This window comes from Benincasa hispida, chromosome 9 (genome assembly GCF_009727055.1).
Source record: "Benincasa hispida cultivar B227 chromosome 9, ASM972705v1, whole genome shotgun sequence".
NCBI classification, from domain to species: Eukaryota; Viridiplantae; Streptophyta; class Magnoliopsida; order Cucurbitales; family Cucurbitaceae; genus Benincasa; species Benincasa hispida.
The window spans coordinates 77,152,042-77,224,130 of NC_052357.1; the positions used below are offsets into that span (position 1 = coordinate 77,152,042).

At 34.6% G+C, this 72,089-nt stretch overlaps 2 protein-coding genes across 3 annotated transcripts; one reads left to right on the forward strand and one right to left on the reverse strand.

The window, feature by feature from the left end:
- The first annotated feature begins 24,564 nt into the window (after window positions 1-24,564).
- LOC120085675 (aberrant root formation protein 4) lies at window positions 24,565-30,046 on the forward strand. The gene is made up of 14 exons (XM_039041808.1): window positions 24,565-24,952; window positions 25,378-25,554; window positions 25,672-25,818; window positions 26,397-26,463; window positions 27,068-27,246; window positions 27,346-27,405; window positions 27,552-27,702; window positions 27,785-27,844; window positions 27,955-28,217; window positions 28,339-28,410; window positions 28,514-28,591; window positions 28,684-28,881; window positions 29,332-29,383; window positions 29,584-30,046. Exons 1-14 carry the CDS (start codon window positions 24,845-24,847, stop codon window positions 29,793-29,795), a joined length of 1,824 nt encoding a protein of 607 aa, XP_038897736.1. The 5' UTR covers window positions 24,565-24,844; the 3' UTR covers window positions 29,796-30,046.
- LOC120085676 lies at window positions 29,696-34,894 on the reverse strand. 2 transcript variants are annotated; one of them, XM_039041810.1, is made up of 6 exons: window positions 34,232-34,894; window positions 31,937-31,996; window positions 31,667-31,729; window positions 31,317-31,385; window positions 30,858-31,108; window positions 29,696-29,832 (listed from the first exon to the last, which is right to left on the reverse strand). In XM_039041810.1, the coding sequence occupies exons 1-5, from the start codon at window positions 34,628-34,630 to the stop codon at window positions 30,863-30,865; spliced, it is 837 nt and encodes a 278-aa protein (XP_038897738.1). In that variant the 5' UTR covers window positions 34,631-34,894; the 3' UTR covers window positions 29,696-29,832; window positions 30,858-30,862. The 2 variants fall into 2 exon arrangements, with proteins under 2 accessions (XP_038897738.1, XP_038897737.1); XM_039041809.1 differs by lacking the exon at window positions 29,696-29,832 and having other exon boundaries at window positions 30,482-31,108; window positions 34,232-34,847.
- Between the last annotated feature and the right edge of the window lie 37,195 nt (window positions 34,895-72,089).

Consider the following 72,089-nt stretch of genomic DNA (forward strand, 5'->3'; position numbering starts at 1 on the left):
TGTTGAGTTAGTTTGTACGACAACAAAATATTGTATGTATGGGGATTCGTTTTGTAACTGTATCTGAAAATGGATCAATTGGACAATAGCTAATACAAAAGGGTGGTATTTACTGTCTTCACGCCTCCTTCCGTGTTCGAGAGGTGAGCTCGGGAGGGGATGTAACAGTTGATCACTCCACTAAAGACTGATACTTGCACTCTTCGCACTATAGATATATTTCTGTGTCCATTGGATATAACCAGCCAAGAATGCGATGAGCCTTAAAAAATTGTTCGTAAGTATAGCTAGGCCAAAATTACTATTTTGCCCCTATAGTTATATTTAACTCCTTTAAGTACCACCGATCCCTTTAATAAACAATAAGTCATAGTCCAACTATGACCAAACCCCTCTCGGGCCAGGAGAGGGTATGGCGCTACATTGTTCAAGCCCCAGAATCAGCCTTTAAGGGAGTAATTTATCTATTTACACCAACGTTTGAGGAATGAGTGAATTCTGTTTTGTGTAGTTGTGTTCCCAACTCCCCAATCAGACGAATCCTCAAAATGGTACGCTTGTTGAGTCAGAGATTTGGCCACCCTCACCCATACAAATCAAAGAACCGCCTTTATAGGCAGGAGTTCACAACCTACTCAGGATTCAGGTCATGTCAACTATGGTCATCCTAGTGAAATGTAAGTCTCTATTATGAACGGCGTTGAGACTAGTCATTTCGTGGTTTAATATTATACAAACTTCTTTGTATAGAATACACCTGCTCACATGTCTCCACATGAATGATTAGGATTAGATCATTTGTAGCACTTTACAACAATCGTAACATCTACAAAGCGGGTCGTATTCATAGTGTCATCAAGATAAAATATTCAGCCTTATCCATTTACTACAGACCATTTAGGTTATCACTTAAACATGATCTACATGTATGTCTCTACATACATGTTTAAGCTACAGATGATAATCTTGGATGTTAGTTTATTGGTTTGTGAGTTTAATACTCCTAAATGTCAAATAAGACATCTCGTATTTTATTAAATAAATAAAATGTTTGTACAATATAGTTGCAAACTACAGAACCCTACGAGATTTAGGGCATCAACCTCAACATCATTAACTGTTGGTCACTCCACTAAAGACCGACAACTGCACTCTTCGTACTACAAATATATTTTTGTGTCTATTGGATATAACCAGTCAACAGTGCAATGACCCTTTCACAAATTGCTCGTAAGTTCAACTGGGCCAAAATTACCATTTTGCTCCTATAGTTACATCTAACTCCTTAAGTACCACTGATCCTTCTAATGAACAATAAGTCACAGTCCAACTATGACTAAACCCCTCTCGAGCCAAGAGAGGGTGTTCTGTCACATTGTTTGAGTCTCGGAATCAGCCCTTAAGGGAGCAATTTATCTACTTACCCAAACGTAAGGAATGAGCGAATTCCATCTTGTGTCGTTATGTTTCCAGTTTCTCAATCAGACGAATCCCCAAAATGGTAGACTTATTGAGTTGGCGATCTAGCCACTCTCACTCATACAAATCAAAGAACCGCCTTTATAGGCAGGAGTTCACAACTTACTTAGGATTTAGGTCATGTTACCTATGGTCATCTTGCTAAAATGTAAGTCTCTATTATGAATGGTGTTATATAATGAAACTAGTCATTTGGTGGTTCGGTCTTATACAAACCTCTTTGTATAGAATATTCCCGCTCACATGTCTCCACATGATTGATAATGATTTGATCATTTGTAACACTTTACAACAATTGTAATATCTACAAAACGTGTTACATTCGCAGTGTTACTAGGATAAGGTACCCAGCTTTATCCATCTACTACATACCATTTAGGTTATCACTTAAACACAATCCATCTGTATGTCTCTATATACATGTTTAAGCTACAGAAGATAATCTTGGATGTCACTTTATTGGTTTATAGGTTAATGCTACTAAATGTCGAATAAAACATCTCATATTTTATTAAATAAATAAAATGTTTACACGTTACAATTACAAACTACAAGACCCACGAGATTTAGGGCATCAACCTCAACAGTTTTACCCTTGTAGTTATCTAACTCCTTAAATATTATTGATCAATGAACAAACAATTTATAGTCTAACTATAAACTAACATCTCTCGGGCTAGTGAGAGGTTGAGACCTCAATGTTCAAGACCCGAAATTAGCTATTAAGGGAGCAATTTATCTACTTTTCTTAAGGTTGAGAAAGGACTGAATTCCATCTTGTGTAGTTGTGTTCCCATGTCCTTACTCGGATAAGTCCCCAAAATGGTAGGCTAGTTGAGTCAGCTAACAAGGCCACTCTCACCCATACAAATCAAAGGATTGTCCTCATAGACAGGAGTTCACAACTCACTCAGGATTAAAGTCAAGTCGCCTATGGTCATCCTAGTAAGATGTAAGTCTTTTTTAACAACGATGTTATATAGAGAAACTATTCATTTCACGGTCTGGTCTTATATAAACTCTTTGTATAGAATACCCCCGCTCGCATGTCTCCGTATGAACGATTAGGGTAAGATCATTTGTAGCACTTTACAATAATTGTAACATTTAGAAAGCAGACCGTATTCATAATGTCATCAAGATAAGGTACCCAGTCTTCTTCATCTACTATAGACCATTTAGATTATTACTTAAATATGATCCACTCGTATGTCTCTATATACATGTTTAAGTTTCACAAAATAACCTTGGATCTTAGTTTATTGAATTGAATTAATACAGTATAAACATTATTAAAATACCTCTTATTTTATTAGATATATAATTTGTCTTTACAAACTACAAAATACACTCGATTTAGGATATTGATTCCAAAAATCTCACACTTGTCCTAAAACGAGTGGAATGTACTGTATCAAATACAATACAACGAATAAGTGGAGTATAAAGTATCAAATACCAAAAATGGGATGTATAGTATAAAATACAATAGAATAAACTAGAGCATACAATATACCCAACAACAATTTTGATGATAATAAATATTCTTTTATTTATTAACAATTTGATGTTTTGAAATTTGAAGTATCCATTGTATAGTACTTTGAACAACTGTTCCAACAATCACTCAAATCAAAGTTCAAACGAAAAAGATGATGGTCGAAACAAACTCGACGAAAAAATCTCAAGCTGATGATGTGGTAGTTTTTTCAATGAAAATGGACCAATTGAAAGGTGCTACTTAAAACATAAGAAGAATGACACATGGTGGACTTTTGATTTTTGGATCTTTTTTTTTTAAAAAAAAATGGATTTAATATTATTTTATGTTTGTGTCTAGCGGCTATTTTTGGACACATGATGGACTTTTGTTTTTTTTTTTTTTTTTTTGGGTTTTTAAAAAGAAAATGATTTTTTTTTTGTGTGTGTATGTCTAACAACTAGTTGATTCAAAAAAAGGAAAAATCTCCACCATTGATTTTTCTTTTTCAAGATCAAATGGTCCAAATAAAATGGTGTTTTCACTTTCCCCATCACTTCTTAAACTCTTCATTTTCTTTACATTTCTATAACAGTTACATATTTGTACAATCTTCAAAGCTATCAATTTTCTTCTCTCAAAGCTATCATTTTTTCTTCTCATCTTGTTCTTGAGAGATTTATTGTATTGTGTGGATTTATTTGTTGAGTGCTAAAATTTGTAAATCTACTTTTTAAGAAGGTTTTTAAAATTTGTAGATCTACGCTTTAAGAGGGGTTTTCTTATCTTGCTCTTCATTTCTAAATCTATTGTAAAGGGTTAATCTTGAACCCATAACAAAAATATTGCAACGATTTGATCCTCAACCATGAAAATGTTGGGTTTGTTCTTGCGCCCAAAAATAGAATGTTATAGCAGTTCGACTCTAAGTCATGGAAAGAGTCAAAGACTTCTAGTGAAGTACTCAGGAAGAGCTTGGGAAGTGGATGTAGGCCGATCTTGCCGAACCACTATATAATAATTTCGCGATAAGGAGTTTCTTAGAACAACCGAGGGGTATAACCCTTCTTATGTGTGGCGCAGTGTTTTATAGGGGTGTGAGTTGTTGAAGGGTGGTAATAGAAGAAGAGTCGGGATGGTAAAGGATACGCTTTTTTTTCACTCACCCATGGATTCTGAGGGAACCTTCATTTAAGCCCGATGCCCCTTACCTAGGGATGAATGCTAATTTGAAAGTGTGTGAGTTGACTGAGGAGAGGGGTTGGGATGAATTCAAATTGAGGCAGTAGTTATGGGAGGAAGATGTCGAGCAAATTTTGATGATTCCTTTGTTTAGAACGATGACTTCTGATGCTTGGCTCTAGCATTTCACTGAGAATTGGAGGTTCACGACTAGCAGTGCTTAAATATCGTTCATACTGATGGAAAAATAGACATGCGCAGCGGAAATAAGAACCAATTTTACTCTAATTGCCCAAAATAAACATGCAACTCTAAAAGAATTAATTATGGTTATTTTGAAATAATACCTTTGAAGCTCCCGAAACTCGTCTATCTCCACCCGAACACGAACGAACCACTACTAGAGCTGACCTACTATTCTCTGGACTCAGAACCGGGTTGTGGGACCCGATGGATGAAGAACCCGAGAGAGGGAAAAGATGGAAATAGTAGAAAGGATTTTTGGTTGGGATTGGGTTTTTGTTTTTAAGCCTAATTTTTAGAAAAACTATTTTGGCAAAAATCCAAAAGTCTTTAGTCTAAAAACACAAGCCCATATTTATAGAAAAGGGCCATGCAAAATTGCATGAAATAATTTCACAAAATCCCAACACCTAGAATCCACTATCTTAGTGGGCTTAATGTCTCCACTATAAGCCAACACCTAGCCTACTAATTTTGTTAGTGGAATTATCCAACAAAAGTTTGGATTTTTCCACTAACTTTAGTCAAAGGGCAAAATAGTCATTTGGTCAAAGTCAAACTTTGACCAAAAAGTCAACATTTTGACTTTTTATGTTTTTTTTTTCGTGTTGACTAATTTTGACCTTCCAAGCATGAATCTGCATTCATTTTCTCGAAATTCAAATCACATTTGGATATATGGTCGGTCAAAGTTTGACTTTTCAAAGTCAAAAGTCAACTCCCTGACTTTTTACATCTTTGACCATTTCTATTATTTTCGAGCTTCTGAATATGAACGTATTCATATTCTTGATATTTAAATCACATTTAAATATTAGAGTTGTATCTTTAAACTAAAAAATTGACCACTATATCACATATACTTGTCGGTTTTCTCTCTCCACCTAATTCGACCAATTCGAATTATTCTATCATACTGTTCTAAGTTTATTCCATATGAGCTAGTAGAGGAACCTAATGAACCTATAGATCATGGGCTCCAACGATTTGAGATAAGCTGGCTAAACTCTTTAGATGGAGCTAGTCAACATTTGTTAACTCACGAGTCATTCCACTATAGTCCCATAATTGCACTCCCCTCACTATAGATATATTTGTGTCCATATGATATAACCATGATTAGTAAGTTAATCCTTCACAGGTTGTTCATAATCTCGGCTGGGTCAAAAAAATCATTTTACCCCCGAGACTACATCTTATTCCTTAAGTTCCACTTATCCTCTAATGAACAATTGGTTTAAGGTCCAACCTATAAACCGAACCTCTCTCAGGCCAATGAAAGGGTTGGGTCCCTTGTTCAAGACTTGGATTCAGTACTAAAGGGAACAACCTATCTATTATCCCTATAACGGGTAAGAGTGAATTCCGTCTTGCACCTTATATTTCCAGCAATCCACTTGATTTTATCCCTAAAATGGGAGGCTTATTGGGCCAACGATAATGAGCTGCCCTCACCTATGCAGATCTAAGGATAATTCCAAGTGAATAGGAGTTCATAGTTAGCTCAGGATTAAGATTGAGTTACCTAGATCATCAATTAACGAAATAGTCAGTTTTATACATTAAACGGTATTTAGAACGTAAAAAGTGACTATTTCATGATTCAATCTTATGTAAACTCTTTACATAGGATGCCCCCATTTTCATGTCTCCACATGAACGGTTTAGGATCACATTGTTTGTACTAACTACAAAATGGGCTGTATCCATAATGTCCCCATAATAAGGTGCCCAACCGCATCCATATACTATAGACCATTTTGGCTATATATATTTGAACTTGATCCATATTTATGTCACTACATAAAGTTCAAACTTAAACTTAATAGCCTCGGAGTCTTAGTTTATTGGATTCATGAATATAGAATTTAAATTTACTAAAGATTTTCAATAACAACTTTATTGAACAAGAATATGATATTATAAACTACGAGTTTTAGGACATAAAATCCAACACATACAGTCTAGAGGTGATCCCTCCTCCTCTAGTTATGGGCCCAATTGTGTCTTGTGGAAAATGTTTTGGAGATCTAAGCTCCTTTCCAAAATCAAAATATTCCTCTGGAAGGCATTTCATGGTATTCTCCCAACAAATTTAAACCTTGCAAAGAAACACATCCTAATGATCAATCATGAATCTCCATTCATGTAATTAATATATAAAATAAATTTAGATATTGTCTAATTCTCTAATTTCATTTATTTCGATAATTGAACATGTAATTATATCATATATAATTACTAATTCCCTTCGTTCGAATTCGAACTTTTCAAATTTACTCATCACGTTATTCTAAGGTTTAAACCATTTATGAGCTAGTATGAAGACATGATGGACCTTCAGATCATGGACTCCAACGATCCGAGATTAATCGACTAAACTCTTTAAACCGAATTAATCAACATTTGTTAATCACCCTCAAACTTAAAATCATATTTGTCCTCAAGCATGCGTTATACTCAAGAAATTCTAACTCACCTTCATGCTTTCCTTTGCGATGACCAGCTTCTCATAATATAATTTACACACACCTTTGACCATCACCCCAATGCTCTCCTCCACTTTGGCTGCTTCTTCAAAAAGATATTTTCTAAGTTTAAATCCGGCAAGTCTTTGCTCAAAAACTTTTATTCATTCACCGCAATTTTGTGTTTAGCTTTTTGAGATTACGTTCATACAAAATATTTCAAAACTTTGCGATGGTTTATTCAAATGCGGCGTTGAACCTGGTTACGCCCTTCATTTTGGCTTACCCCCACGTGTGTCATGCGGATATCCAACTTCGGTTGCATTCCATATTCAACTTCAACTCTTGTCTCTTTTGATTTGGCTTGCGCCGGACAGAAGAGTTGCGTTAATGCGTTGATCCTAGCGACTTGCCTTTGTTTTGGCTTGCCCCCACGTGTGTCATGCGGACATCCAACTACGAGCAAGTCCCTTTCACAACTTAACTCTTATCAATATGAGTTTCCCCATTACGTTGATAGTGGAGTTATTATTCCCAAAAGCTCACTTCAACATTTTTTTTATATATAATATATGATAGCAATATAATGAACGCAATTCCCCGTGACTGCTGCCACCCCTAAACTTAGAGGTTGGCAGCGTTCTCATCGCAAAGCTAAAAAAAATTACAAGAATGCGTTAATAAATGTTTGAACAAAGGTTTGCACAAGATAAAACTCAAGACTTCCAAAATTTGAAGAAGCTAATAAAAGTGAAGAATGCCTTGCATTGAATAGTTAGAAAATGTGGTGAACTATACGTACCATCATAGAAACATCGCAAAACAACGCAATCGGGAAAAAGAAAATTTCAAAAGGATAAGCCATACAAGATAACAAGAAAATACCTTAGGCGGAACAACACATGCGCTCATGCGTTGGAATCCACGTGATTGAAGCCATGCGTTGAAGGGTGAAAAGAATTCTTCCGTTGAACTACGAACCAAGGAGACTTATTGTTGCACCTACAAGAGCAAACGTACCACAACCAAGGAAGCAGCCATATATCCAAAATAACAATAAAATAAATAACCTATACCAAGAAAGCAATGTAAAGATAGAGTAGAAGACGTCCCTGGAAAAATAAGAGTGTTATCACCACAAGGAATCTTCCATGCAGGAGATGGCTCTCAACTGCTTGGGTCAAGTTGCCCTGACCATTGAAACTTCCGGCAATTGTTGGGCACATGCGGCCGTCATGAGCTTAGAACTGCCTTAAGCTCTTTTGCGACTGATTGCCCTCTTACCTTGGGGTCAATACTGACTTTCAGCGCATCGCCTACATTTTAATATTGTTTGCAACCTGGTCGCACAAGCTGCAATACACCCAAGATAAAAAGTTTGCTCGCAGAGACATAAAAATTAACAAGCATTTAGCTGTCAAGTCCCCGGCAACGACGCCAAAAACTTGATGACGGAAAATTGGAAGTCAATTTTACTCGACAACCAACTTCCCTTGGACGCGTTATGCGATGCATGTTCCTAAGATATGCGTTGATAGTCATGCGTCGATGGTCATGCATTGGAATGAAAAATGTGTTAACGAATGTATGCAATGACCATGCGTCCTGCCACAAGTTTTCTTGTGTTCACGCCAAGCATAACATGAATGCAAGTTTCTCAGTCAGTCCGAGGTCGAACATAGGGACTTGTAACTATATGTTTGCGGTGATTGTGCATGCGACGGTTGAATAAAATAATAGAGGGGATGTTTTTAAATTAATCCTACTTCTACTCCTATCTATCAGACAACACAATGAGAATATGCATGAAAGGTAGAGATGCGAAAAACCTTGATATGAAATAAATGTGTGGGAAAATAGATAAAATGCGGAGATGTTTTCATTGCAAAACTTAAGAATGATCGCAAGGGCAACCCTAGTCAAAGCAAACTAATGTGATCATGCAACTCTCATACAATAGTAAACCATCTCTCGGTGCGAATGCTACGGCTTCTAATGCTAGAATGCATGAGATGTATATGCAGAGGTGTTTATAGGGCCTACACATAAGCCTCTAATTATTGTCTATGCGATGATACACAAACAAGGCGACCACATATCATCATTCTTATTCCTAGGGTGCATGCGATGCAGTGTTGACAAACAGAGCTTATCTCTAAGTCCATATCTCATGCTTATACTGATCTAATCTCGCTCTCTCGAGTCTAGATTCTAATCTAACCCTCTCGAGTGATTAGGTTCTTTCTTTAGACTCTCTTTCGAGTAGCTCTAAAGGGGTGTTGGGCACAACATAAGACAAGACAAACGCATGAACTTGGTTGACGCAAGATTGTTATTATCCCTAGTGAACAATGCATACCTTGCTTAATGCGTCCAACCACTTACCCTCTCGGGCAGTTGATTGTTGCTAACTTCACTCATAGACAAGCAATGTGTTAGCCCATAGACAGGCGTTGCAGCAGCTTCACACTAAGCAAATAAGATTACTCACATACTTGCACAACGCACACCTCTCGGTGTGTTGCTACGTGCTTCATATTCCTAATCCACATGACTAAGTATGCAATACCCAAGCACTCCCACTAAGTGTTGCAATGAAAGTAAAGATGTTAAGTAAGAAGATGGAGATGGAGTCGAAGGAATAGAGAAATGCATTGAAAACAGATTGTATTAATTTCTTAAGTCAAAATGTCATACAATACAATATAGGAAAAGAAAGGAAAAAGAAATGACCGACTGGAAGCAAAACTTTGCTTCCAGCGGATGCGCGTCAAGACTGCCAGTGGTGCCATGATGGGCGGAGGAGCTGACTCTCTCGAGATCTAACTCCGGTCAAAGGCTTCGGTCATCACTCGGAATGGATGAAAGAGGTGAAGAACTCTCAGCCATCTTTTCACGCGTCTGTTTGGATCGCAGGGAAAATCCCCGGTTGAGGGATAATCTCTGGATTCAAGGATCCTCCTCGGATGATCGAATTTCAGCTCTTCGACCTCTATTTAAAGAGCTTGGATCGTCGACAGCATTAATTGGGCTGCTCTGAGTTTGACGTTTGGCGCGTTAGTCCTTTTCTGAACCTCTGCCACTAACAGCGTGGTAGGTGAAATGTCAACATCAGATTTGGATTTTCTCAAGGTAGATGCGTTGATGCGTTCATTCCACCTACTTTGCGTTGATCCCATTAGAATGCATTGTCGCGTAGCCGCAATCATTCAATGATCGCATTCACTTAACACCGCAACTCTACATGATGACCGCAATCGCTTGACGAACGCAACTCCCATGCGATGGACGCATACGGCTTATTACCGCAACATCCATGCATTGATCGATGCTTTTACCTTGCGATGGAGTGTTTCTCCGCATAGGTCGTCTATGCTATGGTCCGGTTTCCGCGTTTGCTTTCATTTCCTACATTGGCTACAAACATATAACATTGAATGCATAATTAACGTAAATTGAACGCATAATTAACGTAAAATAATGGGTTAGCTGAGATTCGACATGCATATTGACGCAAGCTCATATTCTTGTGAATTCCTATCATGATCGACGCATATTCTGCCTAACAACCTTCATAATTCTAAGTAAAAGGCCTAAGATGACATGCATTTCTGCATGTCATCAGTTACTCCACTATATTTCTGTCCACTTGATTTAACCATAATCAGTAAATCAGACTTTCACAAGTTGTTCGTGAAGGATCTCTTACTGAAGAGTTCCATGAGCGCATTCGGATCGCTCCAATTTCACAGTGACCAAAATACAACAATATACATTCAAACGCACAGTTATGCAAATAAATCATAATTAACGACATGCTTTGAACAAGAAAAAAAAACGAGGGAGAGAGTTGTCGTACCAGTTGAAGACGTTTTTCAAACTTCATAACTCAATGTAGCAGACACTTCTACCCGATCAACCAATGCCCGAACAACCGCACGAACACGAACGCCGCAGGGACGACACCACCAAAAAATAGCCCCAGATATTCTCGGAGTGAGAACCCAAAGAGTGATCTTTAGTGAATTTGGTAGAGGAAGGAGGACAAATCGATCGTGTAGGCGATAAGCAAGTGGGAGGGAAGAAGACGCTATCCTATAGCACGATGCTTATCATTTAGGAGAAACTACACGATCGTGTAGACTTTACTGAATGATTGTTTAGGAAATGGTATACGATCGTTTAGCAAACTCAGCACACTATACGATCATTTAGGGAAGCTATTCGATAGTGTAGAAACTAGTGTGCAATCGTTTAGACGCGAGGTGGATGATCATCTAAGCACAGAGTGATTATCGTATAGGCTCTCGATTTACTTAAGCGATCGATTACGATTCACAAGCACACTCTCTCTTTTTCTTTTTGGACGAACGATTCAAAATGAAACCAAATTTCATTTTAATTCATCGGTTACAATAACCGACGCTACCCCACTCACGCACGTCTGAATGTGATTTTGGATTAATTATCATATAATTAACCAATAAAATATTAATAAATATAATCATATTATATTTTTACCTTATAGTTTGATATCACATATCTACTATAGTATTTTTCTTCTCCTCTCTTGAATAATCATATTTATATTTACCTTATGTTATACTTTCTAACTATATATTGCCCTCGATAAAATCAATTTAGCCATTATATCATATATAATTAACTAAGTCCATTATATCATAATATAATCGAACTTCCTCTTATCAATTTGAAATTTCAAATTAACCCAAACACTGATTCTCGACTTTATCCAAGCTACCCAGGGGACCCTAATGAAACTGTGGCCGGAAGCCTCCAACGATTTGTGAATAGAGGACTAAACTCTTTAGCCAGAGACCACCATCCGTTAACTGTCAAGGCATTCCACTAAAGACCAACAACTGAACTCTCTTACTATAGATTATATTTTTTGTGTCCATCGGATATACCAATCATGAGTACAATGACCCTTCAAGATGCTCGTAAGTACAGTTGGGCCAAATTACCATTTTATCCGCGTAGTTAAATCTCATACCAACTAATTCCTCTAATGAACAATAACAACATAGTCCAACTAATGTGAACACCTCTCAGGCCGAAGAAGAAGGTGTGTGGGCGCCACATCGTTCAAACTCTGGAATCAGCCCTTAACAGAGCTATCTATCTACTTACAACCGTCAATATCCTCCATTGCCTTCTTATAAGACAAAGATCCTCAACGTCATCGTCTACTACCATATCAAGGATTCCGTGAAACCCAGAATATCGGACGAGGGTGGTTGCAACCCTCCATCTAACAATCGAGGTTTCCCTCAACCTTGAGGTGGAACCGACCTACTGGATGAACTCTCATCAACAACTCTTGCTGATGTAGCAGGCTTTTAAACAATTCTTGCCTGAAGTTTTCAGTAGTTTCATTGGAAAGCTCCGCAAACGACTTTTCTTCGTGGGCTTGTGCTCCCTTATATGAATCCAAAAAAGTAGCTTTGTTGAAACAAACACCCTATTTTTTCATTGGATCATAAAAATCCCCTCGTGTACCTTTGAGGTACCTATAAGAGGCATAATCTCGACCGTGGTTCAACTTCTTAGGATTAGCCTCAACACATGTGCAGGGAAACCTCAAATGTGGAAGTGAACATAAACTAGCTTTTTACGCTATTCCACAACTCCAGAGGTGTTCTCAACAACACTCTTGGAGGGAACACAGTTTGAGTAAATATATTACTGTAGTCTCCCACTGCGAAACCCAACCAACGAGTTTCAATAAGGAAGCATAACTCATCATCGAGCAAACCATGTCTAACAAGGTCCTATTTCTCCTCTCCACTACACCATTCTGCTAAGGTATACCCAACGCTAAGAGTTGAAAAACGATTCCATGTTCTATCAAATAGTCCTAGAATGTCGAGTCCAAAAACTCTCCACCTCGATCCGATCGAAGTGTTTTAATCCGTCTATCCAATGCGTTTTCAACTTCAGCCTTGAACTCTTTGAACTTTTCAAAGGATTCAGAATTCCGTTGCATAAGATAAACATACCTGTACCTGGAGTAATAATCAGTGAAACTGATAAAATACTCATAGCCACCTCAGGCTCGCACATTTATAAGACCACAAAGGTCAGAATGTACTAACTCAAGAGGCTCATTGGCTCTATAACCTTTTCCAATAAAAGGTCGTTTAGTCATCTTACCCTCAAGGTAAGATTCACACACTGGTAAAGAATTTTCTTCTAACTCACTTAGAAGTTCATTCTTCGCCAATCTCTCAATCCTATTGAGATTGCCAAAGTTGGGCATTTTCTTTTGGAGAAATATGTCGACGTTTTGATTGAGTTACGACAATTCTAAACAATTTAGTATTATGGAGGAAATTAATGGCTAACGACCTTAGCACATATATATTCGATTCCAGATTTGCTGTGTAAATAAAAACACCATCTTTATGAATAAACACTTTATCCACATTAAAAGAGCCAATATATTTATATTGCAATAAACACTTTACAGAAATGAGGTTCCTTTTTAGTTCGGGAACAATATATACATCATTTAAAACAAGAAACCTATTTTGTAAAGCTAACTGGAGTCCTCCCACTACCACAGTTGAGACTATGTGCCCGGAGCCTACTCGCATCGTCATCTCACCAGCCTCTAGCTGTCACCAAGATCTAATCTCCTGAAAAGAAGAACAAACATGGTTAGTGGCGCCCGAATCAATTATCCAGGCAGAATCATCATTCTCCACTAAACAAGTTTCAAGAACAAGTAAATCACATTTTACCTTGATCGGTCTTGGCCTTAGTCGTGGCTGCTTTCTTTTCTTTTAGATACCAAGGACAGTTCCTCTTCCAGTGTCCATCTTGGTTGTAGTGGAAACACTTTCCCTTAGCAACTTGTGGATGCCTCCTTGGGGCGACAAACGGTGGGTTAGCAGGTGCCTTCCCTTTCCCTTACCACTATTCTTCTTCTTTCCCTTTGTAGAGTTAGAAGTAGAAGGTGCAGAGTTCGTTCCTGAGGTCGAACCTCTATGGAACATCCTGGAGGATGAAGCAACATTTGCCTCACCCTTCTGTCTCTCCTTACTTTTCAATAAAGATTGATAGGTCTGCAACTCGTTGAGGAGAGTTGTAAGGCTATATTTCACTTTGTTAAGAATCACATTGCTAACAAAGTGCATGAAGCTCTCCGAAAAATAATGCAGGATTATGCTAACCTGGCTGCCCTCATCGATGGTAGACCCATTCAAGTCTGCCACATTAATGGACCATCATGTTAAGCACATGTTCACGAACAGAGGTGTCTTCTTCCATTTTGGAGTTGAATATGTATTTAAGAGCATCATACATAAGTTGTTCAGACGGTTGTCCAAACATCCCCCACAGGGACTCTATGATCTCACGCACTGAGACCATAGGCTCATGTTTCTTGGCCAAGACTTCAGAAATACTTGCCAAGATGTAGGCTCAAGCCTTCTCATTCGCCCTTGTCCATCGCTCGTATGCCTCCCGAACATTTCGAGCGGAATTAGGAGCTGGAATAGAAGGATAAGCCTCCGTGAAAGCGAACATGAGATCCTCGATGATCAGGATCGTCGTGATCATATGTTTCCAAGTTGCGAAATTATTGCCAGTAAGTTTTTTGGTGCTTAGTAATGCCAACATGGCTGTTTCCATTTTGAAAATGTTGCTGAAAATACGAACAAAACTTTATTAGATTTTGCTAAACCACTTTTAAACAAATCAGTTTTGCAAAACAGTTTCAAGTACCCTAGTTATAGATTTCTATTTTGCAATGATGCCCGAGTGAGGCAGGACAAATGTCACCGGTGGGGCGATTAATTGCCCCTTCGTTGGGATGAGACATTTTCAACCATTAGGCAGAACCAACTCTTGGAACTGAACCTAATAGCCACCATTTTTCGGTCCAAAACTGTTAACTTTTAACAATTTCGTGTAAGTGTAACCCCTCGTTTTTTGTGCCAGAGTCCTGCCCTAATGAGCCCACCGTAGGGAAGAAGCAGATTAGGACAAGAGACTAAGTTACCTTATCCTCTTATAGGTGATCAAATAAAGAAACACACAAAACTGCCATCCTTTATGGGGACACTCCCAGGGTGCCTCGAAGTGATGCGCAGTAACTTTATTCAACCTAACGAGGGAGACCGAGGGATATGTTGTCGCACTTCATGCTCCCACTTACTATGAACACTCTCTCCATCCACCTTGATATTGACCTACCCAAACACCATCCATTTGGGGGACACGCCAAAGATGCCGCGAGGTCGAGGGTAGATCTCACGGTGTGGACTATTTAGAAGAAACCTGAAAGGTTTAAGTAAAGCATCTCATGCCTCAAGTATCTCCAACCGAATATCCTACATAGGGTTCATTAACTCAGGCAATCCAGCTACTGATTTTAGTCTAAGTCATCTTTTTAAACTCTGTTCATAAACAATGTTTGTCTATGAAATATGAACAAGTTCAAGTAGTCACATTTAAACACTATAATGGACTGTCTTTAACTTGCATGCATGCATCAAATCTATCTAATTCACCTTTCTAGGTAAGTTCCCAGGTAGGGGTGTTACGTTTTCGTCAACTTAAATTCCCCAGTCTAGACAGAACCCGTCTTAGACAAAAGGTCCCTTATATATAGATTTGCTACACTTTAACCTTTTATTAGCCAATTTAATCCTATTAAATTGATTAAAAGATTAAAGCTTTAGGGTTGCTAATCATATTAGAACCGTGATCTTAGGTCTATGTGATCCAAGTTTTAAACACTTTAAAACCATGAATTAAACCTAAGTGAGCATGCATGTCTTTCTTATTTCTTTTAGTTCTAATTTCTCTTTAACTTTTAAAAAGAAACAACTAAAACTATTGCGCACAATGAGGTGTTTATAACATTTATAAAGTAAACTATGTGTCATGTTTCATGCAATTTCCGGTCATTACTATATATAACTTTTATATAACGTGTAACAACCAAACAAACATGCTATCATTCATCCTTATACTATAACAATTATAATATAAAGATGATGCATGTCAATGCTTTTTATGCATGCATACATATAACTCTTATATTATATGATGCATGAGCATGCTCTTACATAATTAAATCATGCTTCTCTAAATTATAACAATTACAATAAAGAGATGATGCATGAGCATGCTCTTACATAATTAAATCATGCTTCTCTAAATTATAACAATTACAATAAAGAGATGATGCATGATCATTGCATAATCTAAGGTGGGTTTTACTATATGTACATACCATATGACATATAAAAAACGATACATAGCATGTAATAAATAAAGGATTAATGGACCGGGATGAGCCTTTACAAAAAATCGGAATGAAATAACCTTATCTATTACATTTTTCATTGAGCAAACCAGTTCACAGGAGAATCGGGTCTTAAACTACCAGGAGGACTCCATCGTGTAGTAAACGTCGTAGGTAGACGATCGTCCAGCGCGCACTAGACGATAGAAGCATAATTAAACGATCGCGTAGACGACGACGAGGTTGCGAAGCCTGATCATCTATGTGATCGCTTAGTGTGACGACAGGTAAATGATTTACCTTGCATTACTGAGCGATCGTTTAGTCAGTTAGTAAGCGATGAAGCTTGCTGACCTAAACGATCGTCCAATGCACGCGTGCATTAAACGATACGCGAGCATTTCATCGTCCACACAACCCGATACTCTACGATCGTGTACCCGATTGTCAATACGATACGATCAACTTTTGATCGCATACCCCCATCGTTTAACCGATGCATTCAACAGCAATCGCGTACTACATCTTCTGCACGATGCGATCAACCCTAGATCACCTCCTTCCTCGAAGAATCACAACCCTTGCACCGATTTTCTTCTTCGAACGACTCAAAACTTCAAACAAACTTTGAATACAGACTCGATAACGATTATTAATGCCCAAAAATGCAGGGGCCTTTACAAACAACTGCAAATGTAAAAGATTTAAATCAAACCGAGGCTAATCATCCACGAAAACATCCATTAATCCATACATCCACAACAAATTTAACCATTAAACAGTATAGAAATGCACCCGCCAAAAACGTAAATGTCATTTTGTTGTAACATATGAAATCAGAGTATCAAAACCTGGCTCTGATACCAATTGAAGGATCTCTTACCGAAGAGTTCCATGAGTGCATTCGAATCGCTCCAATTTCACAGTGACCAAAATACAACAATATACATTCAAACGCACAGTTATGCAAACAAATCATGATTAATGGCATGCTTTGAACAAGAAATAAACGAGGGAGAGAGTTTCCATACCAGTTGAAGACGTTCTTCAAACTTCGGAACTCAATGCAGCGGACACCTTTACCCGATCAACCAACGCCCAAACAACCGCACGAACATGAACGTCGCGGGGACGACACCACCAGAAAAAAGCCCTAGGTATTCTCGGAGTGAGAACCTAAAGCGTGGTCTTTAGTGAATTTGGTAGAGGAAGGAGGACGAACCGATCGTATAAGCGATAAGCAAGTGGAGGGGAAGAAGAAGCTATCATATAACACGTTGCTTATCATTTAGGAGAAACTACACGATCGTGTAGATTTTACTGAACGATCGTTTGGGAAATGGTATACGATAATTTAGCAAACTCGACACACTATACGATCGTTTAGGGAAGCTATCCAATCGTGTAGGAACTAGCGTGTGATCGTTTAGATGCTAGGTGGTTGATCGTCTAAGTGCAAAACAACTATCGTATAGGCTCTCGATTTACTTATGCGATCAATTACGATTCACTAGCGCACTCTCTCTTTTTCTTTTTGGACAAACGATTCAAAATGAGACCAGATTTTATTTTAATTAATCGGTTACAATAACCGACGCTACCCCACTCACGCACGTCCGAACGTGATTTTTGGATTAATTATCATATAATTAACCAATAAAATATTAATAAATATAATCATATTATATTTTTACCCTATAGTTTGATATCACATATCTACTATAGTATTTTCTTCTCTTCTTGATATAAATCATATTTATATCTAATTTCCTCCAAAATAATGTATCTCATACATTTAGCCAATTATATCATATATAATTAACTAGTCCAATTATATCATATATAATCGAACTCCCTCTTGTCAATTTGAACATTTCAAATTAACCCAAACACTGATTCTCGACTATATCCAAGCTACCCAAGGGACTTAATAGACCTGTGGCTCGAAGCTCCAACGGTCCGTGAATAACCTACTAAACTTTTTAGCCACGAGATCCACCATCCGTTAACTGTCAGACATTCCACTAAAGATCAACAGCTGAACTCTTCTTACCACAAATATATTTCTGTGTCTATCAGATATAACCAATCATGAGTACGATGACCCTTCACAAATGCTCGTAAGTACAACTAGGCTAAATTATTGTTTTGCCCCTGTAGTTACATCTCACTCCTTAAGTACCACTGATTCCTCTAATAAACAATACAACATAGTCCAACTATGTGTGAACATCTTTCGGGCCATAGAAGATGTGTGGCGCCACTTCGTTCAAGTCTTGACATCAGCTCTTAAGGGAGCTATCTATATACTTACTTCTGCCTCGGGGAAGGAGTGAATTCCATCTTGTGTAGCTGAGTTCCCAGCTCCCAAATCAAACGAATCCCCAAAATGGTAGGTTTGAATCGGCGACCTGGCCACTCGCACCCATACAAATCAAAGGACTGCCCTGAATGGTAGGAGTTCCCAACTCACTCAGGATTGAGGTCATGTTACCTATGGTCATCCTAGTGAAGTGAAGTCTCTGTCATGAACGGTGTTATATAACGAAATGTTAACACTTCGTGGTTAGATCTTATACAAACTCTTTGTATAGGATGCCCCCGCTCACATGTCCCCAACATGAATGATCAGGATCAAACTATCTGTGATCAGTCACAATACTTGTGACCATTCTACAAAGCGAGCCGCATCCGTAGCGTTACCAGGATAAGGTTTCCCTCCTATATCCATATACTACAGACCATTTTGGTTATCACTCAATACATAATCCATTTGTATGTCACCACATACATGTTTGAGTTACATACAGATAACCAGAGATTTTATGTTTATTGGTTTGTGGTAAAGCAAATAAAATAAGCAATTGAGCAAAATATAAGATGTGAAGTAAATATCATATATTGTACAACACAAGCGTTCATACAAGCTGTTTACAAACTACAGGACACGAGACTTTAGGGCATCAACCCCAACAGTTCGTAGTTGGGTTAAATATTGTTTTACCCTTGAGATTACATCTTGCTCCTTAAGTCCCCTTGATCCTCTAATGAACAATTGGTTTGTGATCCAATCACCAAACTGAGTCCCTCTTAGGCCAGTGAGAGGGTGGGGCCCTTGTTCAAGACCTGAAATCAGTACTTAAGAGAACAACCTCTCTGCTATCCCTAAAAGCGGGTAGAAGTGAATTCATTATTGTGCCCTATATCTCCAACTATCTACCTGGTCTTACCCCTGAAATGGGAGGCTTATTGAACCGGTGTTGTTGAGCCAACCCTCACCTATGCAAATCTAATGATAATACTAAATAAATAAGAGTTCATAGTTAGCTCAGAATTAAGGTCGCGCTGCCTAGGTCATCAGTTTGAAACAGTTAGTCTAAAATAGTAAACAACGTTATAAAGTAAGAGTGACATAATTCTTGGTTCAGTCTTATACAAACTTTTTACATAGGACGCCCTTACTCATATGTCTCCACATGAACGATTCAGGATCATATCGTTTGTACTAAATACATAGTGGGTCGCATCCAATAGTGTTACCAGAGTAAGGTACCCAACCGTATTCGTATACTATAGATTGTTTTGGCTATTTATTCGAATTTGATCCATTCTTATGTCTCCATATAAAGTCCAAGTACTCATATAATAGTAATGGATCTTAGTTTATTAGATTTAGTACAATTTACATATTCAATAACAGTTTTATTGAACAAACCTCAATAACGTCTTTATTGCAAATAGAATATGTTTAATATTTACAAACTACGAGTTTTAGAACATATAACCCAACACCTAGTCCAAAAGTGGGTGTGTGTCATGTCAGATAATATGAATTTGAGTATCATGTGTTGTTTCATTGTAAAAATGCTTCAAAAGTGTGGATGCGTCTCTTACCTAAGGTTGCTAATCTGACGAGGGAGATGAGTCTTGTGGTGAGGTGTTGGTGAAGGCAGCGTATTGTCTGAACAGTGAAAAATTCTTCTGTTTGGTGTTGGGTGTTGGGCGATTTGGGAGGATCGGAACAATGTAAACAACTCAATTTCCATTGCTCTGTTTGATCATAAAGTGAAATGGATCTGTACATATGTATCTGAATTACTGGAGGGGGGGCGTATTTGGGCCAAAGGGTCGAAATGAACACTTCTGGTGATTCGTGCGGTGAGGAGAACAACATGGGTGGTGAACCTGACTGGGGAGTGGCGATGGAGGATGGAATTTGTAGTATGAGCAGATGGAAACCGTCAGCGATGGGGGTGGTGAAGACAAACGTCGATGCCACTTGTCATCCGTCCAAAGAGGGAGTTGGGCTGGGGGTGATAATGAGAGACGCAGATGCTGAGGTTTTGGCAGCTCGAGTGTTGTACCGACAGAGATCTTTTGATGCTGAAATTGGCGAAATAATAGTCTTATGGGTCTTCAATTTGGTGTAGAGCTCAGGTGTAGTAGGTTTTGTGTGGAATCAGATGCGAAAGGAGTGATAATAAAGTCTTTGTTTTTTAACCTTTTTGAGGTTATTGATGTCGAGGCTTTTCATTTATCAAAGTACTCTAATGTTATGGAGTTAAATTATATTCCAAGATGTTGTAAGAGGGTGGCCTTTTCTATGGTCAAGTTTGCTTCATCCTATCGTGAATCTTTTTATTAGACCGGTTATTATCCAGCTAGGCTTTCCCGGTGTGTTCGGGCCGACATGGAAGCTTTGAATTAATGCTATGACATTCTTGTTCTCTAATATATATATATATATATATATATATATTGATTCATAGGTATAGTGTTTATACTATCAAAATAGCATAAACTTGAAGGGAATTTGTATCCCGACGGAAGCGTGTGATCGTTTTCTTTGATTTCGAGAAACAATTAAAAAACAAGTGGATAAGAAAAAAAAGTCAAGCAACATATCTTTGCCGACCCAAAATTGCTATAAAATCTCTACTTGAAATTGGTTGTCTCCTTCTTGAATTCTTCCAATTCTATGAGATATTCTTTTGCTATGACTCTGGTAAACATCTGATTTATGGAAACCGCTTCTTAAAAGAATAAAGAGAATGAGAAGAAAATTTTCTTAAACTTTTCTAAGAAAATTGGGAGAAATATTAGAGGGGAGCTTTTAGGGTAATCGTAGAGATTATTCTGATAGAATGTGTGTTCTATGAGGGCACCCAAATGATGGAGTACATAAGTATGCAGCGGAAGAAATCATAGTTAATAAGCGTTCTATTTACACTTAATTTGAGTTTAAAAACATATATGAAAACTATTTTCAGAAAAGAGAGTTTCAAGACGAACAATACCTTTGTTGATCACAACAATTCCAGCACTTCTCCACGAATTTGGCCTCCAAATGCACAATAGACCACCAAGAGGATTTTCTCTACTATTCTACAACTTGGATTGTGTGGTGGAAACACTGAATTGAGATCAATTTGGTAGGGAAAGATAAGAGTTTTGGAGAGAAGCAACAGAATTTCAAAAATTCACCATGCACCCTCCTTTCAATGCTGAAATTCAACATATTTATGAAGAATTATCATGTAGGCACTCCAATCTTCATCTCATTAACATCTCAAGGAGCTGATTTAGTGGACTAGGTAACTTCCCTTTTTTTTAAAAGAGATCTTTTTCAAAATTAAATTTAATTTTCACAAATTTAAATTTAATTAAATTCAAAACTGAATTTTGAATTTCAAAAATTTGAAAATGTTTTATTTAAATAAATAATTAAATAAATTTAATTAAACAATTAAATATTAATTTAATATCAAATATTAAATTAATTAAACACCTAATTTAAATACGAATCCTGTTCATGTTAATTTAATATTTAAATCAATATTTAAATATTCTAATTTCTCCAATTTTGTTCAATTTCGACAAAATTAAACATTTTAATTGTATCAAATACAATAAATCAAACCCCAGATTGAATTTGAACACTTCAAATTCAAAACCCTAATTTTGATTTTGAACGTTTTAAAATCGCTCAATTCACTTATCCAAAATATAATTTTACGAGCTAATAGACGAACATTATGGACCTACAGATCATGAACTCCAACGATTTGAGATTAATTGGTTGAACTCTTTAGACCGAATTAATTAATATTCATTAACTATTGAGGCACACCACTATAGCTCGATAGTTGCACTCTTCTCATTGTAAATATATTTCTGTCCACTTTAACCATAATCGGTAAGTCGATCCTTCACAGGTTATTTGTATTTACAACTAGGTCAAAATTATCGTTTTACCTCTATAAATACATCTTGCTCATTAAACTCCCACTAATCTTCTATTTGAACAATTTATTTATAGTCCAACTAATAAACCATATCCCTCTCCACCATGAGAGGGTGGGGCCCATTGTTCAAAACCAGAAAACAGTACTCAAGGGAACCTAACCCTAAATCGGGTAGGAGTGAGTTCCATCTTGCAATACTATGTCTCCAGCTATATATCTGGTCCTATCCCCAAAATAGGAGGCTTATGAGTTGTGTTGTTGAACTACTCTCACATATGCAGATCAAATGATAATCTCGAATGAACAAAGGTTCATAGTTAGCTCAGGATTAAGATTGAGTTACCCTACATCATCGAATTTAAAATAGTCGTTTTTAACAGTAAACGAACATTATAAATAAAAGTGACTATTACGTGGTCCAATCTTATGCAAACATCTTTTGCATAGAATACTCACACTTGCATGTCTGCACATGAATGATTATAGGATCACATCATTTGTATTAGTATATAAAGTGGGCCGCATACAGTAGTGTCACCAAGACGAGATATCCAATATCATCCATATACTTATAGACCATTTTGGCTATATACTAAAACTTGATCCACTTTTATATCTCCACATAAAGTTACAGTATTCATATTATAGCCATGTATTTTGTTTATTGGATTTTTATAATAAAATGAAATATCAACAAAATTTTATTGAATGAATAACTCAATAATACTTTTATCGATAAATAGAATATGTTTCCAGTACATACGAACTATGAGTTTTAGGACATTCCCAACACCAAAGGCCCTATTTATAGAACTCTATGGAGTTTCTCTTAATCCTATTGAGATAATCTTTTTGTATAGATTTTAAATTAAATATTTAATAATATCAAATATTAATAAATATCTACCCAAATAATATCTCATATTAAATGGTTTAAAATATCTAAGTCATATTTAAATATTTATCTCTAGTAGATTTTAATTTGAATCTCATCCAAATTAAATAATTAATTATTTTAATCAAATTCAAAATAATATCTATTTTTCCTTCAATTATTTAATTCAAATTTTCTTTAAATTAAATAACTTAATTATATGGATCTCATCCAAATAATTAATCATTTAAATTATATTCAAATAAATTAATTCTTCATATCATAAAGTTATAACTTGAATTTCATTCAAATAAACTTTAAAATAAATCGTGTAATTAATTGTTTCAAATACAATAAATATTTTCCCTCATAGATTTGAAAATTCCAAATTTTCTTTCAACGTAGTTGATCCTTATTAGTCTGTGGTGAGCTAGCAAAGGACCTCTTCGACCTACAGATTATAAGCTCAAATGATCTAAGACTAATTAAACTCTTTAATTAAATTAACTTTTATTCATTAACTACAAGACAGGTCAATATAGACACATAGTTGAACTCTTATGCACTGTAGGACAAGTTGGGTCCATGCATATAATCAATATAAGCAAATCGATCATTCACGAGTTGTTCATAATTACAGTTGGGTTAAACATCCGTTTAAGTACCACTAATTCAACCGTTTGTTTGTGATTAACCATAAACCAAGTCCCTCTGGGGCTAGTGAGAGGGTGAGGCCTCACGTTCAAAATCCAAAATTAGCACTCAAGCAAGAAATAGTGAATTCTATCTCGTGAAGTTATTTCCCAACTTCTCCTTTAGTCAAGTCCCAAAATGATAGGCTTATTGAGTCGGCATTTTAAGTCACTCTCACTCGTACAAATCAAATGACTAACCTCACAGGAGTTCATAAATCACTTAGGATTAAGATCCAGTCGCACATGACTATCCTATGAAATATTAACCTCACCAATTAATAGATTTACAATGAGAGATTAAATGTTTAGTGGTCCAATCTTATACAAATTGTATAAGATAGTCTACTCACATATCTCCACATGAACGATTTGAATAAAAACATTAACCATATACTATAGACCTTTAGGTTATTTCTTGAACATGATCCACCTCTTATGTCAACTATATATTGTTCAAGATTATATATAATAACGTTAGCTTTTTTCGGCTAATGTATAAATTAATCTTGCATCATTAATAATTAATTTAATCAACCGACACTTTAGGCCACAACTCCGAATAAAACCGTCGATACATCGTTACCAAGAATCAAATTGCCATAGAGCATTTTTTTTTTATTGCATTTTTTTTAATGTAGTCTTTGAAATGTAATTAGGATTCAAATTAGAAGAGAATTTGCAAATCCGGAGCGTCCATATAAATTCGAACCGGGAAGATCCGTTCGGAAAAGATTATTACCTCTTGGCCCGTCGAGGCGACCGAAACACCCCTGCCCCGGAGAAGAGACACGGCTGACCGAAACTTAGAACCGCCGGTAGGCGACAGAGAATAACCGGTATTGTTATCAGAACTCTGTGTACAGTGATCTCAAGGTGACAGCGGTGGAAAGCTATTTCAATGGAGAAGGCCGATGATCACTATTTGTCTAAACTTCAACTCACCGTGCCGTCCGATGATCGTCCTTCAGTGCTTCGGCTCCGTGAAATACTCGCAGCTTGCTCCAAGGTAAGACCTAGAAGTACCACTTTGAAAATCTCTGCTCAAATTTCATCCCCCCGATTTGCTGGTTTTTGGCTACTCCATTTAACTAAGCGAGAACAGGGACCTTAGTTTTTCGGTTAGGTATTGAAACTGTATCCTTGTAAAACTGTCACTTTGAAGATTTTATGCAATGAACCTCAAAGAAAATAAAATTTTCGGCAGTCGGCTTACCTGGCTGCAAGTTCTTTTGTTTAATGTGATGATACTTCTACAGATAAGGATGATGTGAATGTTTTCTAATAGTAGTGTATTCAGGGGCAAAGATTATCTGCAATCATTTTTTTCCCCATCAAATGAAACATGGTGAACGAACCCATGACTACTATTGTTTTGTGTTTAGTAACTTTGACAATGGCTGGATTTTAACAATCTGTTTGTCTATTGTCAAGTCGATTGAAAACGGAGACACCCATCAATATGAAGGTCTGGTATCTGAGCTGGTGAATTACCTTGATTCTATTTCCGAGGCTGCTGAAACAGAATTGGACAGTGGAAATACAGAGAGCGATGCCTTTGAAGTTCTCAATGAGATTTATCAATTTATATTTTCTCCTTTATTAGAACAGGTTCTGTGTGCGTGTGTGTGTATAAGTTCATCTTGATATATCCGGCATTTTAAGTTATGATTTTTGCTGCCCTCTAGTTGTTTTCCAAGCTGACACCCCTTCCCACAAATGTTGCAGGGTACTATTGACGCTCTTTCATTTGATCTTCCAAAGGCAGTTTCCAAGTTTATAAGAGTAGGTGGATGTCTGGAGATTGTTGATAGAATTATTGATAGGTTCGTTACTATGTGTAGTCCACGGGATATGCTGTCAGTTCTTTGTGAGGTACTTCAGTTTGACATTCCTCATAGTGGTAACTGGGCAGTTTCTTAGCTATTACCAAATGATTAGGCATTCAGCTTTTAGCTCACTGGTTGATGTCTGTAACTGTATGGTTTTCTTATTCCAAAATGGTTAACTTGATTTTTAAAAATGATCTATATAATTAGATTACTATTATATCTTCCACACTTGTAGTAGAGTTGAGTTATTGTTCTATGAGATTAGTCAAGATGAACGCAAATGGGCCAAGACAATCACAGACTCACAGAAAATAATTAAAATAAAATAGAAAAGAACTTCCACTCTTGATTCTAAACCTTGCTCAAGTTAGCAGGTTGATGAAAAACAGTAAATTATTTACCTCTAATACAAGGCATTCAAGTGAAAGCATATGAAGCAATGTGCTTCATAAATGAGCTGCACATTTTATTCCTAATAACTCCATGCAATGACTCTAAGTTGCAGCTTTTAGATCTCTAATATGCTTCTTTTGAGGAGATAAGTTAAACTCGTTTTTGATTAACATGGTGGTTTAATTGCATATTCTAGTTCTTCACAAAAAATTATTGCAATTGCTTCAGGCATTGGATTTGCAGACGACCAAAGCAACCAATTGCGTTGCCCCTTTTTTAAGTGGGCTCTCAAAAGGTAATAACTACATAGTAAGTATCTTTGTGGGCAGGGTGGTTGGATTGCTAGCTGTAAGCCTACTTCCTCACAATCCATTTAATTGCCAAAAATGAGAACGATTATGAGAAATATAACCCAAACGCAATAACAACCAACAATTTTGAAAGCACTGGCAATCTCTCCCAACCCTAGAACTACTGTTCTATTCAAAATACGAGTTTGAAAAAGAAAAGCCACAACACAGACAGCTTATAATACTACTAACAGACCAACAAATGTACTAACAACATTCCTACGTCCCACTAACTAGTGATCCCTTGTCCGATTCCATTATTACACCTCCTAGAGTAAGTATTGAAAATTGGGGACCTGACCCCACGTTTGATGGTCATCATCTTCTGTGGGAGGACGCTGGCACTATGATCCTTGAATTCAGCTACATGATGTATTACTGAAAATAAATGTCATCCTTCACCCTTCCACACTTTTTGTGTAGTATTAAAGTGAGGCATTATTTGTCCATAGGGTTTGCTCATGAAGCCTTTAGTTTAAGATATATTTATCTTTCTCTTGAAATTTTTTAATATATTTTTAAGTAGCACTAAGACAAATTGGTTTCCAGTGATTTGTTCAATTCAGAGGCGTCATTTTGAGCAAATAAAAGTAGTTGTTCCTGTTGTCCTCAATGCACTTAAAGCAGTGGATTTTGAAACAAGTGAAGGGGATGTGAAGTGTGACACTTTATATGGCAGAGCGATGGACATTGCCAGTTCCATCCAGTCAGTATGTGAAAAGTTGCTGGTATGTGCTGTTTTGATGTGATATGGTTCTTTCTTTCAATGATTTGCCTGATGTTTCAACTATTCCCGACTCCCGAGGATTTTCTAATATATGATACAGGATGGCAAAGTACAGGAGAAGCTCCAATCTCTGCTTGGTCTCTATGTGTTGCAAATCATGGTATTTGTCCATTCAAATGAAATTTTGCAGAGTTCGTTCATGAAGTCATGTCTGGGTTCTCTTCCCCACCTTCTCTCTCCTTGTGCTCAGAGTTGTTGGTGCCACTGGTTTGTGTCTCAAATGTCAAGTGCATGATTGTAATGCAGGCTCTCTTTTCAGTCGGCATGAACCATGAAGTTTCAAGCTGTCTTCCTTTCGTCTCAAATTTGTCATGCTTTCTTCCATTCTGTGGGTTTTCATATGCTGGTCTTATCAATGGATCTGATATTGACAAAATTTCTAACAACGTTATTGGAGGTAAACCGAGCTACTTTTTCTAGCAAGGTTGTATTTTTTTTTCTAATCCATTGATCATTCCTTGTTCATTTTTTGTACCTAGAGGATGAAGATGATTATATGGCTTGTTTTTCCTACATCAAGCACGGTGCATGTCTTTCAGGTTTGTGTTCATTAATTTCAAAGAACTCCTTGCACACTTAAATGAAAGGTTCTATGCCGTTGCCTTCTTTTTTGTTTCCCATCTTTTTTTCTATTGTTTTATTCGTGCAGTTCTTTGGGGATTTATTTCTGAAGAGGTTGCTCAAGCTGCAGAAGAAAAAATGAGTGCTCTTAAAGATAAACTGACAACCAAACAAACTGAAAGATGGCAAGCTATAGGCATGTTCAGGCACATACTCTCTTTTGCCGCTCTGTCTTGGAAACTAAAGAAACACGCTATTGACTTCTTGCTTTGGATTAATGGGTCTGAAAGTTTAGATGACAAACAAAGTGACTACATATCGTATATGCCTAGTCTATTTGCTGCTTTGCAGGTAGTATTTCATGTTCTTCAGATCTCATATGGAGCACTCAACTTCTTTACTTTTTATTATTATGTATAGAGTCGGGTGAAGATTGTCTAAACTCTTCTTTGTTGGTCAAGTTGCGTTTCAGGCTGTGCAGATAATTATCATGTATGCACCAGATACAATACTTAGGAGGAATGGGTTTGATTTATTTAAAAAGGTGAGTTTCTTAAGTTATGTCTGTTGTCTCTCAAAGCTAAGTTCAATACGGTGCAATTTTTCTATGAGGATATCAACTGATTGAGTCTAACTACCATAACCAGTTACTTGCTGATATTCCATATTCTCAAAGGTTCGACATGTTAAGAGCTCTAATTGTGAATAGTGACTCTCCCTCTATGGTAAACCTAATCAAGCCTCCCTTTTCAGTTAAATGTTAATGAGCGCAGGTTCTAGCAACATCTCTGACCTTATGGTTAAAACTTCAAAATAGGTTGCACTTCTTTTAGATCTTGTCAAAGGAGAAATGCATACAGAGCTTTGCCGGAAAAGAGCAACTGAAATTCAGCAAATTGATACCGAAGCACATCCAGAACCATCATTTTGGACTGCAAGTATCCTAGAATTGGTGGAGCAGGTTTTGAGGCCTCCAAAAGGGGGTCCTCCAGTCCTTCCAGAGCAGAGTGATGCGGTAAACAACTATATAACAAAACTTTCTTGCCCTTTCGTACTATTTTCGCTCTACCTGCCCCCATTTCACTTTCTAAAGCCATATATTCCTGTGATTTGTTTTCATTTTTACTAGTTTCACCCTTGTTCATCAATTCTTCCCATCTTCAAGTACATACAATCATGCATATTGGACACCTCTATCACTGATGCAACTCTTAAATTTAAGCTTTAATGGATAGTGATGTCCATGCTTAGTGATTACGTATAATTACAGGAAGGTCTTTTAAAATGCAAAATAATACATGGAGAATACATATGTGCTTTACATCCTCTCTGTCTGTTATGAAAAGGGAGCTTGCTGAAGGGTGTGAAGCATTTGAGTTCTGGGCTAGAAATTACAAATGAAGAGTTTGGCTTTTCTTCATCTTGGTTCTATATTATTCGGTTAAAAACTTTTCATGTGGTACAGGTTCTTTCAGCCCTCAATCTACACCGGTATGTGCTGATAACAGAGTCAACAGGTATATCACTGTTGAATGTTAAATATTAGTGCCTTCTGGTATTAGCATCATTTTGCATATGCCTTCTAGTAGATAATTTAGAATTTGTCCTTTCCTACGGCATAGAAAGGCTGGCCAAACTGAAACTGCTTGAACATATGGATTCTTAATGTTTAACTACTATTGATGATTGTGAATCATGATCAAAATTCATGGAACAGGAAATACAAACTATACTGGAGTTTTGTTGAAGAGCAATTTGCAGAAATCCTATAACGAATGGCTTCTACCTCTCCGAACGCTAGTGACGGGGATAAAGTCGGAGAACAAGACCGACTATGATCAAATAATGGTGGACATGGAGTGTGCCTTAAACCCAGTTGAGCTCGTATTATATCGTTGCATCGAGCTCGTCGAAGAGAAGTTGAGATGAATCTCAAAAACTGGTGGAGACCAAGTCTTCATTTCTTCTACACAAGATGTTTCATGTTTTCAGTAAAAAATGGAAGTGCCAAACGTCTTAATTTCTACATAAGATAATTTCATGTATAGTCAAAATGAAAACAAAGGACAGTCAATTGGAAAAGTCCATTTCCCAGTTTTGAAAGACGTTGCCGTTTTATTTATATTAACTTCAACCTTATCTTTCATGAATTGACTTAATGTAAGAAACTGAATTTGAGATGCTAGCTGTTAAGAATATATCAAGTTAAGTGATAATTTTAGAATGTACCAATATAAAATAGTCAAATTAAATTTCTTAAAAGTGTAGCCAAAAAATTTGCAAGAGTCTTCCCTGAAATTTATGTTGATTTTAGAAATAAAGATCAAAATGATCCCTTTCAAAAATACAAAAACTGAAATCGACATTTTAAAAGGATCAAAATGAATCAAAATTTAAAGTAGAGACCAAACAAATCAATATTCTCTTCAACATATAGTGCCTCTATATTAAAACATGTAATACACGTTCTCTCATGTGGGTTTTTCATTGTTAGAACCATCTGTGATTCAACACTTATTCTAATCAATTGTGCTATAATGCTTTGCATTAAGGCACTTTTGTGTGAACATACATAATGAGTAAGAAAGCACTAAAAGAAGGAAGGCGCAGTAAAGTAGAAATGGCCAAAAAAAATAATTTTTATAACAAAGTCATAAAAAAAAACAAATTCCGTGACTATGTACCTATAATAAACGCTACAACGAATGAATCAAACCCTACACCATTCTAGAGGGATTCAACAATTTGTTTAACCCACAGAATTACAGCCTTCACAAAGAAAAAAAATTGTAGAAAACAGGAATTAACAAATGCTAATATAACAGTCTGGTTGGGTCTTCTACAAGATAGCAAACTTTTTTGCCATCAACAAATTGTAAAGCCATTGGGGCTCATGACTTTACTTATCTGTGCCTGCCAGCTTTAATTTCACAGAATCCTTCCACTATGTCATATTAGAGAGCGAAAGAGAGAGAATTAATGTATTTTCACCTTAGTCAATCTTCTGAGGGTGTCATATTTAAATCTGGTAAGAGAAAGCCACAATCTTCTTCGGTTGATTTGCAGTTCTTCTGTGATTGAGCCTCGAAAGAACCTGATCCTGATGCTGTGAATGGCAATGTAGGAGAAAATTTTTCAATATTTGAGCTTTCCCTTTGATGGGTTAGTGTGGATGTAGATTCTTCTGGCATCATGTTGGAGTTTGTACTGAATTTCTCTGTGTATTTCAAGTTGAAATCCACCTGCATAAAGTAGGATTTTTTGTTCTTAGAAGCCTAGTAATCAAGGAAGAGAATATTGGGTGTGAAACGTCAACATCTTTGAAACCCTTTTTCTGTCTATCTTTTTATAACTTTACAAAGGCAACAAGACAATAGCTCAGATGTTCATGGAATATGAAAGCAGACATATCGAAGATAAAAAAAAAAAAAAAAAAAAAGGCAGAATTACCTTCATTTTCTTCAGACTCTCATTCTTGGCTCTTTGTTCTTCGAAGTTTGCCCGTAGAGTGGCCAGTTCCTGTTCAAAAAGTAAGTTAGGTTCTCAAAGACAAAGGATGGTGCAAACAAGAAAGAAAAGGCAACAGCCCCTAATTTGTCTTATATTGAACAAAATATATATATAAAAAAAAGTTTAGAATACAAAAATATATAAAAGAAATTATAAATTTAAAGTTCTTTATCCCAGAACAAATTCTAGAATGAAAGAATTATACATACATATGAAGTATGATATTAAAAAAAAAAAAAAAAAAAAAGGAAGAAAGAAAGTCAAAGAGGATAACAAAAGAAGATCCATACCATTTTTAGATGAAGTTTCTCCTTCAAAAGCATGCTTTCCTCTTCCTTAAGTTCAGCAAATGTCTGGAAAACAAACAAAGAGAATACGTCATCAAATAAACGCAAAAAAAAAAAAAAAAAAAACTTCGTTACTGTCTTAGATATACAGTTGGTTGTTGAACCATTCATCCATCAAGAGCAAAGCAAGCCAACAACTCAATTAAAGTCAATAATAAACAAATGCTTGGATTATACGGCCATACAGAATTGATTTTTCCCAAAAGAAATTACCTTCTTTCGTCTTAGCCTCTTTGTAGTATTACCAGCCACCGACTCATTTCCAGCAGCACCCTGGAAAACAAACCCCAAACCTATTAAAATAAGAATCAATATTTATAAAACAACTGACACAAAGTGTATCACTAGGAACCAATATCACCAAACAATTAGCATAAGGTTTAAATCAAGTCCAAACCCAGTAACAAGAATCGATATTACAAAACAACTCCAAACATATTGATAAGGATCATTATCACAAAAGATCAATATTACAAAACAACTCCAAACATATTGATAAGGATCATTATCACAAAAGATCAATATTACAAAACAACTNTAAGGATCATTATCACAAAAGATCAATATTACAAAACAACTCCAAACATATTGATAAGGATCATTATCACAAAAGATCAATATTACAAAACAACTAACACAAACTTTAAAATCAACTCCAAATATATTGATGAGGACCATTATCACAAAACAATTAACAAAATGCTCAAATCAACTCCAATTATCAAACCCAATAATAAGAATCAAAATTACAAACATATTAACAATAATGAATCGGCATTGGTACAAGAAAAAAAAAAGAAGTAAAAATAGCACAAAGTTTGAAACAGATCTATTTCTCTCTTCCCTCTCCTCCTACTGAGAAAGAAAGGGGAATACTAGATACATATATATTTATGTATTCTTTCAGAAAACAAGAAGCATATATATTTAGGTATGTAGTATGAAAAATTTTCTATACCACGATAGAATTAGAATTTTTTTTTAAAGATAGGTATTGTTTGGGATGTTTATTTTTGGAAACAAATTAGGACCCAAATTCACATTTACCAGAATCACACGCCACATCATGAATTCCACGTGGTCACTTTAAGATTGCGACCATACCCGAACCCGTCTCATGTCTTGCTTTCCCACCTCGCGTGACTTGGTCACGTGGATCTTCCTTTTCCTCTTCTCAGCTCAACAACTTATAAAAACAATTCTATTTATAAATATATTTATATGTCTTCCCCCAACCATTTTCACGATCCAAATTCAAATTCGTTATCGAATATTTCTGTTATTCTACTTCTATCCATTAATCATAAACAAATAGGGTAGTTTCCATTTTCTAATTAAAAATATTTCAAAAAAGCGAACACAGGAACCAACCGTGTACCATCGCCACACCTGATAATTACTCCCTCCCCAGATAACAAGTCTGCATCAAACCTAACGCAGACCTATCTTCTCTTGCGAGCGTTTCTTCTCTTACCTGATCCAATATGGGACCTCTCACTTGGTAGCGTCGTCGGCGGTCGAATCTGACCGCTGGTTCGAGCAGACCGGCTCAGAATGTGTTGATGTGACCAAAATACCCTCGCGGTTGGTGATGAATCTTTTCCGCGTCGAGTGGTAGTAAGGTCAAAAGGAGGGGAAAAAGAAAGGACAATGGCTGTAGGGAAGAAGTTTCGAGGCGTTTGCTATGGTCCCTGGGTAGACCGACCGTCGGCGATGGAAGAGAGTTTATAAAATCTCGTGCGTGACGAAACAGCGACTCGATGTATGATTTTGAAAGGTTTGGAATCTAGCGAGGGATGTGAAGGGCGTTTTGGTCAATTTGAAGATATAAGGGATTTGGAGTCGAAAAAACGGAGCTGAAAAGAGGCGAGAAGAAAACGCTAAGTATTTTCAACCAGCGTCCATTCTCTGACCTGAAACGTGGAAATTTTTGGAGAATCTAGTAGTGTATTTGTGGATTTATGGTATTAAAGAGCGGTTTCTCGACGGTGATTTGTGAGGATTGTCCACCATTGATGGAGAGAATTGGAAACTGTTTGGTGAAGTACAGAGCGGTTATGGAATTGAGAGATTTGCAGGTGTGTGAGTTCTGAGAGAGGAACTTCGTTTCGGTTAACTGATGAAAAAAATAAGGAAGAGGAAATCAGGAGAGATTTCACAATACGGAATCAGATTCTTGGAAAAACAAACGAGAAAAACGGTGACGATACAATATACAAAGCTTCTCCGAGATAAGAATGTTTCATTTGAGAATCCACGCCGCCGCCGGCCGCCTAAAATCCGCAGCCGACACCACCGCCGAGAAAACAACATAATTAAGAACGCCGGCGTTAAGATTTGAGAGAACTCGTAAAAAAAATTTTTTTTAAAAAAAAAAAGACAAAAATCAGAAAGATCGGGAAGGCAAATCACGCAGAGCCGAGAAAAGAGACGAAAGTACAAAAATCCAAAACAGACGGCATAAATCACAATAGAGAATGGGAAGAGAATCGAGAAAGAGTCAAGAACCTTAAATCTGGAAGCAGCCTGAGAGAGAGTAGCAGGACGGCTCGAGTCCTCAAAACCATCAAGCGTAGCAGAAGGAGAAGCTCCACCACTCCATGAAAGCGGAGTGGTAGGACTGCATCTAGTGGAATCAACATCCTTATTATTCCTGTGCAAGACAACATCGCCACATCTGACCGCCACCGTAGCCATAGCAGACGCTGCCGCCGCCGCCGTGGACGTGGCCGTGGCCGTGGACATCCTGGACCTCGGTTGTCTAATCCCCCATGTAAAGGGGACCGTCACAGGAAGAGGAGATTTAGAAGGCAAGACAGCCTGCGACTGCTTCAACCTAAACAATAACTCAGCGACGAGGGTGTCGTCGGCCATGGCAGCGGTAAGCCATTGGTCGTCGTAGAGCATGATCGGCGGAGAGAAAAAAGGGAAATGGGGGAAGAAGAAGAAGAAGAAAGGGGAATCAAAGGAGAGAAAGAGAAGAGAAAGAGAAAGAGAAAGAGAAAGAGGGTGGCGGAGAGAGTAAAGGAGCGTATAAATATTGGGGGAGAGAATGAAGGGAAGGGAAAAAAAATAGATAAAAAGAGAAAGAAAGGGAGTGGGGTTTGCTATGTGGTGGTTGTTCAGGTTTCCCTTCTTTGTTCCACTTCCTTGTCAGCTTCGGCGTGGGCCTTCCACTCTCACTCTTTTTTCTTTTCCTTTTTCTTTTTTTCTTTTTTCCTTTTACAAAATTTCTATTTTAATTTAAATTAGCTCTTGGATATGTGGGGCCCTTAGACGTAAAAGTGACAGCTTCCATTACTGTTTCGGGTTTTTCCGTAAACCCGGACCCTAATTTCTCATTTCCCTCACCGCTTTTTCCTCCTTATTCTTCTCCCACTCCCACCCCTCAACTACTCGGGTCGGGTCGGCTTTGGATTAAAACTATCATTTTGGTCCCTTCTTCTTTAAAATATCTCATTTTAATTTTTACCACAAATCTTAAATTTATTATTCTTTTTTTTTGTCTAATTTCTATTTGGTTCTTATGCTTTAAAATATTATACATTTTGTTCTTAAATTTTGATTTTTGTTTCAATTTAATCCTTAAATTTCAAAATCTTCTAATTTCACCATCGAAATTTGAGTTTTGTTTCAATTTAGTTCCTACATTACAATATTTTACATTTTTAACTTCATTTTTTCATTAAATACTCACTTCAATTATTGACATCAATTTCTATTAATTAATTAAAAATAGTCCTGGAGTGAACTTTTAAATTTAATTTTAAAAGTGATAAAAAAAATAGTTGAACTTAATTAATTATAATTCTTTTGATAATTTTTAATTTATTAACATAAATTAACACTAAAAATAGAAAATGAGTATTTAGTGAATAGTCGAGGTTAAAAGTGTAAATCTCGAAACATAGAGACCAAATTGAAGCAAAACTCAAATGTTAAGGGTAAAATTGTAACATTTTGAAACTTATGTACTAAATCGAGACCAAACTCAAAACTTTAAAACCAAATGTATAATATTTTTTAAACCTATGACTAGATAGAAACTAGGCCCGAAACCTAAGGACTAGATAAAAACTAGTCCCAAAACCTAAGGACCAAAAAGATATTTTTCTCTTTCATTTTTATTGAATATATTAAATAATAATTTTAATGTTAAACAAATATGTAAATGTGTTTTCAAATTATAAAGAATTGGAAAAAAAAATAGTTGTAAAGATTAAATTTAAGATTTATTGAAAGTATAGAGATTAAAATTGAACTTATATGAAAGTACACGAGCTAAAATGGTGTTTTAAAATATTTGATGTAAATGTTAGTCTTAATTGTGTTGTTACATTTTCATCAAAGTGTTGTAGGAGTACATTTTTACATTTTGATGGATTTGACATATATTGAAGGGTTGATGTCAATAACCCCTACTGAGCTAAGATGTGACATTGTGGACCTGTAGATTGAAACTTCAATGGTAGTTGGATAATTAATTAAACTCTTAAATTAAATTACCTAACATTCATTAACTGTCGGTCACTCCACTAAAGATCGATAGTTGTACTCTTCGTACTATAGATATATTTTTGTGTCAATTGGATATAACCAATCAATGGTGTGCCTTCACAAATCGCTCGTAAGTATAGTTGGGTCAAAATTACCGTTTTACCCCTATAGTTACATCTAGCTTCTTAAGTACCACTGATCCCTCTAATAAACAATAAGTCATAGTTCAACTATGACTAAACTCCTCTTGGCCCAAGAGATGGTGTGGCGCCACATTGTTCAAGCCCTGGAATCAACCCTTAATAGAGCAATATATCTACTTACCCTGACATTAGGGAATGAACGAATTTCGTCTTGTGTAGCTGTGTTCCCAGCTCCATAATCAGACGAATCCCATAAAGTGCTAGGCTCATTGAGTCGGCGATCTGGCCACTTTCATCCATACAAATCAAAAGACCACCTTTATAGGCAAGAGTTCACAACTCACTGAAGATTCAAGTCATATCACCTATGATCATTCCGATGTAATGTAAGTCTCTATTATGAATGGTGTTATATAATGAGACTAGTCATTTCATGGTTCGGTCTTATACAAATTACTTTGTATAGAATACCTCTACATATCTCTACGTGAATGACCAGGATCAAATGATTTGTAGCACTTTACAACAATTGTAACATCTACAAAGCGGGTCGTATTTGTAGTATCACCAGAATAAGGTCTCCAGTATTATCCATCTACTAGAGACCATTTGGGTTATCACTTAAACATAATCCACCTGTATGTCTCTACATACATGTTTAAGCTACAGATGATAACATTTGATGTTAGTTTATGGGTTAATGCTACTAAATATTGAATAAAATATCTCATATTTTATTAAATAAATAAAATGTTTGTATGTTCAATTCTAAACTACAGGATCCATGAGATTTAGGACATCAACCTCAACAACCACCCACTTGTCTTGAAGCTAGTGTACATCATAGAAGTCATACTAATATAAAAATACACATAAAACAATAAAATAGGCTATAATACGCGCCTGGTACAAAATCTTCCACTTGCCCTAAACTAAATGTGGCCTGTCCTGTAGACTCATACGCTAAAGGTGACCCTCAAACACCTTATCCGTAAGGAAATTTGTAAATGGATCAGCAACGTTGTGCTCTGAAGCTACTTGTGTGACAATCACGTCCCCTCGATGCACAATCTCTTAGATGAGATGATACTTTCACTCTATGTGCTTCCTGCGCTTATGACTTTTAGGCTCTCGGGAATTAGCCACAGCACCACCATTATCACAATAAAGAGTGATGGGCTTTGATATATTTGGAATTACTTCCAGATCTTCATGAATTTCCTGAGTCACACAGTTTCCTTAGTAGTTTTACAAGCTGCTACGTACTCAGCCTCCATAATAAAGTCAGCAATGCACCTCTGCTTGGTGCTCCTCCAGACTACTGCTCATTCGTTAAGAGTGAACACTGATCTTGATGTGAATTTTCTAGAATCCTTATTAGTTTGGAAATCAGAGTCTGTGCATCTTGTAAAGATCAAATCCTTAGAACCATACACGAGCATGTAGTCTCTTGTTCTCCGTAGATACTTGCAGATATTTTTAACGAGCATCAAGTTATCAAATCTTGGATTAAACTGATATCTACTAACTATCCCCGCTGCATAGTAGGTGTCAAGTCTAGTAAATAACATCACATACATTAGGCTATCGATGGTCGATGCATAGGGGATCTGTCTCATTTCTTCAACTTCTTGGAGTGTCTTAGGACATTGTTTATTAGACAGTATAACTCCATGCCTGAAATGGAGTAAACCTCTCTTGGAGTTCTGCATCGAAACTTAACAAGCATCTTGTTAATGTACGATGCCTGAGATAGGACTAGCGTTTTGTTCTTTCGATCTCTAAAGATCTAAATGCCCATAAAAAAATGCGCTTCTTTCCAAATCTTTCGTTTGAAATTGGATTGCTAACCAATTCTTAATTTCAGTCAGTAGACCTACATCATTCCCAATGAGTAGGATATCGTCTAATATAACACTAAAAAAAACTATTGAATTATTGATGATTCTCTTGTATACACGATGCTCATCAACATTTTGATCAAAGCCATAAGATTTAATCGCAGTATGAAATCTTATATTCCAAGATTGAGAAGCTTACTTAAATCCATAAATGGACCAATTAAGCTTGCAAAATTTTTGCTCTTTATCTTAGATTATGAATCCCTCATGTTGCTCCATATAAATAGTCTCCTCAAGATTGTCATTCAGAAAGGCAGCATTGACATCCATTTGTCAAATTTCACAATCATAATATGAGGCAATAGACGGAAGGATCCGGAGAGACTTCAACATGGTAACAAGTGAGAAAGTCTCCTCATAGTCGACTCCCTCAACTTGGGTATAACCTTTTGCCAAAAGTGTAGCTTGAAAGTTTGCACCTTCCATCAGAACCTCATTTTCTCTTGTAAATCAATTTGCAACCTATAGGTTTAACATCGTCGGTTTGATCTACAAGTTCCCAAACAAAATTGAAGTACATAGACTCCATTTTGAGATCCAAAGCTTTGATCCACTCATCTTTGTTAACATCCTCTATTGCCTTCTTGTGAGACAATGGATCCTCAACATCTCCATCGGCTACCATAACTAGGGTTTTTGTTAAACCCATATAACAAACGGGTGGGTTCGCAACCCTCCAATTACGTCGAGGCTCCCTCAGCACTTGAGGTGGATTTGATCTACTAAATGATCCAACTTCAACAAATTTTGTTGAGGTATTGGGTTTTTCAACAACTCATTTTGAAGGTTCAGTAATTTCGTTGGAAAGTTCACTCAATATAATCTTACTGCGGGGTTGATGCTCCCTTATGTGGTCATAGTCTAAAAAGGTAGCATTTATCAATACGAATGCCTTATTATCTTTAAGATAGTAGAAGTAACCACCTCTCATTCCTTTAGGATAACCTACAAATAGGCACAATTTTGAACGAGGTTCAAATTTCTTAGGATTTGCCTCAAGCACATGTGTTGGATAATTGTTGGGGTCAATGCCCTAAATCTCGTAGGGTTCTATAGTTTGTAAATGTAATGAACAAACTCATTGTTTATTTAATAAAATATATGATGTTTTATTTAAACTCTTGTTTATTTAATAAAATATATGATATTTTATTCAAACTCATTGTCTATTTACTAAAATATATGATATTGTATTCATATTTTAGTTCCCTTCAATTTGGGATCCTTCAGCAACCTCATATCCTTAAATGGCGTAAACTGCATTTACGACGATTCCATAATTCCAAATGTGTTCCAGTAACACTTTTTGATGGAACATAGATCAAAATATAAGATGCAATTTGTACTACATAACCCCAAAACGAGTCTGGTAGGGAAGCATAACTCATCATAGACCGAACCATGTCCAACAAGGTTCAATTTTTCCTTTCTGATGCACCATTCCACTGAGGTGTACCAAGTGCCGAGAGTTGGGATACAATTCCATGTTCTACCAAATAGTCTTAGAATTTTATATCCAGGTACTCTCCACCTCGATCATATCGAAAAGTTTTAATGATTTTATTTAATGTGTTTTCAACTTCAGTCTTGTATTCCTTGAACTTTTCAAGAGCTTTAAACTTATGTTGCATTAAATAAACATACCCATATCTAGAATAATTATCAGTAAAAATGATGAAATATTCAAACCCTCCTTTTGTCTTAATATTCATCGGAACACAGAGATCTGAATGTACAAGTTCTAAGGGTTCTTTGACCCTGTGACCTTTTGTAGTAAAAGATCTTTTAGTCATTTTGCCTTAAAGGCATGACTCACACACAGGTAAGATTTTTTGTTATAACTCGTTTAGAAGTCCATTCTTGACCACTCTCTCAATTTTATTGAGATTTATGTGTCCTAATCTCATGTGCCAATGATGGGCATTTTCTTTAGGAGAAATTTTAAATCTTTCATCATGAGTTGCCACAGCTTTAATCAGTTCAGTATTTAGGAGAGTTTTAGTTGCTAACAATCCTAGCACATATAAATTATCTTCAAGATTAGCACAACAAATATGTACTCCATTACTGTAAATAATACTCCATTATTGTAAACAAACACTTTATTTACTTGAAAATTTATAGAGTAATATTGTTCTATAAGACATTTTACAGAAATCGGGTTCCTTTTGAAGCTTGGAACCTCATATACATTATCTAATAAAACATAAGATTTTTGTAAGTAGAGTCGAAGGCCTCTCACTGCTATAGCTGAGACGACGTGCCCAGTTTCAACACGCATCGTCGTCTACCCAACCTTTAGTTGTTGCTAAGAACTAATTCCCTGAAATGAAGAACAAACATGGTTGGTGGTGTTGGGGTTGATACCCTAAATCTCATAGGGTTCTATAGTTTGTAATTGTATACAAACATTTTATCTATGTCATAAAATATGTGATGTTTTATTTCAAAATTAGTTGCATTAACCACAAACAAATAAACTAACATCCAAGGTTATCTTGTAGCTTAAACATGTATGTAGAGACATATAGGTGGATCATGTTTAGGGATAACCTAAATGATAACCTAAATAGTCTGTAGTAGATGGATAAGGCTGAAAACCTTATCCTAATGACACTACGAGTATGGCCCGTTTTGTAAATTTTACAATTGATGTAAAGTGTTACAAATTATCTGATAGTGATCATTCATGTGGAAACATGTGAGTGAGGATATTATATACAAAGGAGTTTGTATAAGGCTGGATTACGAAATATTTAGTCTCATTATATAACATCGTTCATAACAGAGACTTACATTTCACTAGAATGGTCATAGGTGACATGACCTGAATTCTGAGTGAGTTGTGAACCCTTGCGCATGAGGACGGTCCTTTGATTTGTATGGGTGAAAGTGGCTAGATCGTAGACTCGACAAGCCTACCATTTTGGAAATTCATCTGATTGAAGAGTTGGGAACACAACTACATAAGAAGGAATTCACTCCTTCTCCAACGTCGGGATAAGTAGATAAGTTGCTCCCTCAAGGGCTGATTCTGAAGCTTGAACAATGTGGCGTCACACTCTTTCCTGGCCCGAGAAAAGTTTGGTCATAGTTAGACTATAATTTATTGTTCATTTGAGGGATTATTGGTACTTAATGAGCTATATGTAACTATAAGGGCAAAACGGTAATTTTGACCCAGTTGTAATTACGAGCAATTAGATTTATATTAAATGCCATTAATGAGAGAAAAAAACTATAGGTTATGTGTTATATTTGATATAACATATAGTTTAATATATATTATAGGATAAGGTAGTTATCATATAAATATATATTAAATTGATCTATGAAAGTAAATTAATTAATTTTATTTTATTTTATTTTAAAAATCATTTTGGAAGGGAGTTGTAACTCTCTCCCCCTCTTTTCTCTCTAATACGCGATAGTAGGGTAGGAGAGAGTTCTTATTCTTCTTCCTAGTGTGGTTTCACAAAGGGATATAAATCCATAAAAACGTTATGAGAAAATCTGAATCTCATCACTTCCTCTCATCTCTCTCAAAATCTCTCTCTTCCAAAATAGCCAAAGCCCACAAAACTCCTAGATCCTCACCCAAAGAATACTGAAGCAATCAAGTAGTGGTGTCCATTGTGGGGTTCGAGTTTGTGATTTTTGAAGAAGAGGACACATGAAGAATATCGTTCTTCAAGGGTTAGTTCTCTCATTTCTTTTTTGTTTGCATGTTCTAAATTTATGATTATGCATAACATTTGTACTTTGTAATTTTCATTTTGTGAAAATAAATTTTGGATCAATCTCCACGCTTCCGTTCAAGAACCTTCAAAGATTCCTTCAAGTGGCACCTGAATGTATTATCTAGGCTGGGTCATCATTCTCCACTAAACAAGTCTCCATAACAAGTAAATCATATTTACCTTGCTTGGCCTTCTTCTTTTCTGCCAAGTATTTGGGACAATTCCTCTTCCAGTATCTCTCATGGTTGCTATGGAAGCAGATTCTCTTTGTAACCCTGGCCTTCTTGCCCTTTTGGGTGGCAGCTGGTTGGTTAGCTTTCCCCTTTCTTCTTTTTCCATTTTTTGGTGCAAGAAGAAGAAAGCACACACTTAGTTTAAAATCGAACATTTGTAGAACTTCTTAGAGGATGAAGCAACATTTGCCTCACCCTTTTGTTTCTCGGTTTTTATTAAGTACTGGAAAGTCTATAGCTCTTTTAGCAAAGTGGTCAGGTTAAAGTTAATTATGTTCATAACAGCACCGTTACTGAACTGCATGGAACTTTTAGGTAAAGATTCTAGTATGAAGCTAACCTGACTAACTTCATCGATGACAGACCCATTCATCTTTGCCACGTTGAAGTTGATCATCATGTTGAGAGCGTGTTCTCTAACATATGCCCCTTTTTGCATACGAGTATTTAATATGTTTTTCAGAGTGTCATGTTTGAGTTGTGCGGATGGTTGTCAGAACAACTTCGATTAATGTTCATTAAACACTTTAATAAACCTTAATCAATAATTGCATGCTTGTAGAAAATCTATCTAATTCACCTTTTCAAGTTAGTTCCTAGGTAGGGGTATTTTGTTTCCGTCAGTTTAAATACCTTAGCGTAGATAGAACTAGCCTTAGACAAAATGTTCCTTTTAGATACATTTGCTACAAATTTAAACTTAATTAAAATCAATTTAATCCTATTAAGCTAATTAAAGGATTAAACTAATTTCTAATCTCATTAGAAATGTCATAGTAGGTCTATGTGAATCATGTTTTAAAACTATTTTAAAAAATGTTATTGACCTAAGGTTTGCATGCAATTCCGAATTATTGATTGTAATTCTATTTTCATTTAATTGTAACTTTTATAAAAGAAATGAAATAGCTTAAAATCAATTATTGCATGTGCACGCATATATCGGTAAATTATAACAATTATAAAATAATCTAAAGTAGTAACATACTTCATGCAACTCTATTTCATTACTTAACATATATAACATTTATATAATAAAGTAGTGAAATCATTAATAACATACATTCATCCATATATTCAAACTATATATTATAACACTTATAATATAAATGATACATGACAATGTTATTAATGCATGCAACCATATATTATAACATTTATATTACATGATGTATAAAGCATGCTATAAATTAAATCATGCAACTATATATGTATCATTTATATTATAAATAATGCATGAAAAATGCATAACCTATGGTGAGATTTTACTATATGGCATATTTTATGACATATAAATATATAAAATAAATCATACATCATATGCATAATTTAAAAAAATATATTGGACCGGGATTGAACTCTTAAACAATTAATTAAATTAATATTTATATTAATTTAATTAATAAAAAAATATCTAACTATTTACAAAAATAATAGTCAACTGGTATAATACAAGTTTTGAACCACACGAACCGGGACCGTCCAGCACCTGAACGACCACAAACCGCTTGAACCAAGCGAACTGGACACAAACCAGCCAAGCCATGAATCGAACTGCATGCGGATCGGTTCGTTCTTTCCATCTCGGTTAATTGACACAAACTAATGAGAGAGATCAAGGTCATACAAATCGTAGGGAAAAACCATTTTGTTCCGCCCTAGCGTTGCAATACTACTATATATAAGTCAATGTACAGTTGTGAATTCCTTCGAAACTCCTTGAATTTAGCCTCGTTAGAAATTCACCATAATTATAACGAATGACACATGACATTGAATTACAGACTCTATAACTTTAATTATGCCCAAAACACAGGGCCCTTATAAACCAATTGTAAAATAAAGCAGTAAAACCAAAGTCCAATCCCGAAATATCCAGAAATTGTAATATATTCAACATCCATTCATCATGTGAAAAAATTCAGAATGCAACCCACCAATTCTATAAAATCAATATGGAAAAAATAAAAAAATTAGGACCAAAATCACGCTCTAATACCAATTAAAGAAACCCTAAGGTCCACTTTGGAAGCGGGGATCGGTCCCAAATTATTTTTCACATAATAAAAATTTACAAAACCTAAATTATGCATCACAATAAAAAAATTCAAATCATGCTTTAAGAGAAAAAGAGACAATAATTTCATACCCTTTATCACGAAATCCTCTTCTCCACGAATGATCAACCACGATCTAAAAAACTAAGGCACCACCATAAGTGAGACCTTTGTATTCTCTTTTGGGATGAGAATCTCTAAGAGTGTGTGGGCTATGAGATTTTGGAAAAGTGAAGAAAATAATTTTTTAGAGAGCAAGGGAGGATTCTTGAAAAAATTTCAGATGGAGTTTTTCTTGGAAGAGTCTATGAAGAAGACAATCGATAAAACGAAAAAAATCATCCTGCATGAAAAAACCTCCCACTTCCACGTTGATTGAGAGAATTAAGGGTAGAGAGTTGTAACTCCCTCCCCTTAATTTGAAATTTAAATTTAAAATAAATATAAATAATATATATATAATATATATATATATATATATATATATATATATATTATATATATAATAACTAACTTATTATGTGTATATATAACTATATGTTATATCAAATATAACATATAACTTATAATGTATCAAATATGTTATTTCCTCAATTAATTTGAACAATTCAAATTAATCATGTTGAGCTACATAGAGAACCTTATAGACCCATAGATTGAAGCTTCAATCGTACTTGGATAATTAATTAAACTCTTTAATTAAATTATCCAACATCCATTAACTGTTGGCCACTCTACTAAAGACCGACAACTGCACTCTTTGTACTACAGAGTTCCTATGTCTATTGGATATAACCAATTAACGATGTGACTTCATAAATTGCTCACAAGTACAACTGGGCCAAAATTATCGTTTTGCCCTGTAATTACATCTAACTTTTTAAGTACCACTGATTCATCTAATGAACAGTAAGTTATAGTCCAACTATGACCAAACCTCTCTCGGTCCAAGAGATGGTGTGGTACTATATTGTTCCTAGAACCAATCCTTAAAAAAGAAATTTATCTACTTACTAGACGCTAGGGAAAGAGTGAATTCCGTCTTATGTAGTTGTGTTACTAGCTCCTAAATTAGACGAATCCCCAAAATGGTAGGCTTATTAAGTCAGCGATCTAGCCACTTTCACCCATACAAATCAAAAGACCACTTTTATAGGTCGGAGTTCACAACTCATTTAGGATTCAGATCATGTAAACTATGGTCATCCTGGTGAAATGCAAATCTTTATTATGAACGACGTTATATAATAAGACTAGTATTTTCATGGTTCGGTCTTATACAGACTCCTTTGTATAAAATATCCCCACTTACATGTCGCTACGTGAATGATCAGGATCGTATCATTTATAACACTTTATAATAATTGTAACATCTACAAAGCAGATCATATTTGTAATGTCACTAGGATAAGGTACACAGTCCTATCGATCTACAACAGACCATTTGAGTTATCATTAGTCCTATCGATCTACAACAGACCATTTGAGTTATCATTTAAACACGATCCATCTGTAGGTCTTTACATACATGTTTAAGCTACAAATGATACTTGGATGTTCGTTTATTGGTTTATGGATTAATGCTACTAAATATTGAATAAAATATCTCATATTTTTATTAAATAAATAAAATGTTTGTATAGTATAATTACAAACTACATGAACCATGAGATTTAGGACATCAACCCCAATAGATATAATATGAATAATAAATATGGTAACTTGTTTATAGAGAGTAAAGTATATCTTTATTAACTTAGGCCCATTTAGTAATCATCTACTTTATTGTTTTTATTTTTGAAAATGAAGCTTATGTCATCCACACCTCTCACAATGATTTGCATTTTTTTTAACAATGGTTAAATTTTTAACCAAATTAAAAAAAAAAAAAAAAAGCAACTTTTTGAAAGTTATTTTTTTTTAGTTCTCAAAATTTGCCTTATTTCTTTAAATCATGGGTAAAAAGTAGACAATAACGAAGAAATTTGGAGGTAGAAATAGTATCTATATGTTTAATTTTAAAAAACAAAAACTACATATAAAATGGTTACCAAACGAGACCTTAAATTTTTTATTATTTGTTTTTTTTTAATTTTACTTTTATAAATTTGTCATCGACTTTTCATCTGAAATTAAACTTCTACAAATTTATAAGCATCAATATTTTAACTTTCCGTCTTCATGTGATGAAAATACCGATGGAATACTGATTACAATAGATGTTTTTTAAAAACATTATAAAGCCAAGCAAATGTTAAAATGTCTTTAAATTAACAAATAAACATTTGTGATATATATTGTATTGATATTGTTATTGTTTTTTTTCTATGTTTGTTCGTTTTTTTCCCAAAATAAACATATTTGTGTTTTATATATACTTCTTTCGAAATATTAATTTTACGTTGTACGTGGATATTAATAGAAATTTAAAAATATCGTACATATTATTATTTTTATTATTTTAAAGCCAATCCAAGTGAACGAAACCAAATAAAAATTATTCCAATCGAAGTGACCAATCATTTTTCCCGTCGTATATATATAATCTTCAAGGGTATAATATATTTTTAATATCTAAGATTTGTATAGTCGCAACCTTTTCAAAACTAAAAGATTTGATTTAGTTTTATTTGATTTCTTTAGATTTAAAATTAACATATTTTGTTCGAAGGTTTGTATTTTACTTCTATTTACTTCTAAAGTTTCAGAAAGATTTTTAATTAAGTATAAAATGTAAATCATTTACTGTTAGGGAATATATGGACTTCCTTAAGTATAAAATGTAATTAATTTGAATATTTATTTTTACAAATTTTTATATTTCCAAAAAATATTCGTGAATATGTGTAATCTATCAATATATAAATTAAATTGAAATATCGATATTGATGACATATTGACATAAACTTCATAAAACCAACGTACGGCCACAGTGTCGAACAAATCAGAAAGCTGTCCAATCGTAGACTGACACGTGTTTGAGTAGAAGAAACGCAAGTCAGCTTGCGTATTGAAAAGTTAATTGGCTAATCAGCAGTTCCCTTTTAGGAATCAGCATAACAATTGGGCGAAAGTACCGAACAAACAACGTAATTTCAATTCTTCCCCAAAATTCTTCCTAATTAATTTATCGTCAAATATTTCCACTTTTGCAACCCCGAGCGATTTGCCAAGTCAATGGGTTAATTTTTGGTTGAAAAAAAAAATATATATTATTTTTATCATTGCACTATAAAGTCCTTTTAAATTTAGCTTATATATTTTTAAGTTTAAAATATCGTTTTTATTTCTATACTCCGAAATTTGTTCATTTAGTCTGACTTTTAATAAACCTTAAATATAGTTCATAATGTTTAGTTTAAGAGGACTTTAAAAAATAGAAAATAAAATAATTTATTTACACAAAATATAGTAAAATTTAATCTTTTTTATAGAGGCTAATAGAAACTTATCAGTGTAGTGATAGAAACTAATGGAATTGATACTATGTGATAGACGCTGATAAAAATCTATTAGTGTCTCTCAATGTTTTTCCTTTTTTTTTTGTCACTTGCGTAAATAGTTTGACATTTTTTTTTTCCATATGTGAAAATTTTTCTTTAGTTTATTGTTATTTTTTTTTTAAAAAAAGAATTTTTTTGTTATCTCTAACATTTATATTATAAATTTTGAAAACATATTCACATATTTTATCTGATTGCATGAAAATTGTTATTATTATTAATCGATATAGATAAAAGTTGATTTTGCTAGACTAAATTTTGAAAGTACAGAAACTAAAATTGAACAAACTTTAAAGTATGTAGACCAAAATGCTATTTTGACCTATTCTTAAATATTATATTTCAATCCATATATTTTAGATAAATCTTAAATTTAATATCTACTACTAATTTCTTGTTATTTCTTTTTTAAAAAAATTATCATCCATTAGCATTTTTACTATAAAACTTTGAAACACATTCACACATCATAATTTGTTGCATGAAATTATCATTATTGTCGAACCAAATTCTATAAAAATTATTGGATTGACTAAAATCAAGATATATTAAAAGTACGTATATTAAAATTGGACGTATAAAAATATAGTATAAAACTAAACAAACTCCAAATTACGATGATTAATATAATATTTTAAGAGAAAAAAATTGAACCATTAATTTATTTAGTTCGATGAAGAGTAAGGAGATTCGAAGCACGAAACTTCGATCAATAATATTTTCATTTGTCAAGTTTGAAACATTAAAATTACACATTTACTCGTATTTTTGTATCTGAAGTTATTCTAAACTTTAATAAGATTTAGTTATTGGCTACTATAAATATATTTAGCCCCCTTTTTTGTCACACGTATGGCAATAATATAGTCATTTGAATATTTTTTTGGTCCATCGTGATATACTGTTATTAATAAATTACATATATCAAGAAAAAAAAAATCAGGAGAATTCAAATAATTTTTAAAATATTGAAATTCCAATGTGATATTAGAGTGTGTAAGGTTAAAGATGTCCTTCTCGTCTTTAATTTGTGGACAATTTTATCCTCCGGTTTGTACCCACTTTATTTATCAATTTTAAAATTCAGTTCATTTTATAAATTTTCCATGAGGGTTGAAGATTACCTACGGGGTAAAATTATCCATTCTGATTCTTTACTTATTTTCTAATAATTTTATATTAATAATATTTTAAAACAACATAATTTTGGTTAACATTTTAATGAATGGTAGTTGAAGTTTATTCAATTTTAATTTTTATATTTTTAAATGTCCAATTCTAGATAATATATTCTCTATAAATTTCAAATTTAGTTCGTACAATTAATTTATTGGATTTTTAAGTTATTTACGAAAATTTTCACTAAAAAATTTAAAAACATGTTCACATATTACGTTTTTCATGAATATTAATTATATCATTGTTTAGTTACTTTTCATAAAATTTAATTTTTTAGAGAGTAAATTTAATATTTATTAAAAATACATCAACTAAAATTAATATTTAAACTTATATAAATGACTAAAATAATATTTTAATTTTTTTTTAAAAAAGGTAACATTTATGTAGAAAACATGAAATGTATTTTCAAACATAGAAATAAGTTTAAAATGGTACTAAAATTGCATGATCAAAGATTCAAATCATATTCAAATAGATGATAATATTTCAAATATATAAAAGAATATTAAATTTGTATCATATGCAATTTCAGATTTTTTTTTTTTTGAATTAATGAAATAGAAAAATTATCGTTGTGATTTTTGTGAACAAATAATAATTTATATATAAGTAAGACAGATTTTCATAAATAGAAAGATATAAAACTATTTATAGAAATAGAAAAAAAAAATCAGTAATAAATTTTTATTGACCTCTCTCTATGATTTACATTTTTATAAGAGAGAGAAATTTTACATTTTTAACGAATATATTAATAAAATATTGAACTAATATTCCGAAAAGTACTCCCTCTATTGCTAATGCAATTTTGCAGGTCACGGGCTTCGGACCGAAGCATTTATGAGGATATCAATATTCGCAGCAACTTATATCGCAATATTTTTCTGCCTAAAAAAATCGTAATATTTAATTCAATTGAATTGAATGCTCAATTAAAATTAGATAATACCATTTTAAAGCATTTATTTTTTTTTCTTTTTTCTTTTTGGGTTTGATTTTTAATCTAAAGTGTTGATATAACTAATGAACTTTTCTTCAAATAATATTTGTATGTTTTTCCTTTTTTTTTTTACTAAAATATTATGTATATTTTAAGTTTCGTTTCATTTTAATTATTATATTTTCAGGGATCCCATTTTAGTTGATGCATTTTTAATCAATCTTAAATTTAATCATTTAAAGTCTTTCATACAATAAAAAATATCATAGGAACATATTTCCACAATTATGAAGGGGATGTATTTTTTTCTTTTTGAAAAAAAAAATAAATAAACTAGCCGCAATAGTTGAATAACTAAAATTAGACATTTGAAAATAAAATGGTAGAGAACCTAAAGTACATAGACCAAATAGACCAAAATGATGGTACATTTTTTTAGTTATATAGAAATTCATTGCATTTAGTATTTTTAATGTAATAAAATAATATATTATTTTATTTCATGGACGTCATTCTTAAAAAATCATTTTTCAATCACCATCCTTGTTTCGTGAAAAAATGCTTGATTGAACAATTGCAAGTCAAGAAAAACTTATAATTTAGGTATTTTAAATTGTCGTGGAGTTTATTGTATCTTTCTATCTCGTCTTTATTTCTTATTTCCTCATGGCCAACATGAGCATGATTCAATTGACGTGAATATGTACTATAGACCTCGATATTTGAGGTTCGATCCTCCATCCTTTAATATATTGTAACCCCCTTCCCTCTCCCCCAACTAAAAATTGAACATCATTCTATTGCAGTTAATTATAGATGTCCATTTTTTCGTGGGACTAGTCCCTAGCAGAGTGGGAAATCCCTATTTAGACGGGAAGTGGGAGAGAAAGTGGGAAAGAAAATTTCCTACCAGCTAAATGGAGATGGGGATCCTCAACCCTTCATATCCAGATGCGTATAAAGACATGTATATGTTTGAATCATTTTAAACTATTGTGTATATATAACGATATTGTATCAATGATTTGATATGTTTGAACCATTTTTAAAGTATGGATGATTAAATAATTTAATATGAATTTAGTTTAATTTAAGAGGTTTTAGAACTTTTCGTGGGGAATTAATCTCGAGAATTTAGGGGAATCAATCATTTAAACAACTATCTCATCGAACCTTTTCTTTTAAAAAAAATCATTTCTTTCACTTTTTACTAAAAAATCTTATTGGGAATCTGACCTTGCGAACTTATTGCAATGGAGAATGAAATGAGGGGTGGAGACTAGAGATGTCGGGGATTGTGGCGGAGATTTCCCACGGAGAATTTGTGGGGATTGGATTCTTCTAGAGAAAAATTTTATGCTTATTTTTGTTTTAATGTAACTTATTTATATTTAATCGTTTTTAAATCCATTATAAACTAAACAAAATATTATTATCAAAAGAGTTATTCCAATACATTTTTTATTTAAATAAAATACTGTAACATTTTATTATAAACTTAATAATATTTAAATATTCGATCCCACAATTTGTTAAGGGTAAATTTTATATTACAATATTATAGTCTAACCTTCAATCTATATATTACAAGTTGAAAATATTACAACATTCTTGATCTCAAAAATATAAAAGTCTTAGATATTATAACGTTTAGAAATGTATAAAAAGTTGTGAAAATTAGAAAATAACTATATTGTTCTATTATGATTTTTGTAAAGTAAATAATAAAAAATAAAGATATATATATATATATATTATAAACTTGAAATGTGAGTTGTTGTTGTTATTATTATTATGTGTGTATGTATATATGTATTTTATGTGTGTGTTATATTCATCGGGGTGGGGTGGACGTGGGGAATCGAAGTTGAGGAATGTATTCACCGTTCTCGTCCATATGTTAGTCAACGGGGAGAAAATTCTCCTCATTCCCTCTCCCATCCAATCAAGAATTCTTCACCCCATTCGGGACAAGTCCCTATGAGATCCATGGACATCTCTAGTGTAGACAGGTCGAAGAACCGAGTCATTAATAAAAATCGTATTAGCAGCGATGGAGCCAGAAATTTCTTATAGGGAGCACTGTGTAATTAAATAAACTGTAATATATATATATATATATATATATTATATATATATAATATATATATATATTTATAGCTCCATAAATTAACTAATTTAATACATATTACAACTGTCTCTATAAGTTTTCATGTTTTCAAGTCGATCTAAATTTCTTGAATTGAAAAATATTGATTACAATGCGATAAGGATATTGTTGTAGATATGCTCTACGAACTTGATCTTAAAACATTATTATTATATTTAAAATTTTAGTTCTTAGATCAGAATCTACAGGTAGTCCTTGTAGTCAGAATCAAAGCTATGTTTTTTTTTTTCCTCCCTCAAGATGATGACTATGTGGTTTCTGTTGTTATTTTAAAAGAAAATATCTCTTCATATATGATATAGACCCTACAAAGTATTATCAATAAAAGTATTATAATTTACTATATAGATTTAAAAGTACGAAAATTAAAAAGAATGAAAAAAATTTGAAAACTTACACTAAGAATTTTTTCCTATCTGGATATTTTTTTCCCAACGCATCCATTTTCGTTGGCATATACGTATTTTTTCCCGATGAAAATTAAATGCGTCGGTCAAAATATAGCAACGTGGACATTTTTTTTAAAAAAATGATGCCGACAAAATATGTGTTGGCAAAATACATTAAAAAAACCCACACTATTTCTTCCCCCCACTTTTCCTTTTTCCCCCTTTTCCCCCTTTTCCAAACCAACTTCTACCCCCCAATTTCCTTTTCGTTTCCCCCCTCCCCACCCCCTTTCCCCCGCCCGACCCCACTTTCCCCCTTCGCAACCCCGCCCTCGTCACTTCCTTCCCCCACTCCTCTTGTCACTTCCTTTTCCTTGCCTCACCTCCCCCTCCAGACCTCACTCTTCCATCCCCTTTTACATTCCCATTCCCTTCAATTTTTTTACACAGATGACTGTCGCTCCAACGTCAAATGTCGTCGCACGCCATTGCACACTACCACTGCACACACTGGTTGGTTCTCCTTCTTTTTGCTTTTTTCTAACAAATGTGTCTATGGGTTATGTTTATGTTATTATTTTGATAAGGAGTTTTGTTTTTAATAAAATTGATGATAAATCAATTTAAAATAAGCTTTTAGTTGTTCTGTTTTTTCCCTCTTTTTTTAAAGATGGATTTATGTATTTATTTCAAATTGAAATTAGGATATTAATTTGTTTATGAATGAAATTGTTATTCTATATTTGGTTTGTATGGATGGATATAATGAAGGATGGATTATTTGTGTATTTTGGTTTTGGTTTTGTATATGAGATTCATTTGTTAATATTAAAGTTTAATCTTTCCTTTTTATGGATATACTATGCTTTAAGTTTTAAAATTGAATTTCTAAGGATATTTAATTGTCACACCCCATCCCGAGCCCGCCTCTTGAGCCTGAGGGGAGGCATGAGGACGACAGATACCACCCTTTTGTAATACATACTGTCCATCTGAACCTTTTACACTCAATAAACTTTAAGTCAAGAATAAAGACAACTGTTTGACTAAACTCATTTTATTACAAACAGTATAATGTTTATACAAATCTCATACTTAATTACAAAGTTTACATCAACAACTCTAAAAGGAAGTGTAGCTGTGGTGTGGCAGACCTTGATCTTAACAGTACTTTGGAACTCCTCAACCTCCGCTACCTGGGGAGGAGGGGGTGAAGGAACTCTTATTCAAGAGTACCTACGAGCGGAAGCGAGTCTTTCCAATTCATTGTGACAGAATTACCGCATATATATTCAAACATACTTTCATAATGCTAAAGGGATCAAGAAATCATACCGGATGAAGATTTCTTCTTCATAGCAAGTCTGAAGCCCAACTGTCTACCTCAAACAATCACCACTCGAACAGAAGGAACCGGAAAAGACAACACCACTCAGAGCCCTCAATATTCTTGAGTGAGAATCCAAAGTGTGGGCTTTGTTCGGATTTGGTAGAGGCAAGGAGGAAGAGATACCGTACACAACAATCAAACAAGTGGGAGATGCGGTCGTCTATCGCATAGACAATATGCTTGATTGTTTAGGTGAAGTATACGATCGTGTAGTAAAAGTAAACAATCGCCTATACGATCGTGTAAGAAAAGGTAAACAATCGTCTAAACGATTATATAGGAAAAGGGTAAGCGATCGTCCAAAACGATCGTGTAGGAAAAACTAAGCAATCGTCTATACGATCGTTTAGTAAATACCGGGAGCACGATCGCTTAGGAAAAAGATAAATGATCGTTTAGGTAATAGCGCATGATGGTGTAATCGGTATGCGATCGCTTAGCAATATCGTATATGTAAGTGATCGTGCAGTCCTATCGTATAGGCACTGATTTTCTAAACGACGACACTATCGTTTTCACAATATCCGCGCACATTAAGATCAACACATCGTTTGCTATTTATAATGCACTCACACGTTATTTTAAACGAAGAGGTGTCTTCCCATTTCCTTTATAATTGTCAAATGAATGTGATCTTATCACATTCATAACTTATAAATTAATATCAAATATTAATTATAATATTTTTTCATCTACTAGATATAAATCATATTTATATCCAATTTCCTCCAAATTAATGTATTCATACATAAAGTTAATTATATCATATTTAATTAACTCGTTCAATTATATCATATATAATCGAACTCCCTATTGTCAATTTGAATATTTCAAATTGACCCAAAAACTGACTCTCAACTTGTATCCAAGCTACCAAGGGGACCTTATGGACCTATGGCTCGAAATTCCAATGGTACGTGAATAGCTGACTAAACTCTTTAGTCACGATATCCACCATCCGTTAACTGCCAAGCATTCTACAAAGACCGACAATTGAATTCTTCTTGCCATAGATATATTTCTATGTCCATTGGATATAACCAATCATCAGTATGATGAAATTCATAGATGCTCGTAATTAAGCAGCCCAATTTACCGTTTTGCCCCTATAATTACATCTTCCTCCTTAAGTACCACTGATCTCTCTAATGAACAATATTACATAGTCCTACTATGTGTGAACACCTCTCAGGCCATGAGAAGGTGCGTGGCGCCACATCATTCAAGCCCTGCAATCAGCCCTTAAGGGAGCTATCTATCTACTTACCCCAGCCTCGGGGAAGGAGTGAATTCCATCTTGTGTAGCTGAGTTCCCAACTTCCAAATCAGACGAATCCCCAAAATGGTAGGTTTGAGTTGGCGTTCTGGCCACTCGCACCCATGCAAATCAAAGGACCGCCCTCAATGGCAGGAGTTCCCAACTCACTCAGGATTGAGGTCATGTTACCTATGGTCATCCTAGTGAAGTGAAGTCTCAGTTATGAACGGTGTTATATAACGAGACGTTAACACTTCGTGGTTAGGTCTTATACAAACTCTTTGTATAGGATGCCTTCAATCGCATGTCCTCTACACGAATGATCAGGATCAAACCATTTGTGACAAGTCACAAAACTTGTGACCATTCCACAAAGCGAGCCGCATCCGTAGCGTTACCAGGATAAGGTTTCTTTTCTATATTCATATACTACGGACCATTTTGGTTATCACTCAAGACATGATCCACTTGTATGCCACCACATACATGCTTGAGTCACATACTGTCACACCCCCTCCTAGATTATCCTTTTAATTTGGATGAGGATATGACCGTGGTAGTTACCAACCCTACTGCCAGTACCCACCACCAAAAACTTCTAATCTTAAATACCAAACTATTTAATACATTGGTAGTATACGTATAAAGCAAGCCTCCCTTAAGGTTCTACGAAGATTCATAAACACATGCATACAGCCACGACATAACATCTATGAACAAAATATTCACAAATGGCCCAAACATTCCTAACAAAGCCCTAGTCCCTTCAAAACATGTGTACATAAACAAGCCATCAACCTAAGTTCTTCTGAACAAGCCGGGCTTTTCAGTGGCAAGCAGTAGCAGGATCAACCTTGAGAAATCTGACCGCTACCTGAAAAGGAAAACATTTGAAAACGTGAACTAGAAGCCCAGTGAATGACTTAATAAAAAACATAAATCTCATGCTTAAAATGAAAGCTCGAAAACATAATTCTGGAACTAAAATACACCAAGAAAACGTGTACACAAAACCTTTAAAACCACCATTAAACGTCATTATTCCTTAGTTGAGAATGAGCATACACCACTCTAGCTCCCAACGTCTATTACCGGCCAAGAGACCCATACTTCGGCCTCCCTTTGCTGGTATATAGCCTAGGAGATCCATACTTCGACCTCCCTTTATCCTTAGTTGAAAGTGAACTACTAGATCTAACCCTCAATGTCAACCTTAGTCGGGGAGAACCCTTTTGCTCAATCCCTCAACGTCAACCTTATTCGGGGAGAACCCTTTTGCTCAATCCCTCAACGTCAACCTTAGTAGGGGAGAACTCTTCTGCTCAATCCCTCAACGTCAACCTTAGTCGGGGAGAACCCTTTTGGTCAATCCCTCAACATCGTATTACCAACGTGCACGTGGTGTTTTCTATGTACCATCAACACCTTAGGTACATTTATTTAGATACCTTCCTTACCTTCAGTATCTGGCTCACTTAAGCTATCAAGTTCTTGAAGAGCATTAAAAGAATAGTTTTCAAATATAGCATAGAAACTCTTTAGAATACCTTCCCTACCTTCAGTATCCCTTTTCATTATGTTTAGAAATACCAACATATGTACTTTGACAACCTTAGGTATTTAAAGCATAGTACATCAGTACCGTCATACCTTAGTTACTTAGCTAGGATACTTTCTCATTGTCTTTCAGTATCCGTCATATTACTAGTCACAAACATTTAGTTGAACACTAAGGTTTAATGCTCAAATCATCATACTAGTTCATCATGAAAACGGAGTTACTAAAACATGCTGAAAGTATATGGACAAGATAACATATTTAAATCGTGTCAATTTCCATGGAAAACATGCTTTACTTAGCGTGAGAAATAGCTTTAACACAGGTTGCTTGGCACTTCATATAAACACTTGGCATGAGAAATAACTTCAAAGAAATCATGGTTTTTAAATCATTAAAACACTAAATCATCACATAGTCACTCACAGCTCGTTGGCCTCTTAACGGGTTATACGCCTCTCCTAGCTCTTCTTGGCCTGAAAGAACATAATTCCCGGTTAACTACTTAGAATTCTTAGCTTTGGTCACTCGTTCCTCGCTTTTTCCAATCCTAGTAAAGAGGCTCAGCAAACGAGGAAGAGATGCTGGTGATTCAACTGCCCGAGGCTGTTCCATACCCCGAAAAAAAAATGAATGGTATTGATAATAGAAGAGGTTCTGAGTTCTCGAAGGAAACCTTTGACTCTTCTATCTAAGACTAGTAGGGTAAAAGCTCTCTCTTTCTTTATAGCATAACAGCCTAATACCCTATTTCCTTTACTAAATACTAAAGAAAGGCCCTTCAAGCGGTACGGTAAGTTTCATTCCCGAGCCATTTTCTTATGAGAAAGACAAAGCTCGAGTGCCAAATAGTTCATTTACTAATGAAACTTTCATCATCAAAGGAAACTTTACTATTGAGATCCTCCTCATGAGCGAGATCAAGCTTTTCTTGGCAAACTTTCATCCTAGCGATACTAACCTTACCAACGATACTCAGCCCAATTTCTAGTGAGATTTCCCTCTAGAGCGAGATCTTCAGCACAAAATTAGTGAGATTTCCTTCATTAGCGAGATCTTCATTCTCCATATGAGCTGTTTGCTTGTTCTTCCCAAACAGCTGTCTACTTATGCATAGCTTCTATGTTACAACTTCAAAAATTTATAATTCAAAATCCAGCACTTTTTTTTTTTTTTTTTTTTTTTTTTTTAAGAAACTTCCTTCTACAAACATGTTTAGAATTGAGTTATTTCTTACCTTAAAATTTCAGCTAAAAATTCCTTATAGTTTGGCATAGAGTTTCCAATTGTCACCTCGGGCCTTAATTAATCCACGATTCTGCCTCTTCTGCGAATTACTCACTTTTTGTTCTTCTTCTTCTACAATCTCTCTGACAAAACAACCTCAAAAACTAGATTTTCCCAGTTTTCAAACAACACCAATTTCACTAAATTTGCTCATGTAGATTGCCGAAACCAAGCATTCGAAGTTCCCTTTTCCCTTTTAATCTTCCTGCTGCCTCCCAAATTCAAGGATTAATCGCCATGTACCAAACCAATAAGTGAGTTTCCTTATTTAACATGTTTTTCTTTTTCTTTCTCAACAACATCTATAAATAACATGGATTTTCACTTATTAGATATTTAATATTTCATTCTTTTGGCTAAATATGTCTGTTTAGAAAACTTAGAATTCGGGGTTTACACTTAGCTACACAAAAGTTTATTTCTTCTTGCTTCCATCCTCTATCCCTCCTAAAACATGGCTTCATTTAACTCATTAGAAGACATCATATTACCTACTCTTACTTAAAGTAATTAGGGTTCGGGTTTTACACATACAGATAACCAGAGATTTTATGTTTATTGGTTTGTGGTAAAATCTAAATGTACAAAGTCAAGTAGTGAAGTCGATATCATTTATATTATACATCACAAGTGTTCGTACAAAGTTGTTTACAAACTACTGGACATGAGACTTTAGGGCACAAACCCCAACAGGGGGGAGGGGGAGAAAATAAAACATGGAAAACATGAGGTAAATAGCTTAGTGAGTGGCAGCTTTATATGAAAATAGGTTTGATTTTAGAAATCCACTTTTGGGAAAACAATTCCACAATCAAACAATAATCACATAACAAAGTATAATCTCCCCAGCCTGTCAGCTGTATGTCCCTGGCATGATCATGTATTTTTCTTGGTACTCTCCACGAATAACCCATAATGACTAACATGGACATGATCTCAACATCCTAGCACCCGCCGAATGTGCATATGTTGATATTTCCTATTTGACATGTTTGGGTACGCTGACAATCCCAACCAAGCGTCCATAAAGCATGTTAACAATACCCCGGGTTCAAATCTTGTTTCCAAATGCAATTACACACGCATTATGACAAGGACACAATAACAATCAAGTCCAGACAAAACACATTTCCCAATCATGCCAATAATTCAATATAACCTATATATATAATCACATATATACATAGAAATCAATCATACAAACAGCATAATAACCACTAACAATCTCGCTATCGCTCATCGTTCAGCCCATCGCATAGTGATTGCGCTTATCGTGTAGTGCTTGTGTCTATTGCCTAGCGCAACACCTATCGTCTAACACTTCGCCTATTGTGTAGCGCCATCTCCTAGCATTTGTGTCTATTGCCTAGTGCTCGCGCCTAACGCATCTTCTAGTGCCCAAACCCATCGTTTAGTGCTATCGTCTAGCGCTGCAAGCACCTACGTGATCATCCGTGCGCATGCTCCAACGCCCAGTCTCAATGCCCAGTGTCTTGTGCTCATTGTCTAGCCTCTTATTATCCAACGCATGAACAACCTTTTGTTGGGGTTAATTCCCTAAAATCTCATTAGGTCCTATAGTTTGTAAACATCTATATTGAACAAACGCTTTTGATTTAATAATATGAGATTTTTTCTTCATTATTGTCTATGAAACATGAGATGTTTTATTTACATTTATCACAAACCAATAAACTAAGATCCTTGGTTGTCGTTGTAACTTAATCATGTATGTGAAGACATACAAGTGGATCATGCCTTAAGTGATAAACAAAATGGTATGTAGTATATGGATATAGGAGGGAAACCTTATCCTGGTGACACTACGGATGCGGCCCGCTCTGTAGATAGTTACTGTTGGGGTTTGTACTCTAAAGTCTCTTGTCCTGCAGTTTGTAAACAACTTTTTATGAACACTTGTGATGTAAAATATAAATGATATTTACTTCACTACTTGACTTTGCACATTTAGATTTTTTTTATTTTTTTTATTTTACCATAAACCAACAAACTTAATATCCCCGATTGTCTTTATGTAACTTAATCATGTATGTAGTGACATACAAGTGGATCATGTCTTAAGTGACAACAAAAATAGTCTGTAGTATATGGATATAGGAGGGAAACCTTATCCTGGTACGAACGCGGCCCGCTTTGTGGAATTGTTACAAATGTTGTGACTTGTCACAGATGATCTGATCCTGATCATTTGTGTAGTGGACATGCGAGTAGGGGTGTCCTATACAAAGAGTTTGTATCAGACTTGATCTGAAAGTGTTAATGTCTTGTCATATAATACTGTTCATGACTGAGACTTTACTTCACTAGGATGACCATAGGTAACATGACCTCAATCCTGAATGAGTTGGGAACTCCTGCCATTGAGGGTGGTGCTTTGATTTGCATAGGTGCGAGTGGCCAGAACTGCGAGTGGCCAAAAAGCTGACTCAAACCTTCCATTTTGGGGATTCGTCTTATTTAGGAGCTGGGAACTCAGCTTCACAAGATGAAGTTCACTCATTCCCCAAAGTAGGGGTAGGTAGATAGATTGCTCTCTTAAGGGCTGATCCCGGAGCTTGAAAGATGTGGCGCCACACACCTTCTCATGGCCTGAGAGGTGTTTACACATAGTAGGACTATGTTGTATTGTTCATTAGAGGGATCAGTGGTACTTAAGGAGGAAGATATAATTACAGGGGCAAAACAGTAAATTGATATGTTGTAATTACGAGCATCTGTGAAGGGTCATCGTACTGATGATTGATTATATCCAATGGACATAGAAATATATCTATGACAAGAAGAATCCAATGGACATAGAAATATATCTATGATAAGAAGAATTCAACTGTCGGTCTTTAGAAGAATGCATGGCAGTTAACAAATGGTGGATAACGTGACTAAAGAGTTTAGTCAGCTATTCATGTACCATTGGAGCTTCGAGCCATAGGTCTATAGGGTCCTCTCGGTAGCTTGGATACAAGTTGAGAATCAGTTTTTGGGTCAGTTTGAAATGTTCAAATTGACAAGAGGGAGTTCGATTATATATGATATAATTGAACAAGTTAATTAAATATGATATAATTAACTTTATGTATAAGATACATTAATTTGGAGGAAATTGGATATAAATATGATTTATATCTAGTAGAGAAAAATATTATAATTAATATATGATATTAATTTATATGTTATGAATATGATAAGATCACATTCATTGAACAGTTACAAAGAAAATGGGATGACGTCTCTTCTATTCAAAATAACGGATGAGTGCATTATAAATAGCTGACAGTGTGCAGGTCATAGGCGTGGACATTGTGAAAAAGATAGTGTCATCGTTTAGAAAATCAGTGCCTATACGATAGTAACTGCACGATCGCTTACGTATACGATATTGCTAAACGATCGCTTACCGATTACACCGTCGCATGCTATTAACTAAACGACCATTTACCTTTTCCTAAGCAATCGTTTAGCTCCCTATATTTACTAAACGATAGTATAAACGATCACTTAGTTTTTCTTATGCGATCGTTTGGACAATCGCTCACACTTTTCCTACACGATCGTTTAGTCGATCGCTTACTTTTTCCTACACGATCGTATACTTCACCTAAATGATCAAACATCTTGTCTATGGGATACACAATTTCATCTTCCACTTACTTGATTGTTGTGTACAATCTCTCTTCTTCCTTCCCTCTACCAAATCCGAACAAAGCCCACACTTTGGATTCTCACTCCAAGAATACTGAGGGCTCTGAATGGTGTTGTCTTCTCCATTTCCTTCTGTACGAATGGTGATTGTTCGAGGTAAACGGTTGAGTTTTAGGCTCGTTGTGAAGAAGAAATCCTCATTTGGTATCATCTCTTGATCTCTTTAGCATTATGAATGTATATTAATATGTTTTGAATGTATATGCGGTAATTCTATCACAATGAATTGGAAAGATCTGCTTCCGCTCGTAGGTACTCTTGAATAAGAGTTCCTTCAGTTACAAGGGTTGTGACGTGCTACAGATGGTCTGTTCCTAATCACGTGGAGACATACTAGCGGAGGTGTCCTATATAAAGGAGTTTGTATAAAACCGGACCACGAAGTTTTTAGTCTTGTTAAATAACATTGTTCATGACAGAGACTTCACTTCACTAGGATGACCATAGGTAACATGACCTTAATTCTGAGTAAGTTGAGAACTCCTACCTTTGAGTGTGGTCCTTTGATTTGCATAGGTGCGAGTGACTAGATTGCCAATTCAAACCTACCACTTTGGGGATTCGTCTAATTGGGGAGTTAGGAACTCAACTACACAAGATGTAATTCACTCATTTCCGGAAGCAGGAGTAAGTAGGTAGATTGCTCCCTTAAGGGTTGATTCCAAGGCTTGAATGATGTGGTGCCACATACCTTCTCATGGCTTAAGAGGTGTCCACTCATAGTAGGACAAAGATGTAGTGTTCATTAGAGAGATCGATGGTGCTTAAGGAGTTAGATGTAACTACAAGGGCAAAACGGTAAATTGGCCCAACTATACTTACGAACATCTATGAAGGGTTATCATACTATTGATTAGTTATATCCAATGGATACAGAAATATATCTGTAGTGAGAAGAGTGCAGCTGTCGGTCTTTAGTGGAGTGCCCGACAGTTAACAGATGGTGGATCTCGTGACAAAAGAGTTTAGTCAGCTATTCACGTACCGTTGAAGCTTCAAGCTATAGGTCCATAAGGTCCCCTTGGTAGCTCAATGAATTCAAGTTGATAATCAGTTTTTGGGTCAGTTTGAAGTATTCAATTGACAAGAGAGAGTTTGATTATATATAATATGATTAAACTAGTTCAATTATATATGATATAGTTGACATGATGTATGAGATACATTAATTGGAGGAAAATGATATAAATATGATTTATATCAAGTAAATGAGAAAAAAACTATGGTTTAAATGTTACATATGATGTGATATTATAACTATAGGTTATAAATATAATATGATAAGTTAGTTATTATATTTATTTATAATTAAAACAATTATGAGATAATTGTGGGTGGTTTCTCTTATAATCGTGTGTGAAGTGGGAGGATTTATTCAATTTTCATAACTGAAGGATAAAATGAAAAATATTTTCATTTTGGAAGAGAATCGCATAATCGCTTCATTAAGTACACAACCTATCATTTAGCTCATGAGAGACTACACGGCGCTTCAAGTGTTTGTCTAAATGATCATGTACATGCGCCATTCTCTAAACGATCGTATAGTTTTTTTTTTCTTTTTTTAACTAAACGATCGCATGGCTAGCGAGTTTCTCTAAACGATTGTGTAAACGATCAAACCTGTTTTACTAAACGATCAAGCACCACAGTCTATATGATAGACAATATCTTTCTCCCACTTGCTTGGTCGTATAGTGCGATCATTATTTTCTCATTCCCTCTACCAAATCCAACAGAGCCCACACCTCCTGGATTCTCACTCCGAGAATACCAAGGTTATTGAGTGGTGGTGTTTGAAAGGTTTCTTGTTCGTGGTTGACCAGACGATCATAGAGGCAGCGAGAAGTGTTGGTCCAAGTCTTCACGAGAGTGAGAAACCTGTGAAAGAAGAGTTCTTCAATGGTAAGTCTCTCACTCCCTTTTGTAGTAATTTCTAAAGCATGCTATAATTTTGTTAGAGATGCATAACTAGTTTATATGTTTGTGAATGCTTGCAATTTTGTCACAATGAATTTGGAACGATCTTGCTTCTGCTCATAAGTTCTCTTTGATAAGAGTTCATTCACCTTTGTCATGCCAATGCTTCGTCCAACATGTGTCCAAGCTCAACGCATGGTTATCCTTGACTTCAATACTTAATCCCTTATAACCTCTATAAACTTAGCCTTATTAGAGCCTTATGCATTAATGCTTCCTAACACCAAACACATGGTTTCTTTTTTACTTCATACTTGGCCAAATTTTTACTAGTTAAGGCTCAACTCAAAGTTACTAAAAGAAAATCTATTCAAATACTTAGAATTTTCCTTCTCTTCAGCAGGATTTAACTTATACTTGGTTAATTTTCTCAATTACCTGCTTAAGTAAGGAAATTGAGATCTAGGTTTCACATTAATTAACTAAATCTCACACTTTTTACTTGTTAATGTTAAATTTCACACTTTATTCATTTGGTTCAATGATGAATAAGGATTGGATTAAGTTTAGATATAGGCTTTCAAGTGAGTACATTGATGGAGTTACACAATTCATGGAAGTGGCAAAGTGCCATGTAAATGAAGAGAGGAAAACAAGATGCCCGTGTAAAAATTGTCAGAATTCTCCTTCATATAGTTAATGGATTTATCATGGAGAATCAACAAATTTAGCTCAATTTCAAAGAGTCACGACTCCTTTAGCTCCTTCAATGGATGATGGATTAAGGGAAGAACCTACTGCACATAATGATGATGATAGGTTGTTCAATTTTTTAAATGATGTGCAAGGACTAATGAGAGAAGGGGCATATGATTCTTTGTGATCGATGGGAGACTCCTGAATGACAGGTAAATTTGATATGTTTGTTGTACTTATTGTTTACATAAATTGGTTGTACTAATAAATTATAATTTGTGTAGGAAAAAAGAGAGAAGAACAAGAAGAGTATAGAATGTTTCAATTTCAATCATTATTGTGGGTCGAAATCTTTTCTTCAAGTGCAAAATGAATTTGTATGGTTTAATCCAAATTCATTATTGTTTTATTCATTTCCCATTGAATATAAAGAATAAATTTGTTTATTGAATTACAGACGATCGAGAAGGGTGGAAAAGTAGGCCAAGTGAAATTGTTTGATAAAAATCACTTTTTAGAGAATGATGGGTGGATAAGCGAAGCCGACAAAGAAGCTTATGTAAGTTATATTGTATCATACATGCGTAATTTTATATTAACCCTTATATATAATATATAATCTCAAAAAATATTATAAATAATTGGCAATGCAAGAGGAGATAAGAAAATCATCACAAGATGGGGTTGAACCGATAATTGAGGAAATTATTTGTGAACGGGTTTTAGGAAAATGATTAGGTCATACTAAAGGTCTTGGATGGAACCCAAAACCCAATGTAGCTATATCTTCCTTACAAATTGAGAAAGATATTGGGAATAAGTATGAAGAGCTTGAGGCGGAGGTGATAAGCTTAAAGGAAAAAAATGCCACGTTGAAGTCTATAGTTTCGAGTTTTCAAGATCAATTGATTGAAATCACAAGACAATTAGTTGCGGAACAAAAGCAAAGAGATGGACCTTCAAACAACTAGGTACGTTATGACAACCTTTAGTTATTGGTTAGTGGATTTAGAAACTAAGTTTGCTTGTTTGTGGCTATCCTGCAGTTATGGTAGCCACTTTAAATATATGTGTTTTAGTGTACTTGTTGTCACTTTGTAGTTTAAATGACGTTTAGGTGAAACTAAGACACGTTCATAGCTTGGGGGTGGGGATGTATATGTTATTGTGTTTTAGATTATCTAAAAGCCTAATTGTACACTTTCAAGGAACTTTGTTCTTGGATTTATTTGTAGGGATCCGAGAGTTAAGTTATATTCTTTTAGGACTATCGAATGACGAGTTTAACCTTGAAAGATATTTAGGTGGATTTAGGGGGGAGAGATTTACTTCGACGCTTTCTATGCAGTTATTGCTACTTTGTGGTTTAAATGGCATTTAGGTAGAACTAGGACACGTTCGTTTTTTGGGAAGGGAAGAGGATGTAGATGTTCTAATTGTATTTTAGATTATCTTGAAGCCTAATTGTAGACTTTAAAGGAACAAGTTCTTGGCTTATTTGTAAGGATCTGATAGTTGTGGAGGTTTAAAGGGTGTTTATCTAATTGTTTAAGTGGATTTACGACATGCTCGTAATGTGGGGAGGGTTCACGTCTTAATTATAACCATTTTAATCACTTTTTATATAGTAAAATGGTTGTTTGTAGTGTTCATGTATGAACATTGATGACATGTTTGTAGCTTGAGAGAGTGATCATTCCTCATAACCATTTTAAATATTTTGTTTAAGTCTTTATGTTATTGTTCACATCTTTTTGTGCATTTTTATTTGTTGATTTTAGGAAATCTTTAATAATATTTGTTTTTCCTATTTCAGGTTGTTCGTTTAAATTCTTAAGATCATTTTTTTGGAGATTGTGAGAAAATTTTGTGAGATAATTACTTAGTTTGGTTTAGTATCTCACATATTTTGGATCAGGGAAGATTAATATTTACTTTTATTTATATATATATTTTTGTATAGGAGATTTGTAAGAAGTTAGAAAAGCTCAAATTTAATTGTATACACAGTTTTTGTTCGTAGAATTTTATAGCTTGTATATTGAATATTAGTCTTTTTTTAAAATATATAAGCTTACTTTTGTTATATTTATTCTCAATTGATTTGTTTGAAGATTAATTTTTGTTTGTGCCTAATTAGGTATTAATGAAATAAAAAATTGGTTAATTTTTACAAAAATATATAAAATTATAAACAACTTATGTCGACACAAATAAACGTTGGCAGAAATCCATCTATTGAACTGAAATTTTGTTGTTTAGGACTATGCTTTCCCGACGCAATTTGTATTTTGTTGGGAAAACATATATGCCGATGCAAATAATTGCGTTGCTAAAAATGGTATTTATGCCGACGAAGTTTTCGTCGGGAGGAACTTCTCCTGTTATGGATACGACGACGATTATGCTGACGCAAAAAAAAACTTTGACATAACCCATCTCGACATTTTTAATATTTTGCCCGACGTTTTTTTTTTTTGCATGGGAAAAGGTGAAGATTTTTGTAGTGTTACTTGTGAATAGTATGATACGTATATCATGACAAGAAACGAGAAAATTATCTTGTAGTTTAACTAAGAAATTAATTAAAATAAATATATACTAAGTAATACACACTAAAAATTAGGGGAAAAAAAGAGTTAATAATACTTTCTCGATAGAATGTCGTCGAGATTTTAGAATGAAAATTTTAGTACAACAATATAGAACAACACTACAAAAATTTGATTTTAGAATAAATTACAAATTAAAATGCACGAGGAGATTCAAACCCATACCCCGTCCATTATCATGTATCTCAACTACCATTGCATCATACTTGATCTTCAAAACAAACAATGGTTTTTATATATATCGTTAAATATTACTTAAACTTTATATTCAAAATGTAAAATACGATAAGTCGAGATGACCACGCATTCTCTCCGATACTACGTGGTCCCGCTAATGCATATTGGTAATAGGAGGAAAGAGAGGAAAAAAAAATCCTCATAGAATCATTTGGAATGGCTTGGAATTAATAACGGCTTTATTAGGGATTTTTCTTTTATCCCGCCAAAATGCCTTTCCATGAATAAGATATTACATTTTTACTTTATAAAATGAAAAACCGGATATTTTATTACTCGTCGTGACATGGAAATTAATTTCGACTCTTAAATTTATTAAAAGAATGAATTTTTACCTTAAATTTTAATTTCATCAGATGACACTTCAAACTCATATAAAATATTGCAATTTTAACCTTCAATTTGAAAACAAGTTGAGTTTCTCAATTCAAAATTCATTTTTTAAACAATGTTTCTTTTTATAGTTCAATAATTTATATAACATATGCAAGAGATGAATCCGATACAATTTTAAACAACAATAGATTTAGATTTTGTTGTTAAAATTAAAATTACAACGTTTGTTTTGGATTAAATAACCATGATATCTCAAACATCTTTTATTAATGCTTGTAAAAAAAAAGTTATTTAATCCAAATCAATAGGAATACTTATAATACTATCCAGAACTTAGTTTGGGAGTAAAAACAACTTAATTATTAATCTAAGTAAAATTTATAAATTTCATACTTTTTTAGAAATATTCGTCAATATCGATATTTTATCCATATATCCCAATGATATTGAAATTTCGATATTGATACTAATATCGATTTTTTAATGTAAGTCGATTTATGATACAACTTATCAAATTTAGGAGACAAAATTGAATATTTTTCCTCCGATGTATGTATTATATAGTATTATTAACATTTTCAAAATGCATGGAACATACACTAGAGGAATTCCAGATCCAAATAAAGACAATTACAATAAAAGGGGCCCCCAAAAAGAAGGAATTAACAAAGTACAAATTATAAATAAATAAATAAATAAAGATGCTAAATGCTTTGTTGGATTTTAGAGAAACGAATCATCACTCATGTGACCTTGACTTCTCTGTCCCATCTACAATTCTTCCAACAATTTCTAGTCGTGATTGACCCAAGTATAAATATTTCTTCATTTCTTCATTTTTCTCTTTAAATTTTTTATTAAAAAAGTAATTTTATTTAAACTATTTTGATGAAAACATTTTAAAATACACGTGTTTCAAAAATTATTCTGAATAATGGATAAATATTTCAATTTTTTTCCAAAATTAAACCAACCACCCTTTAAAATTTTAATTTTGTATAGATATAAATTTTATAAAATATCAAATAGGTCAAAGACATATTAAACACTTAATTACAAATGAATCCAACCTTAGTTCAAATGTGAAGGCACTGGTATGGTATAGTAACTCAAAAGTGATGAGTCCAACTTGGGTATATATCCACCAACTCAAAAGTGTTTAGTAAAACCGATTATTTTTTCAGTTACATTTATTTTAAAATATAAATCATAATTGACTCTTTTTTTTTTTTTCCAAATTAGTACAATAACTATTTTTATGTTAAGTTTATAAACAATATTTTTCGCATGTTATCCATTTTCTTCTAAATACTTTTAAAAATCAAACTAGGTTTTGAAAAAATTATTATTATTATTATTATTATTTTGGAAATTCAACTAAAAGGTCAAATTTTTTTTAGTACAATTAGAAAGTTAGTTATTACTTGTCAAAATCATAATAATAATAATTAAAAAAAAAACTAACTGGAATCAATCATATATATATATATATAGACTAAAAATGAAATCGCTATTGAAGGGACAATTTTCATTTTATATATTCAATCTAACCTTTCTTTGTTAAAAGTTGCATTTGAATTTTGATTTGAAGAGGTTAAAAAGAGAAATCTTAACCACCTTTTTTATATTGGGTAAATCTAATAATTCATTAAAATCACTTTCGAAAACTCACATTATTCACACTTTTTAGAAAAAGAAAGAAAAATTGGTATAATAGTAGATTTTCATAGAATCAGAGTCCACATCTTAACATATTTTTAATTTCTTTTTTTTTTCTTAAAAAAAATAACATTAATTTTATACCTCTAGTATATATATATTTTTAATTCTTTTTTATACAACCAAATTTGGTCTCCTTTTGAAATTGATTACCACAATTACTTGGAGGGGAAGGAAGAATAAGAAAAATTATATAAAGACGAGAAAGTTCCGAAAATTTTGAAGGAAAGTGCAATCAATTTCAAGGGATTATTCGGATTTCGAAGTTGGAATTTATTTTCTACCTTTCTACAAACCATTCCATATTTCTTTTTTGTTTAATTATAAATTGGTCAAAAATTATTTATTTATTATTTTTTTCAATGGTACTATAATCAAAGTGTGAGATGAGGGAATTTGTAACAACCCCACTTTCTAGGACTATTAAAAAGGGGATCCCTACTACATGCATGCATAAATATTCTCATTGAAGAAAATAAAGTAAATTAAAGAAAATAATCATAATCTTAAATTGCATTAAATATATAAAAAAAATGTTCTAACATATCTCAAAATCTTAAATTGTTCAACCCGAGCATCCTTTTTAACAAGAAACAATTTATAAAAAAAATGAATAAATAAATAGATTAATTAATTAATTAAATTATGATAAATCCATGAATGGATAAAAACAAAACATGCGAAAATATAAACAGTCAAATGCGGAAGCAAATTCTGGTTCCTTTGGCACTGTCACGGATTCCTCTTGTCAGTCGCCCGAGTATCCTTGCCCTTACCTGAAAAGAAATAAGGATAAAGGTTGAGTATAAAATACTCAGTAAGTGATCCCATTACTGGGATCAGACTATGCATCCACGATCAAAAGAAAAAATAGCCTGTGACTCATACGATTACATCGGTTTTTTATGATGAAAGAAAAACTAAAAGACGTACTATCTTGCTTTGAAACACATGTCTAGCAGCCCGTAGGCACACCGTCAAACATGATAATAACATGAACGCGAACCCGTCGACCCACGCATGTCTAGCGGCCCGTAGGCACACCGTCAAACATAATAATAACATGAACATTAACCTGTCGGTTCACACATGTTTAGCGGCCCGTAGGCACACCGTCAAACATAATAATAACATGAACGTTAACCTGTCGGTTCACGCATGTCTAGTTGCCCCTAGGCACACCGTCAAACATAATAATAACATGAACGTTAACCGTCGGTTCATGCATGTCTAGTGGCCCGTAGGCACACCATCAAAACATGAAATATGAAAATAAAAGTAACATGAACGTAAACCTGTCGGCTCACGCATGTCTAGCGGCCCGTAGGCACATTGTCAAACATGATAATAACATGAACGTTAACCTGTCGGTTCATGCATTTCTAGCGGCCCTAGGCACATCGTCAAACATAATAATAACACGCGTCAAGGCAAGACAATAAATCACTCTACTGGTCTATTCATGCATCACATACATAATATCAGTACTGATTATAATTTTAACATGCTCATAATACTTGTAACCACCATGCAATTAGCAAAACATAATATCAAACAAAATCATACTCCAGAATCAACCAAGTAACTTGATAGGTCTAATCTAGATCACCTGGCACGAAGGCACCAGTAATAGTATCACTTACCTTAACTTGGTCACAAAAGTCCACGCAAATAATTCCCTAAAACCTTTGGAAAACTTGAATCAACCCAAAGTTGTGGCTTGATCCAAGACAAATTCCAAAATTTGATTCAAGTAGCCAATCTGATCAAGAATTAATTCCAAAATCAATAACTTATTTTTTTTTTCCACTATTATTCTCAATCCAAAAGAATAACCAACCAACTTACACAAAACTTACCCAAACTAAAACTCTCCGATGAAGAGGATGGTTCTTTCTTTGTTAGCAACGCCTCGAAATCCAAATCCTGAAAGTCGACACAATGGGTAACAACAAAATCGTTTCCAACACCAAGAGGCACTTTAAAAACACTCAACACCAAACCGTGCCCAAAATAATCTAATTCTTACCCAATCTCAAAAAGGCAGTGGCGGCGAACGAAACGGCAAGGAGGCGGCGCTGCTCGCGGTAGCTGGGACTCACGGCGGTGACGATGGAACGGCAAGGATGGCAGCTGGAAGGTGCTGGCGGCTAGGGCTGGAAGGAAAAGAAGAAGAAGGGAAGGAAAAAGGGTTGCGTGCGTGTGGGTTGAGGAGAGATAAGTAAATTTAATTTTCTTTTCTTTTTTTCTTTTTTTTTTTTCATTCCTTTAACCCTTTCCATAAATATATATAACCAAATTAAACTCTTCCTTTTCCCTTAAAAAAACAAATTCCTTAATTATCTCCCAAAATATATATACTTATATATATATATATTCCTTTTCCTTTAAAAAAAAAGAATCTAATATACACATTTAATTATCTCCATAGATAATCAAATCTCCCAAAATATAAGCCAAAATAAAACTCAAATAATTCCAAATAATTAAATCATATTTTAGCTTAGCCCAAAAATATAAATCTCATATAATTTATCCAAGTAGCCAACAATAAAACAAAAAACTTAATTACAAAATAAAAACCAGGATGTTACATTCTACCCCCCTTAAGAAACTTTTGTCCTCGAAAGTTCAAATCCTGAAAAAGCTCAGGATAATGCATCCTCATGTCGTCCTCGCGCTCCCACGTTGCTTCCTCGAACGGGTGATTCCGCCAAAGAACCTTCACCAAAGCTATTTTCTTGTTGCGCAAAACTTTCACTTCCCTGGCCAGGATTCGAATGGGCTCTTCTTCGTAGCTCAGGTTCTTATTTAAATGCAAAGACTCATAATCCACAACATGAGATGAGTCTGCTACGTACTTCCTCAACATGGAAAC

Bases quoted from the DNA above. Each gene is read 5' to 3' on its own strand.
- LOC120085675 (XM_039041808.1), top strand. From the start codon at position 24,845: ATGGAGAAGGCCGATGATCACTATTTGTCTAAACTTCAACTCACCGTG. The intron at 27,845-27,954 runs GTTTGTGTTCAT...TTATTCGTGCAG, and splicing joins GCACGGTGCATGTCTTTCAG to TTCTTTGGGGATTTATTTCT. The intron at 28,882-29,331 runs GTAAACAACTAT...CATGTGGTACAG, and splicing joins TTCCAGAGCAGAGTGATGCG to GTTCTTTCAGCCCTCAATCT.
- LOC120085676 (XM_039041810.1), bottom strand. From the start codon at position 34,630: ATGCTCTACGACGACCAATGGCTTACCGCTGCCATGGCCGACGACACC. The intron at 31,997-34,231 runs GTTCTTGACTCT...TTTGTTTTCCAG, and splicing joins AGGCTGCTTCCAGATTTAAG to GGTGCTGCTGGAAATGAGTC. The intron at 31,730-31,936 runs GTAATTTCTTTT...TTTGTTTTCCAG, and splicing joins AGAGGCTAAGACGAAAGAAG to ACATTTGCTGAACTTAAGGA.